The sequence below is a fragment of the Oncorhynchus masou genome, chromosome 11 (assembly GCF_036934945.1).
Source record: "Oncorhynchus masou masou isolate Uvic2021 chromosome 11, UVic_Omas_1.1, whole genome shotgun sequence".
Taxonomy (NCBI): Eukaryota; Metazoa; Chordata; class Actinopteri; order Salmoniformes; family Salmonidae; genus Oncorhynchus; species Oncorhynchus masou.
In genome coordinates this window covers 55,695,752-55,767,840 of record NC_088222.1, presented here as the reverse complement: position 1 = coordinate 55,767,840, position 72,089 = coordinate 55,695,752, and positions in this window count along the sequence as shown.

The following is a 72,089-nucleotide window of genomic DNA, read 5'->3' as shown; positions in this document are numbered from 1 at the left end:
CACAGTGTCTCCTGACCCCTCCTGTCTCAGCCTCCAGTATTTATGCTGCAGTAGTTTATGTGTCGGGGGGCTAGGGTCAGTTTGTTATATCTGGAGTACTTCTCCTGTCTTATCCGGTGTCCTGTGTGAATTTAAGTGTGCTCTCTCTAATTCTTGCTTTCTCTCTTTCTTTCTCTCTCTCTCTGAGGACCTGAGCCCTAGGACCATGCCTCAGGACTACCTGGCATGATGACTCCTTGCTGTCCCCAGTCCACCTGCCTGTGCTGCTGCTCCAGTTTCAACTGTTCTGCCTGCGGCTATGGAATCCTGACCTGTTCACCGGACCATGCTGGTCATTTATGAACATTTGTACATCTTGGCCAGGTTCTGTTATAATCTCCACCCGGCACAGCCAGACGAGGACTGTCCACCCCTCATAGCCTGGTTCCTCTCAAGGTTTCTTCCTAATTTTTGGCCTTTCTAGGGAGTTTTTCCTAGCCACTGTGCTTCAACACCTGCATTGCTTGCTGTTTGGGGTTTTAGGCTGGGTTTCTGTACAGCACTTTGAGATATCAGCTGATGTACGAAGGGCTATATAAATACATTTGATTTGAAATGCATGTAATTGCCTGTATGGGCACACATAATTACTGATATCCAGACAGTCCACATATGTCAACACACAAACAAACAGGTACACACAAAATAGTTTATTCATCATATGCACCATCATACAGAGGCCCATACTAACAGAGTACACACACTTTGCTCCCCGATCGTTCTGGGCTGCTGCGGTGGTATCGGTCCCTTCTGTGTTGCTGAGATTAACTCGGTTTTGAAGAATGGGTACGGGGGTTGCACAGAGGAGAACAGAGGATCGTTTATCAGTGGTCTGAAACAACAGCTGTTGGCACGCAGCGCTGAAGAGGAGGCATTCATCTACTCCAGCTGACACACAATAACAGGGCACCTCTGCCCTGGAGAATACCACTCTGCCTACCCATCCTGACGGGAGCCCAAACCACAGCATCGCTCTAACTCCCTGGGAGTCCAATTAGCCAGTGCCATTAGTGGGCCTATTGGGGAGACCCTCAAACAAGTGGATTAGGAACATTTAACATCGCAAAACTCTTCTTGGGCGTCTTCTTTGTTCCGTCAGGAGCCCATACGTATCATTTGTGCGTCGGCCAGATGTATTGGTCTCTTGGGCGTTTGAGAGTACTAGATCAACAATGAACTCAAGAAGATTGGGCTTTGAACTAAAGAGGGTATTCACCCAACAGTTGCTTTGAACACATTTGTATTTACAGAATAGAATAGTATGCGCTATTTCTAATTCATTTGATGAGATCCTATAATGTTACAGTTTCATGATAATCAAAACCTTGTGTCAAGTCACTAGTTTGTTTCTCTTCCTGGGCAGGATATAATTTTAATCACTGCAAATACAGTACCAATCAAAAGTTTGGACACATCTACTCACTTTATTTTTACTATTTTCTACATTGTAGTGAAGACATCAAAACTATGAAATAACACATGTGGAATTGGTTACCAACAATGTGTTAAACAAATCAAAAAATATCTTATATTTGAGATTCTTCAAAGTAGCCACCATTTGCCTTGATGACAGCTTAGCATACTCTTGGCATTCTCTTAACCAGCTTCATGAGCTAGTCACCAGGAATGCATTTCAATTAACAGGTGTGCCTTGTTAGAAGTTAATTTGTGGAATGTCTTTCCTTTCTAATGTGTTTGAGCCAATCAGTTGTGTTGTGACAAGGTATGGATGGTATTACAGAAGATAGCCCTAGTTGGTAAAAGATGAAGCTCATATTTTTTTAACAAGGCAGCTGTGGTTAAAAACAAATTATTATTTTCAATGACGGCCAAGGAATAATGGGTTGACTGCCTTATTCAGGGGCAGAACCACAGATTTTTACCTTGTCAACTCAGGGATTTGATCTTGCAACCTTCTGGTTACTAGTCCAATGCTCTAACAACTAGGCTACCTGCCACCCAATATTATGGCAAGAGCAGCTCAAATAAGCAAAGAACAACGACAGTCCATCATTACTTTAATACATTAAAGGTCAGACAATGTGGAACATTTCAAGAGCTTTGAAAGTTTCTTTAAGTGCAGTCGCAAAAACTATCAAACGCTATGATGAAACTGTCTCTCATGAGGGCCACCACAGGAAAGGAAGACACAGAGTTACTCCTGCTGCAGAGGATAAGTTCCTTAGAGTGAACTGCACCTCAGATTGCAGCCCAAATAAATGCTTCACAGAGTTCAAGTAACAAACACATCTCAACATCAACTGTTCAGAGGAGACTGCGTGAATCAGGCCTTCATGGTCGAATTGCTGCAAAGAAACCACTACTAAAGGACACCAATAATAAGAAGAGTCTTGCTTAAGTCAAGAAACACAAGCAATGGACATTAGAGCGGTGGAAATATGTCCTTTGGGCTGATGAGTCCAAATATGAGATTTTTGGTTCCAACCGCCATGTCTTAACCAGTATGACTACACTTAACCAGCATAGCTACCACAAAATTCTGCAGCGATACACCATTCCATCTGGTTTGCACTTAGTGGGACTATCATTTTTTTATCACCAGGACAATGACCCAAAACAAGGGCTATTTGACCAAGAAGGAGAGTGATGGAGTGCTGCATCAGATGACCTGGCCTACATAATCACCCAAAATCAAACCAATTGTGATGGTTTGGGATGAGTTGGACCGCAGAGTGATGGAAAAACAGCCAACAAGTGCTCAGCATATGTGGGAACTCCTTCAAGACTGTTGGAAAGCATTCCAGGTGCAGCTGGTTGTGCAAAGCTGTCTTCAAGGCAATGGGTGGCTACTTTGACGAATGTAAAATTTGATGTCTTTACTATTATTCTACAAGGTAGAATATAGTGAAAATTAAGAAATGAACACTCCTTTTTTGGATATAAATATTGGCAAGAACAGTCATGCATTCTAACGTCAGTGACCTCAAATTGACCTGAGGCCAATAACTGGATAGTATTTGTAGTAGGTTGATGATGTCTATGTCCATGCATAATGTAGTGACCTTAACCCATCACCTAGCAACCTTGTCAAGAGGATCTCTTAGCGTAATGGCTGAGGTGTTGGTTGAACATTTGCTGGACCCGCTTTCGAGTCTGGGCTAGCCCCGAATTCGCTGCACTGGGATCAAGTAGGATGGCACCCGTGAGGTCCATTGGAGAGGCATGTACATGTGAGGGACTTTGTTTTAGAGGGGCATGTGGACACACTCTCCCTAGGTAAGAGGGTAGTCGAGCAAACTCAACCCCACACCTAGCGATCTTGTCAAGAGGTTTGGATCTTTTGCCCTAACAACCCGAATTGGCTACAATAATGTATCTCTTATATACACAGAGAGCGAGACTAATAATAGTCTGCTTCACAAACACATCTTGATGCAATTCTGTTCTGAAAGTATACTCTGCACTTTTAGAATTATTATAACAATGTGTTGCCAAATACTTAACATTTAATTTATTTTCAAATAGAAAATGTCACGCAAGGTCTTGTCAAAAGTTTAGATATGCCTTAGAATCATATTTTTTAGAGTTCCTTATTGCTTGTTTCTATAAAATGAGCAGATGGCAATGATAAATTAGTTTAGCAGTAAAGACTCTTAGCCGCTGAATATACATTGAACACGGAGAAACACCAACCATGTTATTTTGAACCAATTAGTCATGTATTTTAATTATCTTCATAATGTTTGGAATTACATTAGTTCTTCTATCACTATTTGAACTATGGTGTATAATGAATGGAGTCTCTATGACATGCAGTCTGTCTGAATCGATGTTGAAAGACGTTTTTTTCTCCTTTATGAGAGCTTCACAGAAAAAGATAGCACAATACAGAAAGTGAAATAACTTCAGAAGTATTAGATCAACAATGAACTCAAGAAGATTGGGCTCTGAACTAAAGAGGGTATTCACCCAACAGTTGCTTAGAAAACAATTGTATTTACAGAATGTAATATAGTATGCTCTATTGTCCATTTTGCTAAATCAATGTGTATTATGCTCGGCTACTCTGACACACACAAAATGTATGGTCATAGTTCTGTGTTAATTTTGTTTTCTTTTATTTAAGAATATATGTCCTCCAGACGTTATGTTGGAAGTCATTTATACCAAGTCTCACCACAAGGGGGAGACAGGCATTTGTGAGCTCTGGTTGGTGATGTACTTTGACATTGGTGCTAATTCCTCATTCTGAGCGAAGCTGTCCACGAACCAGTCTCATCATTTGTAATGTTTTGCAGGTCAGTATTATGTATAAACATATGCACTTTATTGTTACTTGTAAGTATAATATACTACTAATGGTCAGTTAGTGGATTTACTATTTGATAGTTTTGTGATGGTGCTGAAATAGTTTGGTGCTGTGCAGCAAGCCATGCAGCTTAGTTGGAGTATTTTGGGGGGAATTTACGGACTGCTTGGTTGCCGTTTTGCATGTATTTTGTAGCTCTTGTCACTTATTTCATATCTCTACGGCTCCATTTCATCATGTATATCTAGTAATATTTTTTTGGTACTGTTTGGATGTTAGAAATGTTTAAATTTCCAGTGTTTGTTTCTGTAAATTCAGTAGCCTCATGGCGCTCCTTTTGAAGTGGGAGATGGCTGATCATTGTTACTCAGGGAGGTTTAGTGAATGTTTCTAGCTACGTGTGGCAGTTAAATTAATAGTTTTAAGCTGTGAAAAGGCCTGTGTGTGTGTGTGTGTGTGTGTGTGTGTGTGTGTGTGTGTGTGTGTGTGTGTGTGTGTGTGTGTGTGTGAATGGTCTTGCACTGTGTAATGTGAGAGTGTGAATGTGTTAGGATTTACTCTAAGTCCAAATGTATTTCCACATGTGTTAGTGATGAATGACATTTATGTGAGGGATTTTATTGTTGTATGAAATTGTTATTGTTGATAACAAAAATAAATTACAAAAGAGATAATTTGGAAATACATTTGATAAATTCTGAGCTACGCCGTCCACGAACACCTTATTTCCAGTCTTATAATTTCTCCTTAAAATTTCTCTTCTCTTTCTTCTTTTACAGGATACTGTTGACGTGGTCCTAATTCAGGACCTGTTACACTACCAACTCCCACCTGACACGATGGAAATCACACATACACATTTCTCGGGAGCAGCAAATGCAGGGTCAACCACAGTGCAACGCTCCAGGAGCGGTTGAGGGGTTAAGTGCCTCGATCAAGGACACAACATTAGAGAATTGTAGCTGTGACCTGAAACCAGCAGTCGTCCAGTTGTCAGTTTAGTTCCAGATTTTCATCACCAGAACCGAGACTTGAATCAATGACTTTCTGAGCTTCGTATTGTTTCCTTGTATCAGGCTTTACAATCAGATAGGTGAAGTAATATGTAATTGCAATGGATTTAATGGAATATGGATTCATTTGCTGATATGACCATACTGTCAATGCGAGTAATGGATAAAAATAAAAGAAACGATAACAAATGCAAAAGTTCATATGTATTATAATGAATTCAAACAACATACTTGAGGCTAGCTGGTCACAGAGAGGAGGATATGCTTGTCAACAAATGTTCAAATGACTAGAATATAAAGAGTCTGTTTTATTATTGTATGTGAGAAAATAATTTGAGTTTAGGCACAATCCACTACTGGAGCAGGGACAAATAGATGCACAACTAACCTGACAGCTCAAATGTTATGAGATGCCAATGACAGTTGAAAAGACTTGTTACAATATGTTTGACCTGAACACTGAATTCATTTGTTTGTTATGCATTCCGGCCTTTGTTTGAAAGCTTGACTAGGGACCCAAACAGCTCAAAGCAGCATTACGAGCTGGACTGGTCACAGCAAAAGCATAGGTAGATGTCCTCATCTGAATAGTCTGCTGATGTCCTAAATGGACACCGTACTTGTGAGAATCGTGACCCAATGTACAGAACAGTCATAGATTGCTCTGTGGTTTCCCCTAGGTATAGAATCAGCTTCCCCTTTCCTAAAACTAATCTGCCATTACTACATCCATTTTAAAACTTTAAAATCATAATGTTTTGCAAATGTATTAAAAAAACTAAACAGAAATACTTTATTTACATAAGTATTCAGACCCTTTGCTATGAGACTCGAAATTGAGCTCAGGTGCATCCTGTTTCCATTCATCATCCTTGAAATGTTTCTACAACTTGATTGGAGTCCAGCTGTGGTAAATTCAATTGATTGGACATGATTTGGAAAGGCACACACATGTCTATAAACAGTTGTGGCCAAAGGTTTTGAGAATGACACAAATACACATTTCAACAAAGTTTGCTGCTTCAGTGTCTTTAGATATTTTTGTCAGATGTTACTATGGATACTGAAGTACAATTACAAGCATTTCATACGTGTCAAAGGCTTTAATTGACAATTACATGAAGTTGATGCATAGAGTCAATATTTGCAGTGTTGACTCTTCTTTTTCAAGACCTCTGCAATCCGCCTTGGCATGCTGTCAATTAACTTCTGGGCCACATCCTGACTGATGCATAATCAATGCTTAGAGTTTGTCAGAATTTGTGGGTTTTTGTTTGTCCACCCGCCTCTTGAGGATTGACCACAAGTTCTTAATGGGATTAAGGTCTGGGGAGTTTCCTGGCCATGGACCCAAATATCGATGTTTTGTTCCCCGAGCCTTTTGCCTTATGGCAACGTGCTCCATCATGCTGGAAAAGGTATTGTATGGATGGTTGGGAGAAGTTGTTCTCGGAGGATATGTTGGTACTATTCTTTATTCATGGCTGTGTTCTTAGGCAAAATTGTGAGTGAGCCCACTCCCTTGACCCCACACATGAATGGTCTCAGGATGCTTTACTGTTGGCATGACACAGGCCTGATGGTAGCGCTCACCTTGTCTTTTCCGGACAAGCTTTTTTCCAGATGCCCCAAACAATCGGAAAGGCGATTCCTCAGAGAAAATTACTTTACCCCAGTCCTCAGCAATCCAATCCCTGTACCTTTTGCAGAATATCAGTCTGTCCCTGATGTTTTTCCTGGAGAGAAGTGGCTTCTTTGCTGCCCTTCTTGACACCAGGCCATCCTCCAAAGGTCTTCGCCTCACTGTGCGTGCAGATGCACTCACACCTGCCTGTTGCCATTCCTGAGCAAGCTCTGTACTGGTGGTGCCCCGATCCCGCACCTGAATCAACTTTAGGAGATGGTCCTGGCTTTTGCTGGACTTTCTTGGGCACCCTGAAGCTTTCTTCACAACAATTGAACCGCTCTCCTTGAAGTACTTGATGATCTGATAAATGGTTGATTTGAGTGCAATCTTACTGGCAGCAATATCCTTGCCTGTGAAGCACCTTTTGTGCAAAGCAATGATGACGGCATGTGTTTCCTTGCAAGCACCACCCTCATTTTGAAGCTTCCAGTCTGTTATTCGAACTCAATCAGCATGACAGAGTGATCTCCAGCCTTGTCCTCGTCAACACTCACACCTGTGTTAATGAGAGAATCACATGTCAGCTGGTCCTTTTGTGGCAGTGCTGAATTGCAGTAGAAATGTTTTTTGGGGATTCAGTAATATGCATGGCAAAGAGGGACTTTTCAATTAATTGCAATTCATCTGATCTTCATACCATTCTGGAGTATATGCAAATTGCCATCATACAAACTGAGGCAGCAGCATTTGTGAGAGTTAACTTAATAATATTTGTGTCATTCTCAAAACCTTTGACCACGACTGTACAGTTGACAGTGCACGTCAGAGCAAAAACCAAGCCATGAGGTCAAAGGAATTGTTCGTATGGCTCCGATTGAGGATTGTGTCGAGGCACACATCTGGGGAAGGGTACCAAAACATTTCTGCAGCATTGAAGGTCCCCAAGAACACAGTGGCCTCCATCATTCATAAAAGGAAGAAGTTTGGAACCACCAAGACCCTTTATAGAGCTTGCTGCCCGGCCAAACTGAGCAATCGGGGGGAGAAGGGCCTTGATCAGGGAGGTGACCAAGAACTTGATATTCACTCTGACAGAGCTCTAGATTTACTCTGTGGAGATATGGGAACCTTCCAGAAGAACAATAATTTCTGCAGCACTCCATCAATCAGGCCTTTATGGTAGAGTGGCCAGACAGAAGCCACTCCTCATGACAGCCCGCTTGGAGATTGTCAAAAGGCACCTAAAGACTCTCAGATTCAACTCTTTGCATAACATCTGGTAGAAACCTGGCACCATCCCTACGGTGAAGCATGGTGGAGGCAGCAACATGCTGTTGGGATGTTCTTCAGCGGCAGGTACGGGGAGACTAGTCAGGATCAAGTATGTAAATGTAATAGTTCTGTTGTTTGTTTTTTTGATAAATTAGCAAATATTTCTAAAAACCTGTTTTTGCTTTGTCAATATAGGGTATTGTGTGTAGATTAAGATGAAATAAATGATTATACATTTTTGAATAAGGCTGTAACCTAACAAAATGTGGAAAAAGTAAAGGGGCTTGAATACTTTCCAAAGGCACTGTATCCCCATTGATTCTTGAAGAATATAACTTATAAATGTGTCATGAGCTCAGTTCAATAGGTTGTTATCAATAACATCATATTTTTTAACATTTCATCATTCCATTCCCAGCTAGGGTGCCAGCCCACAACCCACCCCAATGCATAACAATGCAAAACACAGCTGGAGTACACCTCTATCTCTCAGTATTTGCCACCACATTTATTATTTAAAATAAAATTGGAGTGTCCCTGACATGGTTATGGTTAAGGGTAATTTTCCATCCATTGTGGGCTCTGCCTGTCAAGCAGCCGATGGGTGCATTTGCTCATATATCACAGCTGGAAATGTTGTAATGTTGCCTAGAGATTATGGCAAATTGTTTTTTTTTTTTCTCTGAACATCTTATCTAAGCTAACTTATATTATTATACCCTTTTCTACTTTGATTTTCAGGATGTTTAATCATGATTGCTTCAGGAAATCAACTATACAGACATTGATTGACAGGCCCCGTCAAATTGACTAGCTAGCTAATGTTAATGATCAGTCAATTTGACTAGCTAACAGCTAACTTTCAGTGGATAAACTAGCGAGCTAGTTGAAAAAATATATTGTTTGATTTGCTACAATAGTAATAGTAAAAGTGCCCATAGGCGACGTTGTTGTCGATGATGTCTGGTGAGGACCTGCCTTACAACAGGCCTACAAGCCCTCAGTCCAGACTCTCTCAGCCCATTGCGGACAGTCTGAGCACTGATGGAGGGATTGTGCGTTCCTCGTGTAACTCGGGCAGTTGTTGCCATCCAGTACCAGTCCCGCAGTTGTGATGTTCGGATGTACTGCTCGTGTGCAGGTGTTGTTACATGTGGTCTGCCACTGCGAGGACAATCAGCTGTCCGTCCTGTCTCCCTGTAGCGCCATCTTAGGCTTCTCACAGTACGGACATTGCCTTTTATTGCCCTGGCCACATCTGCAGTCCTCATGCCTCAATGCAGCATGTGTAAGGCACGTTCACACAGCATGCGTAAGGCACGTTCACACAGATGAGCAGGGACCCTGGGCATCTTTCTTTTGGTGTTTTTCAGAGTCAGTAGAAATGCCTCTTTAGTGTCCTAAGTCTTCATTACTGTGACCTTAATTGCCTCCCGTCTGTAAGCTGTTAGTGTCTTACTGACAGTTCCACAGGTGCACGTTCATTAATTGTTTGTGGTTCATTGAACAAGCATGGGAAACAGTGTTTAAACCCTTTACAATGAAGGTTTGTGAAGTTATTTGGATTTTTACGAATTATCTTTGAAAGACAGGGTCCTGAAAAAGGGATGTTTCTTTTTATGCTGAGTTTATATGTCACTCCCTTTGGATCCTTTCCTAGGCATCATTGTTTCTGGTTCATATCTGTGTGCTGCTAGTGTTTCTTGTTTTTTATTATGTTCCGTTTATTTTATTGAAAACACTCACTCCTGAACTTGCTTCCTGACTCTCAGAGCACTCGTTACTGTAAACCCACTTTTGAGAAAATGGCTGATTTATGACAGTCTTTTGGCCAGTCAAACTGACACATTTTCCATTTCTCTTTCTTTCTACAGTATTTGTCAATTGTTACTGGCTGGCTCGATATGGTTATATGTATCAAAATTTGAAATGGTGTTTTTTACATTGGATAAAGTAGAGACTCCGAGCTAGAAACCTATATATCATACACTGCAGTCGAGGAACAATTGGAAGGTAATTCTACTTTGAAAGTTGATAAACTTGTAACCCCACTTTTGAGAAAATTGCCCTTGAATTTTTTGGTAAATGAACTGGAGAGCTCTTCTTTGTCTGCATTGTTCACACCCTCTTAAGCCTTAGCCCCACCCATCTCTTTAAGGTTTCAAATGCATGACATCTGCAGCCTGGTAGTCCAAAATAGCATTACTGGTGTATTTTAACACCAATCAATCCATCTGTTTAAAAATGAATTTAGTATATGTCAATCTAGCAAACTAGGCAACTAAAAGCAACTTTCTAAACAATGTTATGGTTTGTTTCTAGCTTGTTAGCAAGCTAGCTAATGTTAAGTTAGTTGATTAGCCAGTTCAAATAATGACCACATCAAAAAGCTGACAAAATCTTAACTTTAGCTAATTTCCATTCATTATTACAGGAAAATAAGCTCACAAGATCAGAATTTGCAGTTTAATGGCAAACTAAATACAGAAAATAGCTTACGGTTGTGAGTGTGATGAAAAAACAGCTGGGAACTACCGGATATTTTTAAAACTGGGACACTGTCTCATTGGCCTATCATTATATCCTAACTTGACTTTGGTACAGGTCATGTTGTCCTTCACATTAGGGTCTCTGGTAAACACACTTTATATAATAAAATAAAAGGTTATTTGTCACATGCACAGGATACAGAATGTGTAAGTCTTTTGTTTAGACATGACGCTAGCTAACATTGAAACACAATCCCAAATCATAATGTTACTAACCAGCATGAATCTGCAGGTAGCTAAGCAACAAGATGCAACGTTAACTAGCAAAGTAAATGGATCTAAGATGCAAATAATATTACTACACATATTACTATATTACACATATTACATATTATTACACTGATCATAAACCAGCCAGCCAGCCAACATTAGCTAGCTAGGGTTGAAATCGGAAGTTTACATACACTTGGGGTGGAGTCATTAAAACTCATTTTTCAACCAGTCCACAAATGTCTTTGGTTTTGGCAAGTCAGTTAGGACATCTACTTTGTGCATGACACAAGTGATTTATCCAACAATTGTTTACAGACAGATTATTTCACTTATAATTCACTGTATCACAATTCCAGTTGGTCAGACATTTACATACACAAAGTTGACTGTGCCTTTAAACAGCTTGGAAAATTCCAGAAGATGATGTCATGTCTATTGAAGCTTCTGATAGGCTAATTAACATAATTTGTGTCAATTGGAGGTATACCTATAGATGTATTTCAAGGCCTACCTTCAAACTCAGTGCCTCTTTGCTTGACAACATGGAAAAATCTAAAGAAATCAGCCAAGACCTCAGACAAAAAATGGAGACCTCCACAAGTCTGGATCATGCTTGGGAGCAATTTCCAAATGCCTAAAGGTACCACGTCCATCTGTACAAACGGTAGTATACAAGACTAATCCCCATGGAACCATGCAGCCGTCATACTGATCAGGAAGGAGACACGTTCTGTCTCCTAGAGATGAACGTACTTTGGTGCGAAAAGTGGAAATCAATCCCAGAACAACAGCAAAGGACCTTGTGAAGATGCTAGAGGAAACAGGTACAAAAGTATCTATATCCACAGTAAACCAAGTCCTTTATCGTAATAACCTGAAAGGCCACTCAGCAAGGAAGAAGCCGCTGCTCCAAAACTGCCATAAAAAAGCCAGACTACGGTTTCCAACTGCACAAAGGGACAAAGATCATATTTTTTGGAAAATGTCCTCTGGTCTGATGAAACAAAAATAGAACTGTTTGGCCATAATGACCATCATTATTTCTGAGGAAAAAGGGGAGGCTTGCAAGCTGAAGAACACCATCCCAACCATGAAGCACGGGGGTGGCAGTATCATGTTGTGGGGGTGTTTTGCTGCAGGAGGGAGTGGTGTACTTCACAAAATAGATGGCATCATGAGAATGGAAAATTCCGTGGATACATTGAAGTAACATCTCAAGACATCAGTCAGGAAGTTAAAGCTTGGTCGTAAATGGGTTTTCCAAATGGACAATGACCCCAAGCATACTTCCAAAGTTGTGGCAAAATGGCTTAAGGACAACAAAGTCAAGGTATTGGAGTGGCCATCACAAAGCCCTGACCTCAAACCTATAGAAAATTTGTGGGCAGAACTGAAAAAGCGTGTGCGAGCAAGGAGGCCTACACATCTGACTCTGTTACACCAGCTCTGTCAGGAGGAATGGGCCAGAATTTACCCAACTTATTGTGGAATGCTTGTGGAAGGCTACCCGAAAAGTTTGACCCAAGTTAAACAATTTATAGGCAATGCTAACACATACTAATTGAGTGTATGTGTCACGACTTCTGCCGAAGTCGTTGCCTCTCCTTGTTCGGGCGGTGCTCGGCGTTCGACGTCACCGGTCTTCTAGCCATCATTGATCCATTTTTTCATTTTCCATTGGTTTTGTCTTGTCTTCCCACACACCTGTTTTCAATCCCATTCATTACCTGTTGTGTATTTAACACCTCTGTTCCCCCTCATGTCTTTGTCAGAGATTGTTTATTGTCAGTGTAGTGTTTTTGTTATATAGGTGCGCAACGGGTCTTCGTACCCATATTTGTTTATGTTCTTTTTCCTGTTCAGTGTTATGGAGCATGTTACTAGGACATTATTAAAATACTCCATTTTACACTCCGTTTGACTCTCCTGCGCCTGACTTCCCTGCCACCTATACACATATGCCTGACAGTATGTAAACTTCTGACCCTCTGGGAATGTGATGAAAGAAATTAAAGCTGAAATAAATCATTCTCTCTACTATTATTCTGAAATGTCACATTCTTAAAATAGAGTGGTGATCCTAACTGACCTAAAACAGGGAACTTTTACTAGGATGTCAGGAATTGTGAAAAACTGAGTTTTAATGTATTTGGCTAAGGTGTTTGTAAACTTCAGACTTCAGCTGCATATCATTGAATATTATTGAACATTTTCATTTCTCTTAGAAAAAAAAACCTTAGTGTAACAACAGTTTTAGCAAGTAATACTGACAAGTAGTAACACAAAAATGAGTGGCTTTTTCCGGGTGTTAGGAATGGCAATTCTCACACTATTGTTCTAAATTCAATCACCTTCTTCATCCTCATCATTTAGATAATTGATATTCAATTTTGAAGTCGTGCACAATTATCAGTTTCTATTAGGTTTATGTCGCCCATTCATTGTCAGTTAGAGACACAGTAGCTCCTTTGGACCCAAATGCATAATTAGTGCTCTAACTCCTCCTTGCGCTGGTCTGGAGTAATGAAGCAGTGACGCAGGGTACCGTACTAAAACATAAATTACATTTAAATCCCGTGGCATAATCTCAACTTTTAGTTAAGCAACCACTATAGTCACCTGGAATGCATTTACTGTTAAAATAAAGTTATTAAAAGTTAATTTGTGGAATTTCTTTCCTGCGTTTGAGCCATCAGTTGTGTTGTGACAAGGTAGGGGCGGTATCCCGAAGGTATAGTTGGTGGTATACAGCCCTATTTGGTAAAAGACCAAGTCCATATTATGGCAAGAACAGCTTAAATAGAGAAATGACAGTCCATCATTACATGAAAGTCAGTCAGTAAGTGTGGAAAATTAAGAACTTTGAAAGTTTCTTCAAGTGCAGTCGCAAAAACCCTCAAGCGCTATGATGAAACTGGCTCTCAGGAGGACCAACACATGGATGTGTGATCGAAAAATTACTCCATTACCTGATTTGTTTGATATCAATAGTTAGCGATTAATACTTAACAAATAGGAGCATATTTCTGTCCTGTTAGTGTCTGTGTTTTTATGGTCTCTCGTTCCTTGCAGCTAATCTGGGCGTGTGGTCACTGGAGATGGTTTGAGCTGACAAATGAGTTAAAGACAGCATTACATAGACAATAATGTGTTTTAATAGAGATAGCTTAGGAGTAGAACAATCCTTCATTTTCTCAAAATCATCCTTGCATCTGGGAAACTAAGCCAGGGTGGTGTTAAGACAAAAACCCACATGCAGATAAATACAGGATGAACCCAGAGTGGCTTAATAAGCTCTGTGGTGTGCATGAAGGAGGTTGAACCAACCATGACTGAGCATTGTTAGTGTCAGCTATATATAGTTCTCTGCATTTGTGTAAAGGTTAGGTTACTCGGTCCAACACTCACAGGTGGGGGGGGGTCGACCAGCATCATTATTGCAATAAATAATAAAAATTACATTAAAATGATTGTTTGAAGAAATGACCAAATCTCTCTCAGTACTGAATTTCCATGACAAAAGAATACCCAAAGTTACCTCTGCTGCAGAGGGTAAGTTCATTAGAGTTACCAACCTCAGAAATTGCATCCCAAATAAATACTTCACGGAGTTCAAGTAACAGACACATCTCAACATACACTGTTCAGAAGAGACTGCGGCGGCAGGTTGCCTAGTGGTTAGAGTGTTGGACTAGAAACTGTAAGGTTGCAAGATCAAATCCCCGAGCTGACAAGTTAAAATCTGTTGTTCTGCCCCTGAACAAGGCAGTTAACCCACTGTTCCTCATCTGTCATCTAAAGAAATAATTTGTTAACTGACTTGCCGAGTAAAATAATAAGAAGATACTTACTTGGGCCAAGAAACACAAACAATGGACATTCGACCAGTGGAAATCTGTCCTTTGGTCTGATGAATCCAAATTTGAGATTTTTGATTCCAACTGCCATGTCTTTGTGAGAAGCAGAGTAGGTGAATGGATGATCTCCGTGTGTGTGGTTCCCACCATGAAGCATGGAGGAGGAGGTGTGATGGTGTGGGGGTACTTTGCTGGTGACACTGTCAGTGATTTAGAATTCAAGGCACACTTAACCAGCAAGTCCCATCTTGTTTGCGCTTCGTGGGACTATCATTTGCTTTTCAACAGGACAATGACCCAAAACACCTCCAGGCTGTGTAAGGGCTGTTTGACCAAGAAGGAGAGTGATGGAGTGCTGCATCAGATGACCTGGCCTCAATTTGATTTCATAGCTTTGACATCTTCACTATTATTCTACAATGTAGAAAATAGTAAAAATAAACAAACCCATGAATGAGTAGGTGTGTCCGAACTTTTGACTGGTACTGTACATCAACAGACCATAAAAGCAATCATACTCCCAATTACCATACTTTGGCGTTCAAAGAGATGACAAATATGTCCGCTCAATCTGGACACAATCAGGATACCGAAAGTGCATACAGTGGGCGACGTCATCAGCAGTCCTCCCACAAGTCTCCAGAGAACTTGGGTTTTGGGACCGAGATTCGCCTTTTCATTATAATGTTAGAGGAAATACGTTCCTAGCGCATGAGGAACGTGATGTCTGGCCTCATAAATGCTTGCAAGCCAGCTAATAATTCGAATTTGTAAAAAAAATGTTTAGCTAGAGTTATGCTAATTCGTTTGCAATCCCTTTGGCGTTGCTTGCTACAGAGGTTAGCTGGCTAATTAGCTACATCCATCAGCTGTTGTTGAGTTATCATATTTTGCTTATTCCACCATTTGTAGAATGCATACTGGCATTTGAATATAGTGGGGAACCCGGACCCAATGTGGACACATTCAAATCAAGGGACAATGACAGCTCTTTTTCACCCGTCTATACTGTCAAACAATGCAATGAATACTTTATACAATAATTATTCAAATGAAGAGACTCCTTTAATTTGTGTCAGTTATACACTAAATGCTGTTCCCAGCTAGCACATAATGTTGTGAGAACCATATGTTAGAACTTGGTGAGAGAGTGGTTATCCTATTGTTATTTTACATAACCTTCCCACAACTTTCTGGGAGTGGTGCAGGATACGCAGTTAGCACATAATGTTGTGAGAACCATATGTTTCTTAGGTGGAAATTTCAGTACTTCAGCATAATGTTTTATACAGGTTTCCTCACGGTTCTATTTAAATTATTCTTACAGTTTTCCTAGAATGTTAAGAAACAATGTTCCCCTGTGGGAATTTCAGTACTTCAGCATAATGTTTTATACAGGTTTCCTCATGGTTTTAAAATGTATGTTGCCACATCAGGTAAAATGTTAACTTTAGTTCCCAGAACATTTTAAAAACTTTCGGTTTTATCGGTCAGGAAATGTATGGCTTCGTTCCCATAATCAATGGGAAACTAAAACTTGTTCCCACAACTTCCAAAGAACCAAACGTGCTAGCTGGGTTACTTTTCTCGACTGTACCCCAATGTAGACTTCTGACGTCAGAATCTGAAGAGCAGGGTGGTATTATTTCACAACTGACAGCGATAGACTGAGATGGATGATTGACATGACCTATTAGAAGTCAGCGGAGAGAACAAACAGTGGTTATATCTCGAGCTGGAGCTATGGATTCCAATAACACAATGCCCAACCCAAGTCCCACAGCTTGGAAAGGCTATATGACTTTACAAACAAGGATATTTTCATATGGTGGTGGAGATCTATATAGAATGTTAATCCCATAATATAACATAAGAATATTTGTCAATATCTAATACGCGATAACTAATAAAATTGGTATTCCATATCAACTCTTCCACGCACTATGTGATTGAAGACATGCATTTGGATTCTCTGGTAGGGTTATTATTGATGTCCTAGACATTGCTAAATGTTGGGTTCAGATTGTATTCACTTTCACCTGCAGAGGTGCCAGTATAACGGATGTGAAACGGCTAGCTTAGTTAGCAGTGGGCGCTAAATAGCGTTTCAATCGGTGACGTCACTTGCTCTGAGACCTTGAAGTAGTAGTTCCCTTTGCTCTGCAAGGGCTGCGGCTTTTGTGGAGCGATGGGTAACGATGCTTCGTGGGTGTCAGTTGTTGATGTGTGCAGAGGGTCCCTGGTTCGCGCCCGGGTATGGGCGAGGGGACGGTCTAAAATTATACTGTTACACCAGAGGGGTGGTGTTTGCACTTTTGGGACTATTCCATTGGTGCCACTGCTCCAGGCAAGCGCAACCAAGCACAGCTAAAATATTTTGAAAGATTACAAATATTTTTTAAACCCAGATCAGGTGGTGGTTATTATTGACTCAGGGACTGGCATGTGAAATTAAACCCAGGGCTACACAAGCTTCTCCACAGGCCTGTAACATCACCTTTAGTTAATGTCTCATAGAAGAGGCACAGTATACAGGAGGTCTTCATAACCCCCATATAATCACTACTCATCAAATAATACATCTCCAATTCGCACTATGTGGTGATACATTTAGGATACTTTTCGACAGAGGCTCCCAACTCAATTGAATTCATAATTTAACTAAGCAATGAAGCATTGAGCACAGACTCTCAGACATGTTTGCTCTTTTATCAGTAAGTTGTCAACTGAAATGGAGATGTATTGTACATGTTGTCTGTTTATATTCTGTAGGTAATATCAATACTGTGGAGGATTCATATTCACTATACAACTAAAATTGGATACTGGGTGGGTTGAGCCCTGAATGCTGATTGGGCTGTTTCCAGGTTCTCCGCGTTGTGTCGTGCTTAAGATCAGCCTGTAGGCATAGTATAATGGCCATACACCACATTCACTCGGGCCTTGTTCCTTAAATGTACCATTATAATCAACATTTTCCAAAACTGAAGTTTATAGTTCTTCAGTTGAAGGGTTCAGTTAACAAAGTAAGCGTCCCAAATTTGATTTGAAATAGTACCAGGGCCCATAGTGGACTATTTTTGTGCAGAGTCCTATGTAGGGAACAGGGTGCCATTTGGCAAAGTGTCCACACAGGCAAAAAGTCCACATATTAAATATTAACTGTCATCAATATTTACATGAGCTTAAAACCCCATGCACTGTTTAAGACTCGCCACAACATTTTCACAGGCTCATATAACTCCCATTCAAATACATTTTTCTTTTGTATGAACATAATGTAGTCCACAATAAATCCCACAGACAACTTTGAAACCTGTTAGGAAATGTGCTAAATGGCTGAAGATATAGACTCAGGCATAACAGTCTAGACAATTTTTTACCATGCGAGCAAACAATGGGGGAAAATAATAAGTAATTGGATTGCGTACGGATAATAAATGGAATGTTAGTGGCATTATAGATGACGCTGGGGAGTAAGAAAGTCGCTTTCAACGGCTTCCATGGAAATAAGAGGTTCTCTTCATACTTCATTGAGCAGATATTGACGTTAAACAAACCATAAATGATCTTCATCAGAAATTACACTGTGGCGGCATATCCATTGAGAAAATGATTACAATTGACTTTGTATATTTTTGGCGGAGAGAAAAAAAAAAGTTTAAGGTCCAATTTGGCTTCCTGAGAAGTGCCCGATGCTGTCATTTGACATGGAGGAAATAGTGTTTATTATGCACTGGCCTTACAGTACACGGTAAAGGAGCTCATTTAGACCTTAGATATATAATGGCCCATTTCTGTACGCACAACTAGATCTCTAATGCTTCGGTTGTGTGCGGTTTTCCTGTAGCTTGACTATTCTAACTCCCTTTAAAGAATAATTTGAGTGTAGGACACACTGTTATACTTTAGGCCCATTACTGATGAAATGTTTGCTGCCTCTATTTTACTAAGAGGACCTGTATTTTGTAGTACTTGCTATACCCTTATGTTTTGACTTTAAGACAAACATTTATTGTGCTATCGCCAGTCTGTCAGACCAGATGTTGCATTCCCTCGCCTTATGCCCATGTTTACACAAAAACAGTACTCTTCTATAATTCACTATCTCCCTTTGTTCTCACAAGTGCCCCAACTTTTATGACTTACTCTCTTCCCTTCCTGTAGGGAAGTTCTCTCAGGGCATTATCTTTCTCAGGTCCAATGGGAATAGCCCCCACGCCAGCCTCCACCCTTCCCTATCCACACCTGTTTTAAAAAGTGATTAAAAGTCCACTGTCCCTGTGTCTCTCTTCCTAATGTGCTGATGGGGAAAAAGTGGATTTGGGGCCATTACTTAATTAGCAGTTCATGATTTCCCCCAGGAAGGGAGCAGTGGCAGTGGCATGCCGCCCCAGAGTAGAAGTGCTCTGTATTAAAATAATGTGTCATTAAAGGCAGAGAGACACTAATTACAGGGATGGAAGTGTCTAGGGGATGACAGAACATGTCCCTGGGCCCTGAGCCTGAGCTATAATGGCACAACACACACACACACACATACTGGTGACACACATCGAATGTTGGATACATGGAACGTGTATGTTCACTTAATTATGAATAAAGATAAGGATGGAATCAGGCTTTGGAATTAATTTGATTGCAAGACAATCATGTAGTCAGTATTACGTGTCAAATGCCAAATTGGATTATAAACCTTGCTGCATAGCCCATAGGTGATCACAGAACTCACTGCATCAATTCCATGCATGTATTTCATAAGAAACTCATTGCAGATTTCAGCAATTAATCTGAAAAAGGGGATTAATGATTGATGGTAAACAATAACAAACAGTAAAATCCTTGATTTAATTGTTATAGAAAGGTAGGAAGTATCATTCCTAGGCCTCGAGTCTTAGTCACTAACCAATTATGAGTGGTGCTTATTTCTACAATTAAATATATAAAAGCCACATGTAAAGTGTTGATCCCATGTTTCATGAGCGGAAATAAAAAATCTCATATTGTAATGAACACCAGGGGAGACAGAGAGCTGGTTTCAAGCGCAGGGTGCAGCAGGAGTTTATTGCAAAGGACCACAGGAGGAGGCAGGTAGCTGGGTCCATACAGGTCATACAGAGGTGGTCCAAAAGGGTAACAGTACAGGCAGGGAATAGGCTAGTAACATAGTCCAAGAGATCAGGCAATAGGTAGATAATAGGAAATGGCAGGGAATAGGCAAAAACTATCATACACGGGAGAAGTAACTCATAGGAACAACAGCACCCCGAAAGACATGAGTCCCAAAACAAACAATACCTAACAGTGATGGGGTGCAAAGAACTGAACTGGTGTGATAATGACATACAGGTGCGTGAACAGGTGATTAGAATGTAGGTGATTGGGATCTGGAGAGTGAGCTGCGTTCAGGGGATCTACGTGTTTGAGGGTGTGAGTTGGAAGCGGACATTACACATGGGCACAATAAGCTTATTTCTCTAAAATGCTGTGCACATGTTCATTTCCATTGCTGTTAGTGAGCATTTCCTTAGCCGAGATAATCAATCCAACTGACAGGTGTGGCATATCAAGAAGCTGATTAAACAGCATGATCATTACACAGGTGCACCTTGTGTTGGGGACAATAAAGACAATAAAGGCCTCACAACCACAGACCACGTGTAACCACATCAGCCCAGGACCTCCACATCCGGCTTCTTCACCTGCAGGACCATCTGAGACCAGCCACCCAGACAGCTGATGAAACTGTAGGTTTGCACAACCAAATCAAACTGTCAGAAACCATCTCAGGGAAGCTCATCTGCGTGCTCGTCGTCCTCACCAGGGTCTTGTCCTGACTGCAGTTTGGCATCGTAAACAACTTCAGTGGGCAAATGCTCACCTTTGACGGCCACTTGCATGCTGAAGAAGTGTGCTCTTCATGAGTGAATCCCGGTTTCAACCGTAGATGATAGACAGTGTGTATAGTGGCGTGTGGGTCAAAGGTTTGCTGATGTCAACGTTGTGAACAGAGTGCCCCATGGTGGCGGTGGGATTATGGTATGGGCAGGCATAAGCTATGGACAACGAACACAATTGCATTTTATAAATGGTCATGCACTTCCACTGTGCACTTCCCACCCACTGGCTCCATGTCATCTACAAGACCCTGCTAGGTAAAGTCCCCCCTTATCTCAGCTCGCTGGTCACCATAGCATCTCCCACCTGTAGCACACGCTCCAGCAGGTATATCTCTCTTGTCACCCCCAAAACCAATTCTTTCTTTGGCTGCCTCTCCTTCCAGTTCTCTGCTGCCAATGACTGGAACGAACTACAAAACTCTCCCTCACTAGCTTTAAGCACCAACTGTCAGAGCAGCTCACAGATTACTGCACCTGTACATAGCCCACATATATTTTAGCCCAAACAACTACCTCTTTCCCTACTGTATTTAATTAAATTTATTTATTTTGCTCCTTTGCACCCCATTATTTTTAGTTCTACTTTGCACATTCTACCATTGCAAAACTACCATTCCAGTGTTTTACTTGCTATATTGTATTTACTTTGCCACCATGGCCTTTTTTTGCCTTTACCTCCCTTATCTCACCTCATTTGCTCACATTGTATATAGACTTGTTGATACTGTATTATTGACTGTATGTTTGTTTTACTCCATGTGTAACTCTGTGTCGTTGTATGTGTCAATCTGCTTTGCTTTATCTTGGCCAGGTCGCAATTGTAAATTAGAACTTGTTCTCAACTTGCCTACCTGGTTAAATAAAGGTGAAATAAAAAATAAATAAATACATTTGCATGCACAGAGATACCTTGACAGAGATCCTGGGGCCCATTGTTGTGCCATGCATCACTCGCCATCACCTCATGTTTCAGCATGATAATGCACGTCGCCATGTAACAAGGATCTGTACACAATTCCTGGAAGCTGAAAAGGTCCCAGTTCTTCCATGGCCGGCATACACACCAGATATAACACCCATTAAGCATGTTTGGAATGCTCTGGATTGACTTGTACGACAGCGTGTTCCAGTTCCTGCTAATATCCAGTAACTTCTCATAGCCATTGAAGAAGAGTCGGACAATATTAAACAGGCCAGAATCAATAGCCTCAACTCTATTCGAAGGATATGTGTCACGCTGTATGAGGCAAATGGTGGTCACACCAGATACTGACTGGTTTTCTGATCCACTGGTATTCTGATCCCAGTCATTTGAAATCCATAGATTAAGGCCTAATGAATGAATTTCAATTGACTGATTTCCTTATATGAACTGTAACTCAGTAGTATTTGAAGTTGTTGAATGTTGCGTTTATATTTTTGTTCAGCAAATAAAAAGTCGTTCCACTTGATTTCAATCACTTTTTGACTGGAACCCTTTTGATTTGAACAAAACGTTCATACATATTTGCCCATGGTGGAAGAGGTCAGAAAGTTACTGTTTGGACCTGAATGCCGAAATATTGAGAAGATAGAGGTGCTCAAAGTTGACCAATTTTGCATACCCCACCAAACCATGAAACATCCATGTCTTCATCAGTGGAAAATATTAACGGTTTAGTTTGATATCATTCAAAAGCTTACAGCACATACAGTGCCTTGCGAAAGTATTCGGCCTCCTTGAACTTTGCGACCTTTTGCCACATTTCAGGCTTCAAACATAAAGATATAAAACTGTATTTTTTTGTGAAGAATCAACAACAAGTGGGACACAATCATGAAGTGGAACGACATTTATTGGATATTTCAAACTTTTTTAACCTCTTACACTTATGGTGGCGCTATTTCAATTTGGAAGAAAAACGTTCCCGTTTTAAACAAGATATTTTGTCACAAAAAGATGCTCGACTATGCATATAATTGCTACTGTTCGAAAGAAAACACTCTGACGTGTCCAGAAATACAAATATCTTCTCTGTGCGTGCCCTTTAACGTGAGCTTCAGGCAAAACCAAGATGACTTGGCATCCAGGAAATGACAAGGATTTTTGAGGCTCTGTCTTTCATGATCTCCTTATATGGCTGTGAACGCAAGAGGAATGAGTCTGCCCTTTCTGTCGTTTCCCCAAGGTGTCTGCAGCATTGTGACGTATTTGTAGGCAGATCGTTGGAAGATTGACCATAAGAGACCACATTTACCACGTGTCCGCCCGGTGTCCTGCGCCGAAATTGGTGCGCAAAAGTCACCTGCCAGTATTTTTCCATGGGGCACAGAGAGAGAAGCAAGCTTCCATGAACTGCATGTCAATGAAGAGATATGTGAAAAAACACCTTGAGGATTGATTCCAAACAACGTTTGCCATGCTTCGGTCGATATTATGTAGTTAATCCGGAAAAAGTTTCACGTTGTAGGTGACTGCATTTTCGGTTCGTTTCGGTAGCCAGGCGCAATGTAGAACACGGAACGATTTCTCCTACACACAGATGCTTTCAGGAAACACTGCGCATTTGGTATGTGGCTGGGAGTCTCCTCATTGAAAACATCAGAAGCTCTTCAAAGGTAAATGATTTTATTTATTTGGTTATCTGGCTTTTGTGAAAATGTTGCGTGCTACATGCTACACAAAATGCTATGCTAGCTTTGCATACTCTTACACAAATTAGTCAATTTCTATGGTTCAAAAGCATATTTTGAAAATCTGAGATGACAGTGTTGTTAAGAAAAGGCTAAGCTTGAGAGCAAACGCATTATTTTAATTTTATTTGCGATTTTCAGAAATCGTTAATGTTGCGTTATGCTAATGAGCCTGAGGCTTAGTCACAATCCCGGATCCGGGATGGGGAGTTTCAAGAGGTTAACAAATCAAAAACTGAAAAATTGGGCGTGCAAAATTATTCAGCCCCCTTAAGTTAATACTTTGTAGCGCCACCTTTTGCTGTGATTCAGTGAGGATCTCTGAATGATCCAATGTTGACCTAAATGACTAATGATGATAAATACAATCCACCTGTGTGTAATCAAGTCTCCGTATAAATGCACCTGCACTGTGATAGTCTCAGAGGTCCGTTAAAAGCGCAGAGAGCATCATTAAGAACAAGGAACACACCAGGCAGGTCCGATATACTGTTGTGAAGAAGTTTAAAGCCGGATTTGGATACAAAAAGATTTCCCAAGCTTTAAACATCCCAAGGAGCAGTGTGCAAGCGATAATATTGAAATGGAAGGAGTATCAGACCACTGCAAATCTACCAAGACCTGGCCGTCCCTCTAAACTTTCAGCTCATACAAGGAGAAGACTGATCAGAGATGCAGCCAAGAGGCCCATGATCACTCTGGATGAACTGAAGAGATCTACAGCTGAGGTGGGAGACTCTGTCCATAGGACAACAATCAGTCGTATATTGCACAAATCTGGCCTTTATGGAAGAGTGGCAAGAAGAAAGCCATTTCTTAAAGATATCCATAAATAAATGTTGTTTAAAGCTTGCCACAAGCCACCTGGGAGACACACCAAACATGTGGAAGAAGGTGCTCTGGTCAGATGAAACCAAAATTGAACTTTTTGGCAACAATGCAAAACGTTATGTTTGGCGTAAAAGCAACACAGCTCATCACCCTGAACACCCCATACCCACTGTCAAACAAACATATCCAGGTGTTAGAATGGCCAAGTCAAAGTCCAGACCTGAATCCAATCGAGAATCTGTGGAAAGAACTGAAAACTGCTGTTCACAAATGCTCTCCATCCAACCTCACTGAGCCGAGCTGTTTTGCAAGGAGGAATGGGAAAAAATGTCAGTCTCTCGATGTGCAAAACTGATAGAGACATACCCCAAGCGACTTACAGCTGTAATCCAGCAAAAGGTGGCGCTACAAAGTATTAACTTAAGGGGGCTGAATAATTTTGCACGCCCAATTTTTCAGTTTTTGATTTGTTAAAAAAGTTTGAAATATCCAATAAATGTCGTTCCACTTCATGATTGTGTCTCACTTGTTGTTGATTCTTCACAAAAAAATACAATTTTATATCTTTATGTTTGAAGCCTGAATTGTGGCAAAAGGTCGCAAAGTTCAAGGGGGCCGAATACTTTCGCAAGGCACTGTATGTATATCAAACCACCACAAAGACACAGACGATAGGTAGCCATTTTGTCGAACAAAAGATGCAATCACAAACGCAGGATTAAAAGAAAACTAATTCACTAACCTTTACAAAACCCCTAGACAAAACAAGACATATAAATCACCCATGTCACACCCTGGCCTAACCAACATAAAGACAACACAGACCCCACTCCAACACTGTCTTAGTCCGCTTACTTAGCGTCCCTTGAGTGGCGACCCTTGCCGCCGCCCTTGGCCTAGTAATCTTAACAAAGGACCCCACTGGACTGAGGGGCAGCTCCGGACTGAGGGACAGCTCGGGACTGAGGGGTAGCTCGGGACTGAGGGGTAGCTCAAGACTGAGGGGTAGCTCAAGACTGAGGGGTAGCTCAAGACTGAGGGGTAGCTCAAGACAGAGGTAGCTCAGGACTGAGAGGTAGCCCAAGACTAAGAGATAGCTCAGGCAGGTTGACGGCTCTGGCAGATCCTTGCTGAATGGCGGCTCTGGCGGATCCTGGCTGACTGGAGGCTCTGGCGGATCCTGTTTGACTGGCGGCTCTGGCGGATCCTGGCTGACTGGCGGCTCTGGAAGATCCTGGCTGACTGGCGGCTCTGGAAGATCCTGGCTGACTGGCGGCTCTGGAAGATCCTGGATGACTGGCGGCTCTGGCGGCTCCTCGCAGACTGGAGACTCTGGCGGCTCCTCGCAGACTGGAGACTCTGGCGGCTCCTCGCAGACTGGAGACTCTGGCGGCTCCTCGCAGACTGGAGACTCTGGCGGCTCCTCGCAGACTGGAGACTCTGGCGGCTCCTCGCAGACTGGAGACTCTGGCGGCTCCTCGCAGACTGGAGACTCTGGCGGCTCCTCGCAGACGGGAGACTCTGGCGGCTCCTCGCAGACGGGAGACTCTGGCGGCTCCTCGCAGACGGGAGACTCTGGCTGCTCCTCGCAGACGGGAGACTCTGGCGGCTCCTCGCAGACGGGAGACTCTGGCGGCTCATGACAGACGGGAGACTCTGGCGGCTCATGACAGACGGGAGACTCTGGCGGCTCATGACAGACGGGAGACTCTGGCGGCTCATGACAGACGGGAGACTCTGGCGGCTCATGACAGACGGGAGACTCTGGCGGCTCATGACAGACGGGAGACTCTGGCGGCTCATGACAGACGGGAGACTCTGGCGGCTCATGACAGACGGGAGACTCTGGCGGCTCATGACAGACGGGAGACTCTGGCGGCTCATGACAGACGGGAGACTCTGGCGGCTCATGACAGACGAGAGTCTCTCGGCTCATGACAGACGGGAGACTCTGGCGGCTCATGACAGACGGGAGACTCTGGCGGCTCATGACAGACGGGAGACTCTGGCGGCTCATGACAGACGGGAGACTCTGGCGGCTCATGACAGACGGGAGACTCTGGCGGCTCATGACAGACGGGAGACTCTGGCGGCTCATGACAGACGGGAGACTCTGGCGGCTCATGACAGACGGGAGACTCTGGCGGCTCATGACAGACGGGAGACTCTGGCGGCTCATGACAGACGGGAGACTCTGGCGGCTCATGACAGACGGGAGACTCTGGCGGCTCATGACAGACGGGAGACTCTGGCTGCTCATGACAAACGGAAAGCTCAGGCGGCGCTGGACAGATGAGCAGCTCAGGCGACGCTGGAGAGGAGGAAGACTCTGACAGCGCTGGACAGGCGAGGCGCACCGCAGGCCTGGTACGTGGTGTCGGCACTGGTGGTACTGGGCCAAGGACACGCACAGGATGCCTGGTGAGCTGCCACCGGAGGGCTGATGCGTGGAGGTGGTACTGGATAGACCGGACCGTGCAGGCGCACTGGAGCTCTTGAGCACCGAGCCTGCCCAATCTTACCTGGTTGAACGCTCCCGGTCGCCCTGCCAGTGCGGCGAGGTGGAATAGCCCGCACTGGGCTGTGCAAGTGAACCGGGGACACCATGCGCAAGGCTGGAGCCATGTACGCCGGCCCAAGGAGACGCACTAGAGACTAGATGCGTAGAGCCGGCTTCATGGCACCTGGCTCGATGCCCACTCTAGCCCGGCCGATACGAGGAGCTGGTATGTACCGCACCGGGCTATGCACCCGCACTGGGGACGACGTGCTCTCCACAGCATAACACGGTGCCTGCCACCCCAATACATTTTTGGGCTGAATCTCGGGCTTCCATCCACTCCGCCGTGCTGCCTCCTCATACTAGCGCCTCTCCGCCTTCGCTGCCTTCAGCTCTTCTTTGGGGCGGTGATATTCTACTGGCTGTGCCCAGGGTCCTTTACCGTCCAATTCGTCCTCCCATGTCCATTCCTCTTTGCGCTGCTCCTGTTGCCGCTGCCTGTCACCACGCCGCTTGGTCCTGTTGTTGTGGGTGATTCTGTAACGGTTTTCTTCCTCGAAAGGAGAGGAGGACCAAAACGTCAGTCAAACCCTAGACAAAACAAGACACATAAATCACCCATGTAACACCCTGGCCTAACCAACATAATAAAGAAAACACAGAATAATAAGGCCAGGGCGTGACACCGCCGAACACCGCCTGAACAAGGAGAGGAACCTACTACTGTTTCGCTCAGATTCTTTTATTTCAGGACCATGGACAGCTATGGAGAGAAAACATTGGTTCCAGCACCACAGCAGAGAAAAGAGGCCACTCTAGGCTGGCCATGAAATTAAGAAATGCTGATGTTCGTCAATCAAATTCGATATGTAAATAAACTAAATTCATTAAGGCGGGGTCAATGACAGAAAGATTATTTTACACTGCTCCAGTTTAGCAAGGATTTTGTGGGGAAAAACAAATTCTGATAACATTTTTATAACTTTTTTTCATATTTTGTAGCTGAGACCCTAATTTACATCATCCGAGTTGTATGTGCTCTGCCTACAGCATGCATACTCTTGAACACATTTGCCATTAGGTATGTGAAGTTTTGTTCAAATGAAAAGGGATGCAGTGACTGAAATCAAATGGAACAACCCTAAAGGAATATGAGATTATTTTGAACCTTTATTTAACTAGGCAAGTCATTTAAGAACAAATTCCTCTTTACAATGACAGCCTATCCCGGCCAAACAGTGCGCCGCCCTATGGGACTCCCAATCACAGCCGGATGTGATACAGCCTGGATTTGAACCAGGGACTGTAGATGCAGTGCTTTAGACCGCTGCGCCACTCGGGAGTTAGGAATTACCAACAATTTTATCCAATGAGTATTGTAGAATATGAATTTCAAAACCATACACATTAAGGGATACAGAGAAGCAAATAATTTAAGACCCTCCAACAAAGCCCTTCAAAATCTGAGAAATCTTTCATGATTCAAGCGTCAACAATATACTGTTACTTCTGAAAATAGAACATCTCATAAGACAATCTTAAGTCCTATATGTTACTACACAGTAATAACCATAGTAACAACATCAAGTGTTATTTCTCACATGCATATGTACAGTGAAATGCTTAACTAAGCAATTCCTATGTAACATTGTTACTAATAAACGTCTTAAAAAAATAGGCCCGAAAAGCCAATCAAATAGACCAAATGTATACTCCCTCTCTCGACCATATCTCACTATAACTCCTGCACTCAAGTTTGTAGTCAGGGATTGATGTTTAAAAAAAATAGTATTATTCTTTTTTAGTTGTTGTTGAGAATTTAGAATTTGCACCACTAAGGTTCTCACAGGGTCTCTCACTTCTTCCATTGAGGACTGTTCTGATCCTTATGGAGGAGCTGAGGGAAGTGATAATTACATACAGTGTCTGCTGCGAACATGCAGCTGGGTGTTGGAGTGTCATCTCGATAAACTCCCCAGGCAAAGTCGAACCTCATCCAATTAAACTGTAACATATGTCGAAGTTAAGCGCCATACCTGGTTAGCGGCACATTGTTTTGAATAAATCACTTGAAATAATCCTCGCAGGCTAAGTCTTTAACAGTCACCTACTATTTGTTGTTTAAGCCTGGATGGGCTTGTATTTCCATGCTCTGTCTGCATGTTTCCCAGAGTAGCCTTCGAAATCCCTAAACGCCAGAACAATCCATTTCACCCTTCGACAAATTCTGTATCCGTCAATGCTCCAAACGACGGGAAATACTGTATTCACCAACCCAGGCATTGATCTAAAAGGAAGCAGTGGATTATAATAGTGTTCATAAAATCATGTGCATTCCACTTTGTGTCTACCCTCTCAGTGATAACATTGTATTAGTTTGCTCCTTACATCGAACTGCCCTCAATGTACCCATGATTTAACTGGATTTCCATGCAGATCTTTAATTGACTGACGCATCATTTGCACAAACATCAGGTGCTGGTATCACAGCAATTTTCATCAAGTTTCCATCAAAAGCTTAATATTGATATTCTCCTCAAGCACTGCCCCTCCACCTCCACACAAACGTCCCTCTCTCTAGTGTGCATGTCTTAGACAATGAGATGGGGGAAATCTAACTCCCTGTTTGCCTCCTCTCTCTGACCAGTGAACACATTAAGGCATTACTCCTGTGGAGTGAGCTTAATTAGCCCCAGTTGTGAGGTGATGTGGAGGTTCCTAATTGGCTTCATTTACATGGACAGCTAATCCATTGTGAGGGGTCAGGCCAGCGGGCCTCCAAGGAGACACAGGCATGAGCCTGGAGCTAGCCTGGACACGCAGGTATCTTGAGGAGACGAATATACTCTGCTGGCAATGTAGGTTAAGTTAGCTCATAATGGGAGCATAATAACTATTCGTTACGAAACGTCTCAACCGCAAGGTCGTAACATGTTACCACGAAAGCTTACAATGAAATATTGCTCCCAAAATAAATAAAATGATTTAACTATGAAAATGTGTTAGTCTTACGTAGAAAATACTTATATTATGTTACTACACTGTATTGTGGTGAAAAAATGCCTATTTTAAGCGTTAGGCCTTTAAGGTTGCAGGTATAGGTGTGGTGGGAGGCGTTTTTTTTGGGCCCGGTGGGAGTGCCTTTTTGCTGACCCATATTCCCATGTTTCTGGGAATCCAAAGTTCCCGTTGCGAGAGAGACAGGTTGAGGTTGCCAGGGTCAGAGTATAATAGAAAGTGTCATATGTTAAGCAAGTGAAGAGAGTAGGGGATGATGGGTCAAGGGTGAGTCGTAGGCCTAGGCCAATAAGGAATGATACAAATTTGTGCTTCAGTAACATTGGCTACTTAGCATTCATTGCTATGACTATCAACTGTTCCGCAGAAATGGAACATAAATCACAGAAAATAGAAAATAGATGTTGTGGTGGCAGCTTTAGAGAAGTACTTGGGTGTACAAGGTTTTACTGCAGAAACGTTACAAGGTACATATGGTATTGGATCAGTTAGGTTCAACAATTGACCACTTTGAACTACTTTGGGACACGTTTTGCCTTGATAGCCTGTGACCTTCGACATGACTCTAACATTGTCATTAATAGCTGATGAAAGCACCAAACAGATACCACTTCATAATCAACAAAATGATCCCCCACCAACATCAAACCTTCCACGGAGGTTACAGTTGCAATGTTTTGCCTCAGGCGCCCAAATTACCAAAGCTAGCGTTCTATCAAAACTAATCTTAATTGGGTGCCCTCCTATGGAATTTCCAGATTTACTCTAATCCAAAAACGGTTGAAGTTTATTGAAGGAAAAAACGTGCTGCAATGTGCTGATAACATTGGAGTTTAATTGAAAGTCAATAGCAGCACTTCAAAGGAAGAAAACAACATTCACCTCCCGCCCCTTCTCGTTCCTTCAGCAAAAGGCATGCCGTCACGATGAAGAGAAAAGGGGTTTGGTGACACAGGAGGTTGGCATGCTCTACATACTATGGGTATGATGCAATGGGCATGTCATTTTTTATGCTCTTTATTTTGAGGAAAATCAATGGTGTTTAGACTAGAGGCAATACCTCAACAGAATTGTACCAGACCTTTCCACATGATATCATGAGAAATTCATCAGTTCAGTCCCAAAGCAATGATCTATCACCCACTGCAGGTGCTCTGCGGTCCTGTTATTTACGACTGGTATGGATCGAGTGCCAAATTGCACCCTATTCCCAATATAGTGCACTACTTTAGACCTGAACCCTGTGGTCAAAGGTACTGTGCAAAAATAGAAAATAGGGTGCCATTTAAAATGCAGTGTTCCAAGGAAACATATATCATATTGGGTGTATGTAGAGTTATCTGTCTCACTTTTCTTTGGCTATATGGATGATTACATTTTGTTTCTACTTCAGCCCTGCAGAATGTTCCTGATTATGCCCAATGATACTGAGCCCTCACTACACGATGACACAACAGTGGTAGGCCTGATCACCGACAACAATGTGACAGCCTATAGGGAGGAGGTCAGAGACCTGGCAGTGTGGTGCCTGTACAACAACCTCTCCCTCAACGTGATCATGACAAAGGAGATGATTGTGGACTACAGGAAAAAGAGTACCGAGCACCCCGCCCTTCTCATCGACAGGGCTGTAGGGGAGCAGGTTGAGAGCTTCAAGTTCCTTGGTGTCCACATCAACGCCAAACTAACATGGTCCAAGCACACCAAGACAGTCGTGAAGAGGGCACAACAAAACCTATTGCTCATCAGGAGACTGAAAAGATTTGGGTCCTCAGATCCTCACAAGGTTCTACAGCTGCAACATCAAGAGCATCCTGACGGGTTACATCACTGGCTGGTATGGCAACTGCTCGGCCTCCAACTGCAAGGCACTACAAAGGGTAGTGCGTACTCCCCAGTACATCACTGGTGCCAACCTCTGTGTTGAGGATCAGCATGGCTACGTACCCTCACCACCTGGGGGCGGCCCGTCAGGGAGTCCAGGATCCAGTGGCAGCGGGAGGTGTTTAGTCCTAACATGTAGGTATTACAGACTCGGACAGGGAGAGGTTAAATATGTCAGTGAAGACACTTGCCAGTTGGTCCGCGCATGCTCTGAATACACGTCCTGGTAATCCGTCTGGCCCTGCGGCCTTGTGAATGTTGACATGTTTAAAGGTCTTACTCACATCGGCTGCGGAGAGCGTGACCACACGGTCGTCCGGAATAGCTGGTTCTCTCATGCGTGTTTCAGTGTTATTTGCCTCAAAGTGAGCATAGAAGTAGTTCAGATCATCTGGTAGGCTTGTGTCACTGGGCAGCTCTCGGCTGTGCTTCGCTTTGTAGACTGTAATGGTTTGCAAGCCCTGCCACATCCGATGAGTATCGGAGCCAGTGTAGTACGATTGGATCTTAGTCCTGTATTGACGCTTTGCCTGTTTGATGGTTTGTTGGAAGGATTTCTTATAAACTTCCAGTTTAGAGTCCTGCTTCTTGAAAGCGGCACCTTTAGCTCAGTCCGGATGTTGCCTGTAATCCATGGCTTCTGGTTGGGGTATGTACGTACGGTTACTGTGGGGAAGACGCCATCAATGCACTTATTGACGAAGCCAATGACTAATGTGGTGTACTCATCAATGCCATTGGAAGAATCCCGGAACATATTTCAGTCTGTGCTAGTAAAACAGTCCTGTAATTTAGCATCTGCTTCATCTGACCACTTTTTATTGACCCGAGTCAGTGTTCCTTCCTGCTTTAATTTTTGCTTGTAAGCAGGTGTCAGGAGGATAGAATTATGGTCAGATTTGCCAAATGAAGTGCGAGGGAGAGGATTGTATGCGTCTCTGTGTGTGGAGTAAAGGTGGTCTAGAGTTTTTCCCCCTCTGGTTGCACATTTATCATGCTGATAGAAATGGGGTAAAACGGATTTAAGTTTCCCTGCATTAAAGTCCCCGGCCACAATGAGCTCCACCTCTGGATGAGTGTTTTCTGTTTGCTTGTGGTGGAATACAGCTCAGTAGGACTCATTGTGTATTAGTTGAATGGAAGTGCTTCCTAGTTCTGTGAATGTGCACGGTTTGTTCAGACTATCAACACTGGATACAACAGAGCAAACAGGTCAATAGTACCAACCAGAGGCAATCTGCTTCGTCAAACAAATTATTAGTAGCATCCTCTGGACATTATTTCAACCCATTACGGATCCACATGGTACTGATGCATGAAATCTAACTCTCCTTAGTGCAACATCTCTTTAGTACAATGGCTCTCTCTATTCGGAGCCAATGTGAAGATGGTGTACATCTGAAAAGGATTTGACGAAGAACTAATAGGTACAGTGTGTCTGTTAGCCTCAATCTCAGCAAGACTTGTAGACCGCATGCTGCTGTGAGGCTTGTCACACTGACACAGTAGCGCAGCCAGTAATTGACCATCTCAATCACTGAGTGATATTTCCTTGAACTCTCCCCCTTCCAACCTGGCCCTGGCTACTGATTTCCCACTGTGATTACACATGGGGAAAAAGCCATCTTCTGGAAATTGGTATTTTGGGGAGGTGGCCAGGGTTCAATGGTCACCTTTGAAGGTTGCGACAGATTGATGTAGGGGCAATGAGTGTCAATTTGCCGAGTCAAAGGTCTTCAATTACTATTTACACACAACTTACCCCAAACACAGCCCCTGAAGGAATATTTACTCTTTTTATGTTTTTCGCTCAGCGCTCTGCTCTGCCCATGCAGGGGAGAAATACACACCACTCGTCGTCCTCCGCACAAACCAGCAATCTGACTCCACCAACACTCAGCTCGCCACTACAAGCAAATGAAAAAGAACTCGCTCTCTCCACGCTCTCTAAGCTCCTCAGTCGGTAGAGGCCCTCGAACATCGCTGTGGAGCTGAAGCAGATATGAAGGAGCAGCTCCAGATAATGCAGGCCCTTTTCACCGCCGGGTTAATCAGAGGAATGGGAGAGAAAGGATTGCGCCGCTTGGAATTGTGTCTTTATGACTAATATGAAATTCAATTAAATCTATATGCAGTAATTCATCCATTAAAGAGTGGGTATGATTAAGCCTGTTCCATGCTCAAGGCTTAGGCAGGAGCCTCACTGATGCACATGGGCTCTCTCCAAATGAGGCAAAAAGAAGCCCCCTTGATGATACAGCAGTTTTTTTTTATCCCTGATGTAAATATTCCTCATTTGTGTTTTAGTGGGAAATGTGAATATGCCATTTTTGATCAACACAACTGTTATTCCAACCAATTCCATATTCACCTGGTGAGCTATGTTGATGTTCCAATGTTTAATCTTGGTCTGACTGGTACATTGGACAAAGTGTTATACGGTGTACATACTGTATTAGGGCGGCCTTGTACCTTTTTAAAAAGGTGAAAGCAAGTAGCAGGGATCTGACATGATTTTCTACCATTTTAACGCTGGTTACTTTTGAATGAATATCAGTTATTGTTGCATGTTTATCTGTTTTAAAATGTAATTCCTTGGTATGATTCATCACTAGCAAAGTATATTTTCCAAAGGTTGAAAAGCACTAGAGAACAGCTCAATGTTACACCAAAAGTATTATTGTAACCAGAGAAACTAGCTTGCCATTTGGCTTGACACATATTTAGACTTGATATTTGTCTGCGATCAAAATCACTTTTGAAATGTATTTGAAACAAAAACTTCAGTTCTAACTGCCACAACATTGACACCTAGTAAACAATATCCCACTAATCCCACTGGACCCACTGTTCTAGTACAGCTCTATTGAGACTATTTTGAGAAAATTGAGAATGAGAAAATTCATCTTCAAAGACTATAATTAACTGTACTGCCAAGTTTCCCAGGACACCACTCAAAACCGAATATTGAAAAAAAAGGGTACGATCCTTCAGAGGTAAAGAGATACATAAGGTCCCCATAATAGAACCGTCATCAGATTCATATGGAAGCATTTCCTGTTGTAATCGTGCAACGACCTTGTTTGCGTGGAGATCAAAATGTTACTTACCATCCAGGAAATAAAATCAGAGGGATTTTGTTAATGGCCCATGTAGCCGATAGAAGCTAACAGAGGACAGGGGGGGGAGGGTGTATTTGGATCATTTTCAATTAAAAACCTGAAAATAAAAGCCCTTCAGACAAACACCCACATAACTATCCATAAAACCCTTCAGAATGCAAATGTTTGCGTCTGTTTCCCAAAGATAAAGACCGGCTCCACGTATCCCTGAAGCTTGAAAGCCCGGTGTAATCTGGCAGTCTGCTCGTGTAACACAGGGGGAGAGAGAGAGAAGAAGAGGTTGGGATAGAGAGAACGAGAGGGGTGGATAGAGAAAAAGGGAGAGAGGGTTGCTGAAAACAGTATAACAGGTGACTTGTTGAAGTCAAAATACTGTAGACACCAACCACCGCCGCAAAACAATGTATTTTCACAATGCATTTTAGTTCAAGATGTGAACAGTCCTAGATTAAAGTTGATGCATGCTAACGAAACAGGTGTTCACACCAGCAAATATAAAAAAGCACACCAACAAGCTAAGATAGCATATGTCCACAACGATACATACCCTTTAAGAGATCAAACGGAAAGGTATCAACCAACCAAATCAACAGAGGAATGAAAGCAGGGACGGCAAAAAATGCCCTTTTCACATTCAATTTTTCAGTCACAATCTATAAATCTATTAATCTATTAATCTGCTGTTGAAAGAATGTGTCCTAATGATGAAGAAGGTTGTGAAAGAATGAAGAGGGCAAATAACACATCATATTATTGATTACACTGTTAAATAAGGGAACATTACAGTTCAGTGGACACTGTGCCATTTAAAAAACAAACATTTTAATGGCACACCTTTTAGAAAAGACATGGATCATCTGAAAAAAATGTCTTGTGCATTCACCTGTTTAAGACTCACGTTGTTGGTCTCACATTGTTTTGTGAGGCCTTCTGAATTTCCCTTTTTTCGTACATGATGTATTGCTCAGCATTATCCCACACTATGTGCATCAACTCTTACGCGCTTCCACCAATCACCCAGACACGTAGGCTTTCATCTGTAGAGAAACCTTTTGAAATATGAAATGTGCCTTGCTCTCCTCCACATACTTACATGGCTCCAATGGGTCTCCTCCTTTCTTGATACTGTACTTTTGGAATTGTCCACTGCTCGCTTTCATGGCACAAATGAAATAATATAAAAAATGTGGTCGAAACCAGCAGAAAATGTAAGGTAATCTTGCTATAAGGAGTTAGAGGGGCAATCTGCAGTTGCGACATCAGTTTTTGGACTTAATGACACATTGATTCTTGAAGAATATAACTTATAAAAGCCTCATGAGTTTAGTTCAACTGTCATACCTCATCAGAACCCAAACTTAAAGCTTGTTTTACTCCAATGCTTGTGAACAAAGTAAATGTAAACACAAACTATATCGCCTCAAAATATGTTTAAAACTATCATTTTGATATCATGGAAGGTCATACCTTGCATCCATAGCTCAGTCTATGAATTTGAGAGTGGTTACATTTCTCCTGCCCAATCCCTCAGCTTTTCACTGAAACGGGTGGAGAAAACACTTGTTGTTTCAACAGCTGTTTGCCAGATCAAAGAGATGCTCCATAGATTTTGTATCAGACAGGGTGGGAGGGGCGGGAATCATATAAATATGTCTTGGACGTGCTCTGACAATGCAACTAGTATTTGTCCAATACTGTTTATTCTGCCTATTTGCATGATTATATAAGAAAAACAATTGATAAGAAAAACAAGGCAGCGGGCTCTATTCAGACCTAGAGCATTGGCTTGACTGGCCTAACCTCATAGTCAAAGACAGCGCAGCTTGTTTAGAGGCATGACCTACTTGGCACGTTTACATTGTGTGCAGCTATTTGTAGTCATTGTACTGCGTAGGATATAAATTGGACTGTGGGTTCTTGATGAAAGCAATATAGAATATGTGAGATTGAGGCTGTCCAAATATGAACAATGTAAACATCAAATGGGAAAAATGGATTTAGTTCCAGATGTGAAATATGTATGTATGTTAATATAGGTTATCAAGTCATAATAACAATAGAGATGAATGAAATGGTGGGGCGTGGGAATTTAATTATTGTGAAAAAGGATTCATAGCAAATAAAACTCTTTTTTTAAAGATGGGAGATTATTATAATATTGGGATTTCAATACTCTCAATACTGCTCGGTTGTCTAAGATTAGATACACAGTATATTTATTTCAGCAACAATCACATAAACGTTAGCTAGCTTTTGAAGCTGTCTGTCATCAATTGTTTCATAAGAAATCTGTTATTTGTGCCGTGTGTGGCTCTAATTGCAAAAGGCATTAGATTCAATGTATAACTACAAGGGGAAATGCTGAACAAAAGCTGGGATCTGATCAACATCGACTAACACAGGTGTGTGTGTGTGCGTGCATGCGTGCGTGCGTGCGTGCGTGTGTGTGTGTGTGTGGTGGTGTGTGTGTGTGTGTGTGTGTGTGTGTGTGTGTGTGTGTGCGTGCGTGCGTGCGTGCGTGCGTGCGTGCGTGTGTGTGTGTGCATGGTGTGTGTGTGTGTGTGTGTGTTTTCAACCATCAATGCTGTCAGGGGATTACTGTTTTATTTACTGCTGTCCTCAAAGCTTTATAGGGCTCACACACATCCTCTTTGCCGCTTCGGTTTTGTTTCTTCATTTGAATTGATGCTTCAGGCTCCAAGACAAGGCTAGAAGTAACTCTCTTAGCTAGACGCAGTGGGACTCATTTATTGAACTAGAAAATGCAACAATTTTTGCATGAAATATGGAGTTCAGAAATTAATGTGCTTATTACGTCAATGAGAGCATTCTGAAAGTTCAGGAATGCGTCTCAATGGGGTAAAAATCCTCTTATTGAACTGCCTGGGAGCTTCACTTAATAAAAAAAGAAACTGGTAAGCCGGAATTGCTGAAATAGGACAGCCATTTTACTTAGAGCGTTCTCTTTTTCCCTTCAATTTGCTAAGAATGAAACAGTTAGAGAGGCTAAACAGTAGCTTTCACATCAGTGGAATCATAATATGATAGGATGATAATGGCGCCGGAGGGGATGGCTGCCATTTTATGGGCCCCTAACCAACTGTGCTATTTTGTTAGCTTTTTCGCATTGTTTGTAACTCATTTTGCACATAAATGTTGTTGCTACTGTCTCTTATGATTGAAAATAACTTCTGGATGTCAGAACAGCAAATACTCACCTCGAACTGGACAAAGATTTTTCTTTAATGTGTCCGACACAAAGAATATTCTGCTTTGTGGAGACAAGACCCAAATCCCTGTTATTCGCGTGAAGAAAAGGCAGTGAAAAGGGGGGAGGAGGGGGGATGCCTTGTAGGAATTTGTCGACAAGCAGGACAACCACCACTACCCTCAAGGTTATTTGCCAATGTGCAAATATTGGGAAAAACACTGGAAGATCTACGATTAAGACTATCCTACCGACAGAATATAAAACTGTAAAATTGTATGTTTCACCGAGATATGACTAAACGACGACACGGATAATTTAGAGCTGGCTGGCTTCTCCGTGCATCAGTAGAACAGAGCAGCTACATCTGGTAATACGAGAGGCGGGGGTGTGTGTCTATTTGTCAATAACTGCTGGTGCACAATGTCTAATATTAACTTCTTGGATATAGGGGGCGCTATTTTAATTTTTGGATGAAAAACATTCCCGTTTTAAACAAGATATTTTGTCACGTAAAGATGCTTGACTATGCATATAATTGACAGCTTTGGAAAGAAAACACTCTGACGTTTCCAAAACTGCAAAGATATTGTCTGTGAGTGCCACATAACTGATGTTACAGGCGAAACCCAGATAAAATCCAATCAGGAAGTGCCACATTTTTTGAAACCGCCTCATGCCAATGACTCCTTATATGGCTGTGAATGGGCCACGAATGAGCTTAGGCTTTCTGTCGCTTCCCCAAGGTGTCGACAGCATTGTGACATATTTGTAGGCATATCATTGGAAGATTGACCATAAGAGACTGCATCTACCAGGAGGTCGCTTGGTGTCCTCCGTTGCAATTATTGCGTAATCTCCAGCTGCAGTATTTTTCCTTTCGCTTCTGATGAGAAACCAACTGTCACGACTGATATATTATCGAAAAGATATGTGAAAAACACCTTGAGAATTGATTCTAAACAATGTTTGCCATGTTTCTGTCGATATTATGGAGCTAATTTGTAGTAACTGCATTTTCCGGTCTTTTTCTTAGCCAAACGTGATGAACAAAACAGAGCTATTTCGCCAACACAAATAATATTTTTGGAAAAAATGAACATTTGCTATCTAGCTGAGAGTCTCGTCATTGAAATCATACAAAGTTCTTCAAAGGTAAATGATTTTATTTGAATGCTTTTCTTGTTTTTGTGAAAATGTTGCCTGCTGAATGCTGGGCTTGATGCTATGCTAGGCTATCAATACTCTCACACAAATGCTTGTGTAGCTTTGGTTGAAAAGCATATTTTGAAAATCTGAGATGACAGTGTTGTTAACAAAAGGCTAAGCTTGTGTTTGAATATATTTATTTCATTTCATTTGCGATGTTCATGAATAGGAAACGTTGCGTTATGGTAATGCGCTTGAGGCTATGATTACGCTCCAAGATACAGGTTTGGAGTCGCAAGAAGTTAAAGAAGTAGAATACCTGATGATAAGCTGTAGACCACTCTATTTACCAAGATAGTTCTCAATTTTTTTGTTGAGCGTACTCAACAAGCTGTATTATACCATAAGCAAACAAGAAAATACTCATCCAGAAGCGTCGCTCCTAGTGGCTGGGAACTTTAATGCAGGCAAACTTAAACCCGGTTTTACCTCATTTCTACCAAGAGGTTACATGTGCAACTAGAGGGAGGAAAAAAACTCTGGACGACCTTTACTCCACACACGGAGACACATACAAAGCTCTCCCTTGACCTCCATTTGGCAAATCTGACCATAATTATATCCCCCTGATTCATGCTTACAAGCAAAAATTAAGGAAGGAAGTACCAGTGAATCGCTCAATACTGAAGTGGTCAGATAACGTGGATGCTACGCTACAGGACGGTTTTGTTAGCAAAGACTGGAATATGTTACGGGATTCATCTAATGGCATTGAGTAGTATACAACCTCATTCACCAGCTTCATCAATAAGTGCATTGACGACTTCGTCCCCACAGTGACCAGAAGCCTTGGATTACAGGCAACATCCGTACCTAATTAAAGACTGGAGTTGCCACTTTCAAGGTGCGGGACGCTAATAAGAAATTGTAAGAAATCCCGCTATGCCCTCAGACAAACCATCAAACAAGCAAAGCATCAATCCAGGACTAAGATTGAATCCTACTACATCGACTCTGACGCTTGTCGGATGTGGCAAGGCTTGAAAACTATTGCGGACTATAAAGGGAAACCCATCCACAAGCTGCCCAGTGGCGCAAGCCTAATACACGAGCTAAATGCTTTTTATACCCGCTTTGAGACAAGCAACACTGAAGCATGCATGAGAGCACCAGCTGTCCTGGGCGACTGTGTGAAAACGCTCTCCGCAGCCGATGTGAGCAAGACCTTTAACTTCTTGCCCATCCTGTTAGCGGGATCATTTTTGAACATCCGCTGACTTGCAGCGCGCCATTTCAAATTCAATTACTAAAAATATTTAATTTTCATGAAATCACAAGTGCAATATAGCAAAATACAGGTGAGCTTGTTGTTAATCCACCTGACATGTCAGATTTCAAAAAAGCTTTACAATGAAAGCTATCCAAGCGTTTATGTTAGGACATCTCTCAGCAGACAAAACATTACAAACAGCTAGCAGCAAAGTAGATTGGTCACGAAAGTCAGAAAAGCAATAAAATGAATTGCTTACCTTTGATGATCTTTGGATGTTTGCACTCACGAGACTCCCAGTAACACAATAAATGTTCCTTTTGTTCGATAAAGATTATTTTTATATCCAAAAACCTCCATTTGGTTGGCACATTTTTTCAGAAATCCACAGGCTCGTGCAGGTCATGACGGGCAGACACAAATTCCAAATAGTATCCATAAAGTTCGTAGAACCATGTCAAACATTTTTTATAATCAATCCTCAGGTTGTTTTTACAATAAATAATAAAACATTTTTCAATCGGACCGTAGCTTTTTCAATAGGAGAGAGACAGAGAAAATGTCTGCTCCAAGCTGTTGCGCATGCAAAACTCTGCTGGCACCCATCCATCCACTGACACGATGTAATCGTTCTCGCTCATTTTTTAGAATAAAAGGTTGAAACTATGTCTAAAGACTGTTCACACCATGTGGAAGCCATAAGGAAAGGAATCTGGTTGATATCCCTTTAAATGGAGGGAAGGCATGCAATGGAACAGGGAGGTTTTAAAATAAAAGGCACTTCCTAGTTGGATTTTCCTCAGGTTTTTGCCTGCAATATCAGTTCTGTTATACTCACAGACAATATTTTGACAGTTTTCTATCCTAATCTGACAATTATATGCATATTCTAGGTTCTGGGCCTGAGAAATAGGCAGTTTCATTTGGGTACGTTTTTCATCCATACATCAAAATACTGCCCCCTACAACAGGTTAAACAGGTCAACATTCACAAAGCCGTGGGGCCAGACGGATTACCAGGACATGCACTGAAAGCATGCGCGGACCAACTGGCAAGTGTCTTCAATGACATTTTCAACCTCTCCCTGACTGAATCTGTAATAATTACATCTTTCAAACAGACCATCCTAGTTTGTGTGCCCAAGCAAGATAAGGTAACCTGCCCAAATGACTACAGACCCGTAGCACTCACGTCCGTAGCCATGAAGTGCTTTGAAAAGTTGGTAATGGCTCACATCAACACCATTATCCCAGAAACCCTAGACCCACTCCAATTTGCAAACCACCCAATCAGATCCACAGATGAAGCAATCTCTATTGCACTCCACACTGCCCTTACCCATCTGAAGAAAAGTTACACTTATGTGAGAATGCTATTCATTGACTACAGCTCAGCGTTCAACAGCATTGTACCCTCAAAGCTCATCACTAAGCTAAGGATCCTGGGACTAAACATCTCCCTCTGTAACTTGATCCTGGACTTCATGACGGGCCCCCAGGTGGTGAGGGTAGGTAGCAACACATCTGCCATGCTGATCCTCAACACTGGAGTTCCCCAGGGGTGCGTGCTTAGTCCCGTCCTATACTCCCTGTTCACCCACGACTGCATGGCCATGCATAACTCCAACACCATCATTAAGTTTGCAGACGACCCAACAATGTTAGGCCTGATCACCTACAATGACGAGACTGCCTATAGGGAGGTCAGAGACCTGGCTGTGTAGTGCCAAAATAACAACCTATCTCTCAATGTAACCAAGACTAAGGAGATGATTGTGGACTATGGGAAAAGGAGGACCGAGCACACCCTCATTCTCATCGCCCCCATTCTCAACGGGGCTGTAGTGGAGCAGGTTGAGAGCACCAAGTTCATTGGTGTCCAGATCAAAAACAAACTAGAATTGTCCAAACACACCACGACAGTCGTGAAGAGGGCACGACAAAGCCTTTTCCCCGTCGGGAGACTGAAAAATGTGTCATGGGTCCATCGAGAGCATCCTGACCGGTTACATCACCGACTGGTATGGCCACTGCATTGCCTCCTACCATAAGGCTCTACAGAAGGTATAGCTTCCTGACATCCAGGTCCTCTATACCAGGTAGTGTCAGAGGAAGGAAGGCCCAAAGTCATAGACTGTTGTCTCTGCTACGGCACGTTAAGCGGTACCGGAGTGCCACGTCTAGGACCAAAAGGCTCCTTAACAGCTTCTACCCCAAGCCATAAGACTGCTTACCAATTAATCAAATGCCCCTTTGTTTTTACACTGCTGCTACTCGCAGTTTATTATCTATGCATATTCACTTGACAAATTACCTCAACTAACCTGTACCCCCGCACATTGACTCGGTACCGGTACCCCCTGTATATTGCCTCATTATTGTTATGTAATATTCTTGTGTTGCTTTTATTTTAGTACATTTTGGTCAACTATATTTCTTGAACTGTATTGTTGGTTAAGGGCTTGTAAGTAAGCATTTCACAGTTTTCGGTGCATGTGACAAACAAAATTTGATTTGATAATAAACCCTTTTTTGAGAATAGGTCCTACTAAAAGGCAGGGCACAAGATTGCAAGCTAACAGGATACAGGTGCAAGTATGACCAGAAGGCAAGATATTTGCAGAGTAGCTCTCCTACATTCAGTCAATTACAGTAATCAACACAAACATTTTAGCTTAAAGAGATCAAACGTTTTCTCTCCTTTTGTCTGGGTTCTCTACAGCTGTCTTATTGAGAGTTTATTTTTGCCAAGGTCTGCCATTTCTTTAAATTTTATTTCCTGAGAAGGAACTATATTTGTGGTGATGGACCATATTGCCCCTTTAAATCTGTATCGAAGCTGTCAGTCTATTTCCAATTACAATTTTTGCATCATGGGGTGACATCTGAACAAATTAATATTTGAAGGACAAAATATCAAATTCCATCTATGTTCTTTGTTATAGAGAGCAATCGTTATGGTGTCTTTTTGTAGGCACTAATTGAGGCTAACTCCACCATGGCTCGTTGGCCAAAGCCTATGGGGAAATTATTTATACAGTGCCTTGCGAAAGTATTCGGCCCCCTTGAACTTTGCCACCTTTTGCCACATTTCAGGCCTCCTTTTGCCACATTTCAGGCTTCAAACATAAAGATATAAAACTTGTTTGTGAAGAATCAACAACAAGTGGGACACAATCATGAAGTGGAACGACACAACATAATTCGCCTTGAGGCAACTTGAATACTCCAATATAAAGTATATATAATATAATAATAAATAAATGCCTGAATATTTGTGGTCTCTCCATAGGTAAACAGAAAAAGTGTGTAGAATTAAAAAATGTGGGATTTGGAAAAACACACTCAGATAATGTATGAATAGAACTCAGGAGTGGACTTTTGACATTTCTATGAACTCTTAGTAGGCTACACTAATATGTTGTAACTGGTGTCCTCTGCATCTCTCTATCTATACTTTCAGGGTGAGGAACCTTATAACAATAAGTTATAAAATACTAAAATGCCCCTTTAAGACGGATTGCTAACAACAGACAAGTAACTTGAACCCCTAGAATATATATATTCACACAAACTTCCCTGGTGCCTCATTTATCAATCATGCGTAGGCACAAATCTGTGCGTGAGTGGGATCAATTCAACGGCACAGTATGAGATATATCAATATGAATGTTTCTTGGGAGTGTGTGTAAATTTATGCACAGCAATAACGAGTGGGAAGTAGGATCAATTCAACGGCACAGTATGAGATATATCAATATGAATGTTTCTTGGGAGTGTGTGTAAATTTATGCACAGCAATAACGATGCGTACGCAAAGTGCCAAGTAGTGGTATAATGGAACTGCTTGTCAAGCATAGAATGAGCAAAATATATGTTGAAAATGTGTGAAATGATTTTATTTAATTTTATTTCACCTTTATTTAACCAGGTAGGCAAGTTGAGAACAAGTTCTCATTTACAATTGCGACCTGGCCAAGATAAAGCAAAGCAGTTCGACACATACAAAAACAGAGTTACAGATGGAGTAAAACAAACAAAGTCAATAATACAGTAGAAACAAGTCTATATACGATGTGAGCAAATTTAATTTAATCTTTATTTAACTAGGCAAGTAAGTTAAGAACAAATTCTTATTTTCAATGACAGCCTAGGAACAGTGGGTTAACTTCATTTTTGGAAGCAAAACCCGGATTTAAACAAGATATTTTAGCCTCAAAAAGATGCTCATTAGCATATAATTGCTACTGTTCATGAAAACACTCTTAAATTAAAATAAAATATTTGCTCTCAAGCTTTAACGAGCTTCAGGCAAAACTTCAAGATGATGTTGGCATCCCCAAATGACAAGGAACTTTCCTGTCTTTCATGATCTCAGCTGGAATGTGGCTGTGAACGCAAAAAATATTCTGCCCTTTCTGTATTTCCCCAAGGTGTCTGCACATTAACGTAGTCCAGATCGCTTAAATGAAAGATAAGAGACCACATTTATCTACGTGTCCGCCAGTCAGATTTCCTAAAATGTTTTACGCGCAAACACCTGCCAGTATTTATGTCAAACCACCATCAAAGACACAGCTAATTTGCATAGCCAAGTGAACAAAATATGCAATCAACAAACGCAGGATTAAAAGAAAAATAAATCACTAACCTGTTTGAAATCTTCATCAGATGACAGTAATATAACATGTTACACAGTAAATTTATGTTTTTTCAATAATATGCGCATATATATCCATAAATCTCTCCTTACAATTACGCTTGTTCAAAAAACACTGCGCATTTGGTATGTGGCTGGGAGTCTCCTCATTGAAAACATCAGATAACAAGCAAAGGTAAATGATTTTACTTTAACTAAATATCTGGCTTTTGTGAAAATGTATAGAAAGATACACAAAAATGCTATGCTAGTGTTACATTTATTTTTACACAAACAGAATTTCTATGGTTCAAAAGGCTATTTTGAAAATCTGAGATGACAGTGTTGTTAAGAAATTAGCATGATGGCAAAACGCATTATCTTGGAGTCCACAGAAACCCAAATTTAAAATCATAAATATTCCCTTATGCTTTGCTGTTCTTCCATCACAAGATCCTGGATGGGGAGTTTCACCAAAAACATCGTTTAGGATAGGGCTGTCTGTGTCTTTCGAGTTATCAAAAACGGCATATTTCAAAAATTGAAATGCACCAAAAAAATCATTATTGAATAGAAAACACTCTAAAGTTTCTAAAACCGTTATATGTCTGTACTAAACTTGTCAAACTATGGGCATCATTCTCCCAAGCTTTAGCATGTTCATAAAGTTGGCCCAACAATTGACGTCAGGACGAACAGAAACACACGTGCCGTTCAATCATTCTGGGAACAGAGAGCACATGTCAAGAGTGCGCATGTCAGCTGTGACCGGCTTCTTTGTGAGAATGACCGAAAGGTTTTGGGCCGCCAAAACCTTTCGTGAGCGAGCTATTCTCACAATGAGAAGCCGCATTGTTCAGTGTGCTCTCTTTTCCAAGACATAGAAACTGTTCACAGGTCTGTAGGCGCTGGGAAGGGTGGTGCACCTTTATAACATGCTAAAGTTGGTTATGAACATAGTTTACAAGATGACAAGAGAGAGTTTGGGAGAATGACTGCCCTGAGAGTTCTGCTTTACATACAGACATAATTTCAACGGTTTTAGACGCAAACTTTAGAGTGTTTTCTATTCAATAATATTTTTTAATATGCATATATTAGCAATTTTTGAAACAATGTTTTTCTGTTTAATATGGGATGGAAGAACAGCAAAGGTAAGGGAATATTTCCTTAACAGGTTTTAACAACACTGTCATCTCAGATTTTCAAAATATGCTTTTCAACCATTAAACAAGCATTTGTGTAAGAGTGTTGATAGCTAGCATAGCTATAAGCCTAGAATTCAGCCAGCAACATTTTCACAAAAACAAGAAAATCATTCAAATAAAATCATTTACCTTTGAAGAACTGCCAATGACGAGACTCAGATAGCAAATGTTCATTTTTCAAAAAATATTATTTGCAAATCACTCCGCACGTTTGGCTATGAAAAACCTGTATCCAGTTATAGCCTCATATTATAGCCTAACGTTAACTATTTATGAAAATCGTTAAAAATTAAATGAATGTGCTAGCGATTAGCATTTAACAACACTGTCATCTCAGATTTTCAAAATATGCTTTTAGAAATAGCAAAACAAGTGTATTTGTGTAAGAGTATTGATAGCTAGCGTAGCATTTAGCATAGCATTTGAGTAGCAACATTTTAACAAAAACCAGAAAAGGATTCAAATAAAATCATTTACCTTGAAGAACATAAATGATGTTTTCAATGAGGATTACTGTCATTACATAGCAAATGTTCAGTTTTTCCTGTAAGATTCTTTGTGTAGGAGAAATTTTGGTTTCCAAAAAAAAGAAAATTCAGTCACCAAAACAGCGAACTGTTTTCCAAATTAACTCCATAATATCGACTGATAAACAAGGTGTTTATCATTCAAGCTATTGGACTTGTTAATGTGTTTTAAATATTTTCATTGAATATTTTTTGGTAGTGCGCCACATTCCAGTGAATCGTTGGAAAAAGTTCCCAAGCTGGGGATCAACATCCACATGAAGTTTTAACAAAACCGTCTACACCTTGAGTAAATGTATTTATTTAATTTCCAATGATATGCCTACAAATAGTGAGTGTTATGCTGCAGACACCTTGGGGAAACGATAGAATCGGGCAGGCTTGCATTCCTTGTTAACCCATTCACAGCCATCATAAGGAGACAATGAAAAACAACACTGTCATCTCAAAAAATATGCTTTTCAGGTTAGCTAAACAAGTTTATCTAAGAGTTTTGCCTGTAGCATCTGTTCTGGGGCACTTCAAACAATATCTTTGCAGTTCTGGAAATGTCAGAGTGTTTTCATTCCAAAGCTGATCAATTATTATGCATTAGCATAACGTAGTTAACTTTTTGTGACAAAATATTGCGCTAAATGGGCATGTGCTATCCAAAAATGAAATAGCCCCCCTAGATGTAACAGGTTAACTGCCTGATCAGGGGCAGAACAACAGATTTGTACCTTGTCAGCTCAAGGGTTTGAACTTGTATTGATTGTAGTCCAACACTTAACCACTAGGCTACCCAGCCGCAGGTGATAAGGGAGGTAAAAACAAAAAGGATTGGCAAATAAAACAATATAGCAAGTGAAACACTGGAATGGTAGATTTGCAGTGGAAGAATGTGCAAAGTAGAAATAAAAATAATGGGGTGCAAAGGAGCAAAATGAATAAATAAATAAAATAAAATAAATACAGTAGGGAAAGAGTTAGTTGTTTGGTCTAAATTATAGATGGGCTATGTGCAGGTGCAGTAATCTGTGAGCTGCTCTGAGAACTAGTGCTTAAAGCTAGTGCGAAGTGTTTCCAGTTTCAGAGATTTTTGTAACTCCAGTCATTGGCTGCAGAGAACTGGAAGGAGGAGGTTTAGAAGAACTGGAAGAAAGAATTGGTTTTGAGGTGACCAGAGAGATGTACCTGCTGGAGCGGAAAAGGTGGGTGCAGTTGAAGATGACCAGCACCAATTTCGAGCTGAGAGGACACCGGGGGACTTTACTTCAAGGGTCTTGTAGATGACATGGAGCCAGTGGGTTTGGCAAAACGAGTATGAAGCTGGGCCAGCCAAAGACGTAAATGTAATGGTGGGTAGTATATGGGGCTTTGGTGGCAAAACGGATGGCACTGTGACAGACTGCATCCAATTTGTTGAGTAGGGCCATATAAGGAGGCTATTTTGTAAAACATCGCCAAAGTCGAGGATTTGTAGGATGGTCAGTTTCACAAGGGTATGTTTGGCAGCATGAGTGAAGGATGCTTTGTTGCAAAATAGGAAGCCAATTCTAGATTTAACTTTGGATTGGAGATGTTTAATGTGGGTCTGTAAGTGAAGTTTACAGTCTAATCCAGACAAAAGGTATTTGTAAAACGGTTGTCCACGTATTCTAAGTCAGAAATAGCCGTCCAGAGTAGTGATGTTGAACAGGCGGGCAGGTGCAGAGCGACGGTTGAAGAGCATGCATTTAGTTTTACTTGTATTTAATAGCAATTAGGTCCACGGAAGGAGAGTATTTAGAGGGCAAGTTGGTTAGGAGGATATCTATGAGGGTGCCCATGTTTATGGCTTTGGAGAGGTACCTGGTAGGTTCATTGATAAATGGTGTGAGATTGAGGGCATCAAGCTTAGATTGCAGGATGGCTGGGGTGTTAAGCATGTTCCAGTTTAGGTCGACTAGCAGCAGGAGCTCTGAAGATGGATGTGGGGCAATCAGTTCACATATGGTGTCCAGAGCACAGGCGGCAACGGTGAGAGACTTGTTTTTAGACGTGGATTTTTAAAAGTAGAAGTTCAAATTGTTTGGGTACGGTTACAGAAGGCTATTACGGTTACAGAAGTCATCAAAAGAGAGCGCCTAGGGAATAGGAGTGGATCTAGGCACTGCAGGGCCTGGATTCACCTCTACATCACCAGAGGAAAAGAGGAAGAGTAGGATAAGGTTATGGCTAAAAGCAATGAGAATTGGTCATCTAAAACGTCTGGAACAGAGAGTAAAAGGAGGTTTCTGGGGGCCATGAAATAGCTTCAAGGTATAATGTACAGACAAAGGTATGGTAGGATGTGAATACAGTGGAGGTAAACCTAGGTATTGAGTGATGATGAGAGAGATATTGTCTCTGGAAACATCATCGAAACCAGGAGATGTCATCGCATGTGTGGGTGGTGGAACTAATAGGTTGGATAAGGTATAGTGAGCAGGACTAGAGGCTCTAATGTGAAATAAGCCAATGAACACTAACCAGAACAGCAATGGACAAGGCATATTGACTTTAAGGAGAGGCATGCTTCGTTGAGTGATCAAAAGGGTCCAGTGAGTAGTAAGGTTTGTTGGGGTCACGGCGATTTAGACAGCTCGCCAGGCCATCGGTAGCAAGCTAGCATAGGATGGAGGTCTATTTTTATCCACCTCGTGCGTTTCCGTCGGTAGGATTAGTGGGGTTCCGTGTGGTAGAGGGGATCAATCCAATTCGCAAAATAAATTGATATAGTTATTGAGTCCCAAGAAAAAAGAAAAAAAATTGTCCAATAGATCTATTCTATTCTATTCAGATAGCAGCCGATAAGACAGCTAACAATTAGCGGGCCGCAGATGGCCGTTCAGGTAACGGAGCCAGCTGGATAACTCCCTCAGGCAGATACAGTCGGTAGTCCAGTTGTGAAGGCCCGGTGGGGCTCCGAGTTGGGGATAGGTGATCGAGGTAAATATTTTTTTATTTTATTTTTTTTATAAATTGGTGCGGCAGGTTGCAGTAGAGTGTTTTGAAGTTGAGTTTATGGAAAATAAAAAAATATATATAAAAAGGTATGCGAAGAAAGTTGTAAATATATATATATATAAGGAACACGACAAGACGAGGACAAAGGACGTCTGACTGCTATGCCATCTTGGTTTGAGTAGGTCTAATAATTAAATCAATTTTGTATTTAATTGTATTTCCATTATGAATTCATGCAACATATCATGACAGACTATATATAACATCAGTGCGTTTGTTTATAATCCATATAAAGTACAGTCATTTCTTAAATTAGAGATACATGTGAAAGTGAAACCATTGTTGAAATACAATAAAATACTATACACCACAGTGTTCGGGTTTGTCAGGGTACGTCTATGACACATAACAAAAGAGGTAGGGAGACCCTGTTGATCTGCGATGGGGCTGGGCTGAGAGGGATGGGGTTGAGTCCCAAATGGCACCCTATTTTCTAAATTGTTCACTACTTTTGACCAGGGCCCTGACCAAGAACTAGGGTGCCATTTGGTATATAGCCAGGGACTCCAGCCACGTTTGAGTCTACACTTGTTATCCAACTTGTGGAATGGAGAGGTCTGGCTACAGCTTGGCCACAGATAATTTTTTTCATCTTGTGTAATCACTTGGCCTTTGCAATTAGATTGAGATTGCTTTTATTTCTAGCGGGAGATGGGGAACAAGCCCTGGCCACCTGTCAGGGGCACAGATCTTTAATCACTGGCCTTGAGTAAACCTTGCGAGTTTTAAAGATGTTTTAATGACCTGCCCTTTCCCCGCATCGCTCGCTCATCTGACTATTAGCGCCGGGGAGGACAGGGGGCTAATTGAAGTGTCACTCAGTGGAGAATTGTATTCTGTCTTCCCTCTCTCTATTTTTCTTTTGGCGAGGAGAGAGTCATCTGTTCGAATATGAAATCTTGGCCCATTTGAATACTCGGCTGAGTGAGATGACCACTGATTATATACAATGGAATCTCAATTATGATCATAGAGAAAACATAATGAGGATTGTTCTGATAAAGCTGTTGGAGTTGTCAGAGAGCGAGTTAGTGTGTGTGACTGATGAAGAGACTGCTGTTGCCATGTGTGCCAAGCAAAAACATTCAAACTGATAAATACATAAATACATTTTCTATGAAAAATGAATAGCCGTGAAATTATTGTCAACTTTGCTGAATAGGCATATATTACCTAATCAAAGATTGGATAAGACATTTTGTCATTGGAAAAGTCAGTTAGAAGAGGGGGATATTAGATTACTGTCAATTTTCAAGGACTGCATTTCTTAAGGAAGGCAAGGATTTTAAATATACATGCATTGCAATACAAGGTTCTGTACATTTTGATTCAGCCTACCATTACTCATCATGGGAGCTGAACACATGGCCATGAATCAGCTAATAATGTTTACCCACCACAGTGTATGGATAAAAATACCACCCTGCATCCCACTGCTGTCTAGCCTCTGAAGCTAATCTTGTCTCCTGGATGGGAGAGGGCCAGTAGTAGACACTCTTTTCTCTGGTCTAATTATTTTTTGTTATCCCAATGCCCAAGGGAAGTGATTGGAGACATTGCCCTGTGTAGGATGTCGTCTTTCAGATGGGATGTTAAATGGGTGTCCTGACTCTCTGTGGTCACTAAAGAGCCCATGGCACTTAATCGTAAGAGTAGGGATGTTAACTCCGGTGTCCTGGCTAAATTCCCAAATCTGACTTTTATACAGTACCTCATAGCCACCTAATCATCAAATCAAATTTGATTTGTCACATGTGCCGTGTACAAAAGTAAAAAATCAAAGCAACAATAACAAGGATGTATACAGGGGGTACCAGTACCGAGTCAATGTGCGGGCGTACAGGTTACTCAAGGTAATTGAGATAATATGTACATGTAGGTAGGGGTAAAGTGACTATATATGCATAGAAAATAAACAGCGTGTAGCAGCAGCGTAAAATAAGGGGGGGTGCAATTTAAATAGTCTGGGTATTAGATTAGATGTTCAGTAGTCTTATGGCCTGGGGGTACATGTTTACAATGCATTGCTATTCACCATTATCACTGGACTATTTGTTGAACTTGCTCTTGCATAGATCTGACCTGAGATAATAAATGAACTATATATACAAACCTATCTGGACACACCTTCAAATTAGTGGATTCAGCTATTTCAGCCACATCCGTCACTGGCAGGTGTATACAATTGAGCGTACAGCCATGCAACATCCATAGACAAACATTGGTAGTAGAATGGCCCGTTCTGAAGAGTTCAGTGACTTTCAACATGCCACCGTCATAGCATGCCACCTTACAAACTTGTCAGTCGGTCAAAATTCTGCCCAAAAAGAACTGCCCCGGTCAACTGGAAGGGCTGTTATTGTGAAGTGTAAATGTCTAGGAGAAACAACAGCTCAGCCGCAAGGTGGCAGGCCACACAAGCTCACAGCTGTTAAGAAGCCTTTTGGGACCTAGACTTGGTACTCATGTACCGCTTGCCATGCGGTAACAGATAGAACAGTCTATGACTAGGGTGGCTGCCTGGTATGGAGGTCCTTGATGGCAGGAAGCTTGCCCCCAGGGATGTACTGGGTCATACGCACTACCCTCTGTAGCGCCTTGCGGTCGGAGGCCGAGCAGTTGCAATATCAGGAGGTGATGCGACAAGTCAGGATGCTCTCGATGGAGCAGCTGTAGAACTTTTAGGATGTGATGACCCATGCCAAATCTTTTTAGTCTTCTGAGGGGAAATGGCAATAATTTGCCCTCTTCATGACTGTCTTGGTGTTTGGACCAAGATACTTTGTTGGTGATCTGGACACCAAGGAACTTGAAGCTCTCAACCTGCTCCACTACAGCTCCGTTGATGATAAGGGAGGCCAGCTTTGCCCCCCGCCTTTTCCCGTAGTCCACAATCATCTCCTTTGTCTTGATCACATTGAGGGATAGGTTTTTGTCCAGGCATTGTGTCTCTGACCCGCTCCCTATTGGCTGTCTCATCATTGTCAGGGATCAAGCCTACCACCATTGTGTCATCAGCAAACTTTTTCATTTATTTCATTTAATTTAACCTTTATTTAACTAGGCAAGTCAGTTAAGAACACATTCTTATTTACAATGACAGCCTAGGAACAGTGGGTTAACTGCCTTGTTCAGGGGCAGAATGGCAGATTTTTACCTTGTCAGCTGGGGGATTTGATATAGCAACTTTTTGGTTACTGGCCCAACGCTCAAACCACTAGATTACCTGCCGCCCCTGCCGCCCTTTTTGATGATGTTGGAGTCGTGATTGGCCATGCAGTCATGGGTGAACAAGGATTACAGGAGGGGACTAAGCACGTACCTCTGAGGGTACCCTGTGTTGAGGTTCAGCGTGGCAGATGTGTAGTTGCCTACCATTACCACCTAGGGCTGGCCCATCAGGAAGTCCAGGATCCAGTTGTAGAGTGAGGTGTTTAGTCCCAGGGTCCTTAGCTTAGTGATGAGCTTTGAGGGCACTATGGTGTTGAGCACTGAGCTGTATTCAATGAACAGTGTTCTCATGTAGGTGTTCCTTTTGTCCAGGTGGGAAAGGGCAGTGTGGACTGAAATAGAAATTGCATCATCTGTGGATCTGTTGGGGCGGTATGCAAATTGGAGTGGTTTCTGGGATGATGGTGTGGATGTGAATCGTGACCTGCTTTTCAAAGCACTTCATGGCAACAGATGTGAGTGCTATGGATCGTTAGTCATTTTGGCAGGTTACCTTTGTGTTCTTGGGCACAAGGACTATGGTAGTCTGCTTTAACAGACTCAGACAGGGAGAGTTTGAAAATGTCAGTTACGACACTGGTCAGTTGCTCCGCACATGCTCGCAGAACACGTCCTGGTAATCCGTCTGAATGTTAACAGGTCTTACTCACTGACCTCAGTGAACCCAGACTTCTCTCACACTGAGCAAAAAGCGTAGAGCTGCCGCTTTCAAGAAGTGGGACTCTAACCTGGAAGATTATAAGAAATCCGGCTCAGATTCTCGTCGGATGTGGCATGGCTTGCAAACCATTACAGACTACAAAGGGAAGCACAGCCGGGAGCTATCCAGTGACACGAGCATACCAGATGATCTAAACTACTTCTATGCTCGCGTCGAACCAAATAATACTGAAGCATGCATGAGAGCACCAGCTGTTTGGGACGACTGTGTGATCACGCTCTCCGCAGCCAATGTGAGTAGGATCTTTAACCTCTCTGCGCACCGAACCCGTTAGCAGGATTAAATTGTTTGTAACACAACCAAACATGATGGGTCATTTTGCGAGACATATTGTCCCGGAGAGACCGATTGGAAGACAACAAGTGACGAGCCCATTGTGCACCAAATATATGACCACTGTCTCGTTGATTGACTGTCTTTTAACCCAATGACCACTGATTGTCTTGAAATTTAGCTGGGTAGATAGCCAATGAGCATAGTTAAACGGCAAAATCCCATGATTCTTTGTTGTAAGACAAACCTTTCCATTGAACGCTGGCGTAAGAACCGTTCTTTCGCCATTGCCAATTCTACCGCAAAGGAGCAAAGCTTATTACGCACGCAGTATTTCGGTGACTTGCATCTTCAGCTGTATATTTATCCAACACCATGGCGAATAAGTCAAGGAAAGCTAATTCTAAGACTAGATATACGAATGTAGAAACAATTTTAGAAGAAATTAATCGTGAAAGTGAGACAGATCTGCTTTTTTGAAGACTCCAATTTGAAGACTGAAACTGAGGCATGTTTTTTGAACGGAGAGGACATTGTTTTGGACTGGTAAGTTGCTCTCATGCTAATGCCGTTGTTTGAAATTAATATAAAATATTATTTGTGATTGTTTTTACATTTAATTTGCAATATATAAAGATGTAATGAAATAGGTAAAGTACACATTAGCTAGTCCTTGTGAGTGAGAGTCTGTTTGTTTGTATGAGGTGTGGGCAGCGATCGGTTGAAGAGCATGCATTTAGTTTTACTGGCATTTAAGAGCAATTGGAGGCCACGGAAGGAGTGTAATTATGGCATTGAAGCTCATTTGGAGGTTTGTTAACCTCTCTGCGCACCGAACCCATTAGCTGGATTAAATTCAACAACATACGGTGATCGCTACATAAATAGTCATATTAAACATTCATGAAAATACAAGTGTCTCACATGGTTCGAAAGCCTAGAATCTTGCTAATCGAACTGCGTTGTCAGATTTAAAAAATGATTTATTGTGAAAGAATACACTGCGATTAACTGAGCACAGACCCCATATCAAACTACTAATTCAACCAGCACTTGCGTAACAAAATCAGAGATTGCATTGAAATAAATCATTTACCTTTGTAGATCTTGCTCTGGTTGCAATCCCAAGGCTCATTGTTACACAATGAATGGTCTTTTGTTCGGTTAAATCCATGTTTTATAGCCTAACACAAAATATTTTGTGAACGCTTATCTCGTTGAATTTCGTGTGATTCAATTTTCGACGTAACATCCAATGTAAAATAAACAGACTTTCCCTGACTTTATCTAGTCATGTTTGGTTTCCTTGCAATCAACTGTTTGTTTGTAACACAACCAAACTTGATGGGTCATTTTGCGGGACGTATTGACCCGGAAAAACCGATTGGAAGACAACAAGTGACGAGCCCATTGTGCACCAATTATATGACCACTGTCTCGTTGATTGACTGTATTTTAACCCAATGACCACTGATCGTCTTGAAATCTAGCTGGGTAGATAGCCAATGGGCAGAGGTAAACGGCAAAATCCCATGGTTCTTTGTTGTAAGACAAACCTTTCCATTGAACGCTGGCGTAAGGACCGTTCTCTCGCCATTGCCAATTCTACCGCGAAGGAGCAAAGCTTATTACGCACAGCAGTATTTCGGTGACTTGCATCAGCAGATGTTTATTTAGAGTAGATATACGAATGTAGAAACAATTTTAGAGGAAATTGATCGTGAAAGTGAGACAGATCGTCTTTTTAGAGACTCCATTATCTCCCATAGCTTTGATTCTGAAACTGAGGCATGTTTTTGGAACGGACATTGTTTTGGACTGGTAAGTTGCTCTCATGCTAATGCTGTTTTTTGAAATTAATATAAAATATTATTTGTGATTGTATTTACATTTAATTTGCAATATATAAAGATGTAATAAAATGGGTAAGGTACATGTTAGCTAGTCCTTGTGAGTGAGGGTCTGTTTGTTTGTATGAGAACGACCATGGCCTATGTCTCTCTGTGTGTGTATATATATACTTTTGGCCCTTAGGCACATCCATGCCTGCACAAATATATTTGGGCAGATGAACACTTGTGGCAGGAGCAGAAGGGACAGGGCTTGATGTAGTGGTGCTGTAGCCAGCAAGCTCCTTGATGCTCCCTCTAATGTAGACTGATTGGAGGAAGCATGCTGGCTGTGTTGAGATGTATGGGTTTGCATTCTACACAATACCATTTTATATAGTATGGGTTTGCATTCTACACAATACCATTGCACCAAGCCCTGTCCCTTCTGCTCCTGCCACAAGTGTTCATCTGCCCAAATATATTTGTGCAGGCATGGATGTGCCTAAGGGCCAAAAGGGCACAGCATGGAGGCGTTGCTGTGTTGTTTGCAAGATGAAGTCTCCATCATATGCACCACATGCTCAGCGACCCTCTGCTTTACTTGAGAAAGAGACTGCTATGGCATCTGGCATCAGCAGCAGAATATTGTCTAGAGTTTTGCAAAGTTGGTGAGGTTATATGGCAACGTGGGTGGGGTCTAGGGTCAGTATGTTATATCTGGAGTACTTTTCCTGTCTTATCCGGTGTCTTGTGTGAATTTAAGTCTGCTCTCTCTTTCTCTCCTTTTTCTCTCGGAGGACCTGAGCCCTTGGACCATGCTTCAAGACTACCTGCCATGATGACTCCTTGTTGTCCCTGGTCCACCCGGCCTTGCTGCTGTTCCAGTTTCAACTGTTCTGCCTGCGGCTATGGTACCCTAAACTGTGCATTTTTGCTCGAGGTGCTGTCCTGTTGCACCCTCTACAACCACTGTGATCTCCACCCAGCACAGCCAGAAGAGGACTGGCCACCCCTCATAGCCTGGTTCCTCTCTAGGTTTCTTCCTAGGTTTTTTCCTTTCTACTGAATTTTTCCTAGCCACCGTGCTTCTACACCTGCATTGCTTGCTGTTTGGGGTTTTATGCTGGGGCTATATAAATTGATTTGATTTGATAGAGGATTGAGGGTTTTCCAAATATTGAAAGTGTGTAAATAGTTACCCATGTTATTTTGTAAATGTGTATATATATTTGTGTATATATATATATTTTTTTATCAATAATTTTTATTTTTCCCTTTTTTTCATTTATTTTTCTCTATTTTTTTGGCGGGGGGGTGTGTTAGAATACCATTTGGTATTTAGTATATAGTTATTTGTTTCAAAATGTATACCTTCACCAATTTGGCCACTTGAGTACATTTGGGCTACTTGTGTGGGACACCTGGGTGACTTCATGATAAATGTCATGTAGCACACTCATTTTGGAAGTTATCATTCTGAAACTTTGCACAAGTACTGTTGCCCTCTTATATTTTTCACTGAAATTATCCCCATCATCCTATCTGAATGTTTGTTTTATCTTGTTCATTTTAAAGATGATGATACAAAAAAATAAAAAAATAAATGTATGTTTTTTTTCATTGTTTTATCAAAACCATATCTATTGTGTTGTATTCTCCAACATTCAATTCACATTTACACAAACTTCAGAGTGTTGTCTTTGAAATGGTACCAAGAATATGCATATCCTTGGTTCTGTGCCTGTTTGGGTATGTCTTCAGGTGGAAATTGCACAAAGTAGCGAGTAAGGAGCTCTAAAAGGTTAAATAGGTCAACACTCACAAGATCGCAGGGCCAGATGGATTTGTATTTCTATTTATTATGGTTCCCCATTAGCTGCTGCCAAAGCAGCAGTTACTCTTCCTGGGGTCCAGCAAAATTAAGGCGGTTTATACAATTTTAAAACATTACAATACATTCACAGATTTCACAACACACTGTGTGCCCTCAGGCCCCTACTCCACCACTACCACATATCAGTACTAAATCCATGAGTATGTATTGTGCGTATGTTGTGTGTTGTATGCATGTGTCTGTGTTACTTCACAGTCCCCGCTGTTCCATAAGGTGTTTTTTAAATGTAATTTTACTGCTTAGGTCAGTTACTTGATGTGGAATAGAGTTCCATGTAGTCATGGCTCTATGGAGTACTGTGTGCCTCCCATAGTCTGTTCTGGACTTCGGGACTGTGAAGAGACATCTTGTGGTATGTCTTGTGGGGTATGTCCGAGCTGTATGCCAGTAGTTTAGACAGACAGCTTGGTGCTTTCAACATGTCAATACCTCTCATAAATAAATGTAGTGATGAAGTGAAGAAGTCCTCCACTTTCAGCCAGTAGAGATTGACATGCATGTTATTAATATTAGCTCTCTGTGTACATCCAAGGGCCAGCCATGCTGCCCTGATCTGAGCCAATTGCAAAGTCCTTTTTTGTGGCACCTGATCACACCTGACCACACTGAACAGTAGTCAAGGCGAGACAAAACTAGGGCCTGTAGGACCTGCCTTGTTGATAGTTGTTAAGAAGGCAGCGCATCACTTTATTATAGACAGACTTCTCCCCATCTCCCGACACATAAACTACTGCAGCATAAATACTGGAGGCTGAGACAGGAGGGGTCAGGAGACACTGTGGCCCCATCCGAGGACACCCCCGGACAGGGCCAAACAGGAAGGATATAACCCCACCCACTTTGCCAAAGCACAGCCCCCACACCACTAGAGGGATATCTTCAACCACCAACTTACCATCCGGAGACAAGGCTGAGTATAGCCCACAAAGATCTCCGCCACGGCACAACCCAAGGGGGGGGGGGGGTTGCAACCCAGACAGGATGATCACATCAGTGACTCAACCCACTCAGGTGACGCACCCCTCCCAGGGACGGTATGAGAGAGCCCCAGTAAGCCAGTGACTCAGCCCCTGTAATAGGGTTAGAGGCAGAGAATCCCAGTGGAAAGAGGGGAACCGGCCAGGCAGAGACAGCAAGGGCGGTTCATTGCTCCAGAGCCTTTCCGTTCACCTTCCCACTCCTGGGCCAGACTACACTCAATCATATGACCCACTGAAGAGATGAGTCTTCAGTAAAGACTTAAAGGTTGAGACCGAGTTTGCGTCTCTGACATGGGTAGGCAGACCGTTCCATAAAATGGAGCTCTATAGGAGAAAGCCCTGCCTCCAGCTGTTTGCTCAGAAATTCTAGGGACAATTAGGAGGCCTGCTTCTTGTGACCGTAGCGTACGTGTAGGTATGTACGGCAGGACCAAATCAGAGAGATAGGTAGGAGCAAGCCCATGTAATGCTATGTAGGTTAGTCGTAAAACCTTGAAATCAGCCCTTGCTTTGACAGGAAGCCAGTGTAGGGAGGCTAGCACTGGAGTAATATGATCACATTTTTTGGTTCTAGTCAGGATTCTAGCAGCCGTATTTAGCACTAACTGAAGTTTATTTAGTGCTTTATCTGGGTTGCCGGAAAGTAGAGCATTGCAGTAGTCTAACCTAGAAGTGACAAAAGCATGGATGAATTTTTCTGCATCATTTTTGGACAGAAAGTTTCTGATTTTTGCAATGTTACGTAGATGGAAAAAAGCTGTCCTTGAAATGGTCTTGATATATTCTTCAAAAGAGAGATCAGGGTCCAGAGTAACGCAGAGGTCCTTCACAGTTTAATTTGAGACGACTGTACAACCATTAAGATTAATTGTCAGATTCAACAGAAGATCTCTTTGTTTCTTGGGACCTAGAACAAGCATCTCTGTTTTATCCGATTTAAAAGTCGAAAGTTTGCAGCCATCCACTTCCTTATGTCTGAAACACATGCTTCTAGCGAGGGCAATTTTGGGGCTTCACCATGTTTCATTGAAATGTACAGCTGTGTGTCATCCGCATAGCAGTGAAAGTTCACATTATGTTTTCGAATGACATCCCCAAGAGGTAAAATATATAGTGAAAACAATAGTGGTCCTAAAACGGAACCTTGAGGAACACCATAATTTACAGTTGATTTGTCAGAGGACAAACCATTCACAGAGACAAACTGCTATCTTTCCGACAGATAAGATCTAAACCAGGCCAGAACTTGTCCGTGTCGACCAATTTGGGTTTCCAATCTCTCCAGAAGAATGTGGTGTAAATCCATAACAGCCATAACATAACATTTTTCTAGCAGCAGACTATGATCAATAATGTCAAAAGCTGCACTGAAGTCTAACAAGACAGCCCCCACAATAATTGTATCATCAATTTCTCTCAGCCAGTCATCAGTCGTGTGTATAAGTGCTGTGCTTGTTGAGTGTCCTTCCCTATAAACATGCGGAAATTCTGTTTGTTTATTTGTTTACTGTAAAATACCATTGTATCTGGTCAAACACAATTTTTTTCCAGAAGTTTACAAAGGGTTGGTAACAGGCTGATTGGTTGTCTATTTGAGCAAGTAAACGGGGCTTTACTATTCTTGGGTTGCGGAATTAATTTAGCTTCACTCCAGGCCTGAGGGCACAAGGGTTAAATTGAAGATATCGTCTGCTATTATCCTCAGTAATTTTCCATCTAAACTCAGTAAAAAAAGAAACATCCACTCACTGTCAACTGCGTTTATCTTAACATGTGAAAATATTTGTATGAACATCGCAAGATTCAACAACTGAGACATAAAATTGAATAAGTTCCATAGACATGTGACTAACAGAAACAAAATAATGTGTCCCTGAACAAAGTGGGGGTCAAATCAAAAGTAACAGTATATGTTGTGGCCACCAGCTGCATTAAGTACTGCAGTGAAAACTCCTCCTCATGGACTGCGCCAGATTTGCTAGTACTTGCTGTGAGATGTTACCCCACCAAGGCACCTGCAAGTTCCCGGACATTTCTGGGGGAATGGTCCTAGCCCTCCCTCTCCGATCCAACAGGTCCCAGACGTGCTCAATGGGATTGAGATCCATACTAACTTTTTCTGGCCATGGCAGAACACTGACATACCTGTCTTGCAGGAAATCACACACAGAACGAGCAATATGGCTTGTGGTCATTGTCATGCTGGAGGGTCATGTCAGGATGAGCCTGCAGGAAGGGTACCACATGAGGGAAGAGGATGTCTTCCTGTAAAATACAGCATTGAGATTGCCTGCAATGACAACAAGCTTTCCGATGATGCTGTGACACACCGCCCCAGACCAGGCGGATCCTCCACCTCCAAATCAATCCAGCTCCAGAGTACAGGCCTCGGTGTAACGCTATTCCTTCGACGATAAACGCGAACCCGACCATCACCCCTGGCCTGAGACAAAACTTGAAGATATCGTTTTTTACTGAGTTTCCATCTAAACTCAGTAAAAAAAGAAACATCCACTCACTGTCAACTGCGTTTATTTTCAGCAATCTTAACATGTGAAAATATTTGTATGAACATAGCAAGATTCAACAACTGAGACATAAAATTGAATAAGTTCCATAGACATGTGACTAACAGAAACAAAATAATGTGTCCCTGAACAAAGTGGGGGGGGTCAAATCAAAAGTAACAGTATATGGTGTGGCCACCAGCTGCATTAAGTACTGCAGTGTATCTCCTCCTCATGGACTGCGCCAGATTTGCTAGTACTTGCTGTGAGATGTTACCCCACCAAGGCACCTGCAAGTTCCCGGACATTTCTGGGGGGAATGGTCCTAGCCCTCCCTCTCCGATCCAACAGGTCCCAGACGTGCTCAATGGGATTGAGATCCGGACTCTTCGCTGGCCATGGCAGAACACTGACATACCTGTCTTGCAGGAAATCACACACAGAACGAGCAATATGGCTTGTGGTATTGTCATGCTGGAGGGTCATGTCAGGATGAGCCTGCAGGAAGGGTACCACATGAGGGAAGAGGATGTCTTCCCTGTAACGCACAGCATTGAGATTGCCTGCAATGACAACAAGCTCAGTCCGATGATGCTGTGACACACCGCCCCAGACCATGACGGATCCTCCACCTCCAAATCAATCCAGCTCCAGAGTACAGGCCTCGGTGTAACGCTCATTCCTTCGACGATAAACGCGAACCCGACCATCACCCCTGGTGAGACAAAACTGCGACTCGTCAGTGAAGAGCACTTTTGCCAGTCCTGTCTGGTCCAGCGACGGTGGGTTTGTGCCCATAGGCAACGTTGATGCCGGTGATTTCTGGTGAGGACCTGCCTTACAACAGGCCTACAAGCCCTCAGTCCAGCCTCTCTCAGCCTATTGCGGACAGTCTGAGCACTGACGGAGGGATTGTGCATTCCTTATGTAACTCAGGCAGTTGTTGTTGCCATCCTGTACCGGTCCCGCAGGTGTGATGTTGGGATGTACCAATCCTGTGCAGGTGTTGTTAAACGTGGTCTGCCACTGCGAGGATGATCAGCTGTCCATCCAAGGTAGCACTGTCTTAGGAGTCTCACAGTACAGACATTGCAATTTGTTAACCTGGCCACATCTGCAGTCCTCATGCCTCCTTGCAGCGTGCCTAAGGCATGTTCACGCAGATGAGCAGGGACCCTGGGCATCTTTCTTTTGGCGTTTTTCAAAGTCAGTAGGAAGGCCTCTTTAGTGTCCTAAGTTTTTATAACTTTGACCTTAATTGCCTACCATCTGTGAGCTGTTAGTGTCTTAACAACCATTCCACAGGTGCATGTTTGCATCATTGAACAATCATGGGAATCAGTGTTAAACCCTTTAAAATTACTATCTGTGATGTTATTTTGATTTTACGAATTATCTTTGATTGACAGGTTGCTGAAAAAGGGACGTTTATTTTTTTGCTGAGTTTAGATTGTCAGACCCTGGTGGCTTGTCGTTGTTGATAGACAACAACTATTTTTCCACTCTTCCACACTGACTACGGAATTCAAAAGTAAAATTCTGCCATAATTTGGTCCGATATACTTGGATGTGTAGTGTCAGCGTTTGTTGCTGGCATGTCATCCCTAAAGTTTTCAAATCTTGCCAATGAAAAAGTAATTAAAGTAGTTTGCAATATCAGTGGGTTTTGTGATGATTGAGCCATTTGATTCAATGAATGAAGGAGCCGAGTTGGCTTTTTTTCCCCAAAACTTCATTTAAGGTGCCCCAAAGCTTTTTATTATCATCCTTTATATAATTTGTAATTGTTTATTTTTATTTAGTTTAGCCACATGATGTCTTAATTGCCTTACCTTCTGCCTCATCCCTCTCAACCATACAATTTTTCAATTACTCACAAATCCAAGGGGATTTAACAGTTTTTACAGTCATTTTCTTAATGGGTACGTGATTATTATTAACTGGAATAAGTGTAGTGTCTGGTTGCTCCTCATTACACACCACAGACCAGCAAATATTCTTTACATCATCAACATATGATTACCAGGCCATGTACTCCGAGCATGCGCTGACCAACTGGCAAGTGTCTTCACTGACATTTTCAACCTCTTCCTGTCTGAGTCTGTAATACCAACATGTTTCAAGCAGACCACCATAGTACCTGTGACCAAGAACACAAAGGTAACCTGTCTAAATGACTACCGAACTGTAGCACTCAGTTTGGAGACATGAAGTGCTACAGAGTCAACACCATTATCCCAGAGACCCACTCGCATATGCATACCGCCCAAACAGATGCACAGATGACACAATCGCACTCCACACTGCCCTTTCTCACCTGGACAAAAGGAACACCTATGTGAGAATGCTGTTCATTGACTACAGCTCAGCGTTCAACATCATAGTGCCGACAAAGCTCAACACTAAGCTAAGGACTCTGGGACTAAACACCTCCCTCTGCAACTGGATCCTGGACTTCCTGACGTTCCGCCCCCCAGGTGGTAAGAGTAGGCAACAACACATCTGCCACGCTGATCCTTAACACTGGGGCCCCTCAGGAGTGTGTACTTAGTCCCCTCCTGTATGCCCTGTTCACCCACGACTGCCTGGCCAAACACGACTCCAACATCATCATTAGGTTTGCTGACTACACAACAGTGGTAGGCCTTATCACCGACAATGATGAGATGGCCTATAGGGAGGAGGTCAGAGAACTGGTGTCAGGAAAACAATCTCTCACTCAATGTGAGCAAGACAAAGGAGCTGATCGTGGACTACAGGAAACGGCGGGCAGAACAGGCCCACATTAACATCGGCAATGCTGCAGTGGAGCGGATCGAGAGATTCAAGTTCCTTGGTGTCCACATCACCAACAAACTATCATGGTCAGAACACACCAAGACAGCCGCGAAGGCACGACAAAACCTTTTCCCCCTCAGGAGACTGGAAATATTTGGCATGTGTCCCCAGATGTTCAAAAGGTGTCAAAGGAAAGCTGATAAAATTGTCAGAGACTCCAGTCACCCATGTTATAGACTGTTTTCTCTGCTACATCACGGCAAGCAGTACCGGAGTGCCAAGTCTAGGACCAAAAGTCTCCTCGACAGCTTCTTCACGCTAACCATTAGGCTGCTGAACAATTCATAAAAATCGCCACCTGACAATTTACAATGCCTCCCCCTTCCTTTTGCACACTGCTGCTACTCGCTGTTTGTTTGTTACCTATGCATAGTCCCTTCGCCCCCAGCTACATGTACAGATTACCTCAACTTGCCTGTACCCTTGCACACTGACTCGGTACCGGTGCCCACTGTATATAGCCTCATTATTGTTATTCTTCTTGTGTTACTGTTTTATTTTAGCCTACTTAAATATTTCCTTCTTCTTGAACTGCACTGTTGATTAAGGGCTTGTAAGTAAGCATTTCACGGTAAAGTCTACACTTGCTCTATTCGGCGCATGTAGCAAATAAAGTTGATTTGATAGGAAGAACAGCAAAATAGCCTCAATTAGCCTTGCTACTTAAGCTACAGTAGCTAGTTGGCTGATTTAGCCGGCCACTGTAATTGTCTAGATTCTTTAAAACAATTTGATGCAGTCAAGACAGGCACTGCCAGATGGTATGATAGATTACCTAATGGCAGCAACAAGTTTGTCTAACTAACACAAGTCGCTCCCTCCCTCTCCCCTCTCCCTCTCTCTCCCTCCCTCTCCCTCTCCCTCTCTCTCCCTCTCTCCCTCCACACCACACACAGACTTTCACACACACTGGCCCCTGCTTCTCTCTCGCCCTTCCCCCACCCTTCTGCTGAAACAAGCAGATTGCAGCAACGGCTCTCTTGAGTTGCGCAAGCAGGTCTCCATTGAAGTTTCAAATAAATGTAATGTCCTCTTTAAAACGCATGCATTTCGACTATCTAGATATCCCAAAAAATATGATATTATTTGAATAGTGAAATAATTTCAAATGGCCATCCCTAGAAGAGATAGTGCCTTGACTTATACAGTACCACTTGACTTATTCTACATTTGATGTTACAGCCTGAATTCAAGTATATATTTTTTCTTATCCATCTACACACAATACCCAGAATGACAAAGTGAAAACATGTTTTAATGTTTTTCTACAGATGTATTGGAATTTAAATACAGAAATATCTCAGTTACATACATATTCACACACTTGAGTTAATACTTTGTAGAAGCACCTTTGGCAGTGATTACAGCTTTGAGTGGTCTTGGGTATGTCTGTATCAGCTTTGCAAATTTGGATTTGGGGATTTGCTCCCATTCTACCTTGCAGATTTTCTCAAGCTCTGTTAAATGAAATATATATTTTTCAAAGATGGAGACCATTGTGCTCTTGGAAGCTTTCAACACTCTAGAAATTGTTTTATACCCTTCGCCAGATGTATGCCTCATCACAATTCTATCTCGGAGATCTATGGCCAGTTCCTTGGACATCATGGTATAAGTTCTGCTCTCTCATGCACTGTCAACTGTGGGACCTTATATAGACAGGTGTGTTTCTTTCTAAATCATGTCCAAACAATTGAATTGGCCACATGTGGACTCCAATTAAGTTGTTGTGACAGCTCAAGGATGATTAAATGAAATTGAATGCACCTGAGCTCAATTTGGAGTGTCATAGCAAAGGGGTGTGAATACTTATGTAAATTAGACTTCTGTATTTCCTTTTCAAAACATTTTCACAAAAGTATGTTTTCACTTTGTCATTATGGGGTGTTGTGCATTTTATCCATTTTGAATTTGGGCTGTAACAAAGGGTATAAATACTATAATATGTTTTCTTCACACTACAGTAGGTGTTTCAACTACAGCTACAGGAAAGTCTGTAACCTTTTGGTATTTACATGTAAATATGTTGTTCTCCTTTCAGAGATTGCATAAAGAAGGGTCTAGGCTACTTTCTCTGAATTCTGTATGCATGTATACATACTCTTAGCACCTTGAGACAAAGCCCCCAGAAAAAAACATGGAATAAATTATGTCCTCATTTATTTCAGAGGTAAAAGCCTACAAGCTGTATGCATAATTTAGTTGACATGACAAACATGGAAATTGGTAACCAGTTTGGCATCTTAAGCACTTTGACCCAAAGAAAAATGTTCATTCTTGTCGAACAGATCTCTCTGCAGAGTTGAACCATTCATCAATTGCTCAGATTTTTTTTAAACACAGTGGATGACACTGAAGATACAATATATACTGTACACTGGAAAGAGATGTTTGATAGTGTTCCAATGTTAAACTCTGGACAACACATTACATATTCATGAAAAACAAAGTGAAATAAAATAGAATAGAAAAAACATAATTTGTGATTTCACACGTACGTGTTTGTTGATAATGTGTTTGTGTTGTCATATAAACCTGCTTCAAGCAAATTCATAATGTTTTAGCATAAAAAAGCCCCCGTAAAACAAAACAACCTTACTGTAATTTTCTTAACTGTCGAGTGTAATCATAGCGATGCAGGTACATTCATTCAGGAAGTAGTCTGGTGAGTTATTCAGTTGCTTTAACTGCAAGCATATGATAGTCTCTCCTAGATTCAGAGGAGACATTCTGACTAATAAAAGTTGTGTCCAGTTTTTTTCTCCATTGAAATAGGTCCTTAAAGACAGAAGCTGGAGAGGAATAACAAAAGTCTGCCCACATATTGTGTTTATACGTCCCATTGCCGTTTGTAGCCGAAGGCACCATAGAAAACTCTAACTCTGCATTGTTAAATAATGGTCACCGGGAATTCACATTTATTTAAAGTTGAAATCCTCAAGAGGATTTGAGAGTTATAAACTGGGTAGTTCGAGCCCTGAATTCTGATTGGCTGACAGCCTTGGTATATCAGACTGTATACCATGGGTATGACAAAACATTTATTTTTACTGCTCTAATTACGTTGGTAACTAGTTTATAATAGCAATAAAGCATCTCAGGGGTTTGTGGTATATGGCCAATATACAACAGCTAAGGGCTGTATCCAGGCACTCTGCATTGCATTGTGCTTAAGAACAGCCCTGAGCCATGATATATTGGCCATATACCACATCCCTTCATGCCTTATTGCTTAATTATATTATTATTTTCAATGATGCTCTGATTTAATATCTTCAGTTTTTGTTAGAAAAGAAAGGGTCAACGCTGAAGATAAAATATTTGTATTTTCTGGTATCTGAGGAGATAAATCTAGCTGGCTACGTCAGCCATTGGCTAGGCTATCTGCCATTAAACTCTATTAGGGCAAAATTTTGGAGTGACAGTCGAATCAACCAAACACATTTTGACTCAATGAGTTGGACCGTTTTTACAAAAACGCATGGAAACTTCTGCCTTCTTGTAACGGGTTTCTTCCAACTCCTCCTCTGACGAAGAGGTGGAACAAGGATCGGACCAAAATGCTGCGTGGTTCGTTCGATACATCTTTAATGATTAAAAAAACACAAACAATACAAAACAACAAACGTCGAAAACCGAAACAGCCCTGACTGGTGCAACAAACACAGAGACAGGAACAATCACCCACAAACACAAAGTGAAACCCAGGCTACCTAAATACGGTTCCCAATCAGAGACAACGATAATCACCTGACTCTGATTGAGAACCGCCTCAGGCAGCCATAGACTAATCTATACACCCCACACAACCCCAAGACGAAACACACTACAAATAAACCCATGTCATACCCTGGCCTGACCCAATAAATTAAGATAACATAATAAATATAACAGGGAGTGACAGAACCCCCCCCTAAGGTGCGGACTCCTGGCGCACAACAAAAACAATAGGGAGGGTCCGGGTGGACTGCTGTCCATGGTGGCGTATCCGGCTCGGGACGTGGAACCCACTCTATGAATGTCTTAGTCCCCCCTCCTCGCGTCCTAGGATTGTCCACCCTCGCCGCCGACCATGGCCTAGTAGTCCTCACCCAGAACCCCACTGGACTGAGGGGCAGCTCGGGACAGAGGGGCAGCTCGGGACAGAGGGGCAGTTCGGGACAGAGGGGCAGCTCGGGACAGAGGAAGCCCAGCACTGAGAGGAAGCCCAGCACTGAGAGGAAGCCCAGCACTGAGAGGAAGCCCAGCCAGGTAGTTGAATCCGGCAGATCCTGGCTGGCTGGCAGTTCTGGCAGATCCTGGCTGGCTGGCAGTTCTGGCAGATCCTGGCTGACTGGCGGATCTGGATCTGGAAGAGTCTGGAGTCTGACTAGCAGATCTGGAAGAGTCTGACTGGCAGATCTGGAAGAGTCTAGCAGATCTGGAAGAGTCTGGCTGACTGGCAGATCTGGATCCTGACTGCTGGAGACTGACGGCTCCTGGCAGACTGGCTGCTCCCACGCTGACTGGCAGCTCTGGCTGCTTCATGCTGACTGGCGGCTCTGGCTGTTCCATGCAGATTGGCAGCTCTGGCGGCTTCTTGCAGACTGGCAGCTCCTTGCAGACTGGCAGCTCCTTGCAGACTGGCAGCTCCTTGCAGACTGGCAGCTCCATGCAGACTGGCAGCTCCATGCAGACTGGCAGCTCTGGCTGCTCCAAGCAGACTGACAGCTCTGGCTGCTCCATGCAGACTGACATCTCTGGCTGCTCCATGCAGACTGACAGCTCTGGCTGCTCTATGCAGACTGACAGCTCTGGCTGCTCCATGCAGACTGGCAGCTCCAAACGGGCAGGAGACTCCGGCAACGCTGTAGAGGCGGAAGGCTCTGGCAGCGCTAAACAGACGGGAGACTCCGGCAGCGCAGGAAAGGAGGAAGGCTCCGGCAGCGCTAAACAGGCAGGAGACTCCAGCAGCGCAGTAGAGGAGGAAGGCTTCGACAGCGCTGAACAGGCGGGAGGCTCCGGCAGCGCAGGAGAGGTGAGGCGCACTGTAGGCCTGATGCGTGGTGCTGGCACTGATGGTACTGGGCTGAGGACACGCACAGGAAGCCTGGTGCGGGGAGCTGCCACCGGAGGGCTGGTGTGTGGAGGTGGCACAGGATGGGCTAGACCGTGAAGGCGTACTGGAGATCTTGAGAGCAGTGTTGGCACAGGACGTGCAAGGCTAGGGATGTGCACAGGAGGCCTGGTGCGTGAGGCTGGCACCAACTTCACCAGCCGACTAACACGCACCTCAGGATGAGTATGGAGAGCTGACCCAGGTGCCATCAAATCCCTGACACGTTCCGTCGGGCGAATTCCATGCAAAAAGCACCAACACAGCAACTCCCTCATTTCTCTCTCCTCCAATTTCCCCATTAACTCCTTCACAGTCTCTGCTTCACTCACCTCAACACCGGTTCTGGTCTCCTCCTTGGCTCCTCACGATAAACAGGGAGAGTGGGCTCAGGTCTGACTCCTGACTCTGCCACACTCTCCCTGAGCCTCCTCCCAAGAAATTTTTGGGGCTGACTCTCGGGCTTCCATCCGCGTCGCCGCGCTGCCTCCTCATACCAGCGCCTCTCAGCTCTCGCCGCCTCCAGTTCTTCTTTGGGGCGGCGATATTCTCCAGGCTGATCCCAGGGTCCTTCTCCGAACAATTTCTCCTCCCAAGTCCAGAAGTCCTGTGATCGCTGTTGCTGCCTTTGTTGCTTCTCCTGTGGCTCCTGCCTGTTGACACGTTGCTTGGTCCGTTTGTGGTGGGTGATTCTGTAACAGGTTTCTTCCAACTCCTCCTCTGACGAAGAGGTGGAACAAGGATCGGACCAAAATGCAGCATGGTTCGTTTGATACATCTTTAATGATGAAAAAAACACAAACAATACAAAACAACAAACGTCGAAAACCGAAACAGCCCTGACTGGTGCAACAAACACAGAGACAGGAACAATCACCCACAAACACACAGTGAAACCCAGGCTACCTAAATATGGTTCCCAATCAGAGACAACGATAATCACCTGACTCTGATTGAGAACCGCCTCAGGCAGCCATAGACTAATCTATACACCCCACACAACCCCAAGACGAAACACACTACAAATAAATCCATGTCACACCCTGGCCTGACCCAATAAATGAAGATAACATAATAAATATAGACCAGGGCGTGACACTTCTTGAAGACCACATAATAGCAAGCAGAAGTTTTCCCACGGTCTAGCTAGCTAGCTTTTGTTGTCGGCTAGTTTGCAGCGGCTTCAGCAGGTGTTATCAAAGAGGATGTTGTTGCTAATTTGTTAGCGTCTCCCTTTTCATAAATAACTTTCAGCAAGAAGTTAAGTTTCAAATGATCATCATCTGGTGAGTGGAACAGTAATTTTTATTGCAGTGCGCTTGCTGTTAGCCATGTCTTTGAAAATAACTTATGTGTGTGAAACGTTGTATTCAAAGTGGATCTAACAGCCTTTTAGCAACATGAAATCGTATTCAAATATGTTCAAATACACCCTCAGGAAGAATATGACACTATTTTAAACATTTTCTGACAAACGGACCATTGGTCCTTTTCACGTTTTCATAAATTCTTAGAATGTTTGGGAATTACGTACACTAAGGCATTAGTGAAAATCCTATAGCAATCTATAATGGGAAAGCGGCCTTGATTTGAACAATTAATACACACTGCAGTCAGTTAAACCAAATTAAAACACCTGTCCGGAGTTTACACAGACCGGTGGGCTATAGCCAATCAAAGCTACAGTATGCCTTTATACAAACAAGCTATTTGCCACACAGGCATGTCATCTTTTGAACCGTGTGATTACAGGCAGTTGCTACAGCTCAACTTTAGATCATTAGAACGCATTCGCCAAAAGCCACAAAATACACCTGAATGGATTTCTGCAAAATATTTTTACACCACATGAGTCATCTTACATTTGGGAACTTTATAGTCCTATTGATCAAACAACCATGAAAAGCTCTCTCTCCCTCAGTTATGCACATCAACAACAACAAGATCAACAACTACTGCTATCCAGCGCAAGATACGATAAAATCTAACAAGATAAGATCTAACAAGATGAGCAAAAATCTAAGAATGGAACATTAGATAAATGTCAAACTTTTTCAGCCAGATGGCAGTCAAAAATGCACTGATAGACGAAGGGGGAATTGTAGCCTCCTTGCCCTTCTGCAACTTGCCTGCCCATGCGTACTTGTCCCAAACAAGCACCCAAGCTAACTGGCTAAAGTTGGCTACATTGCTAGCTAGCTACTTCCAGACACAAATGAGAGAATACCTCACTCTGACCATTTTACTCGCCGTAGCAGAGCTGGTTAGGCTGTTTACCTGTTATCTAGAGCGTTCTTGGCTAGCTATTACTTGTTTTGTCTATGTTTACTGACACTGGTCATATTCAGCAAGTGTTGTGTATTCGTAAACTCATCCGTTGTTCTGCACTCTGGTACACTTAGACGAGAGTGCTCTGAAATCGTAGTAGATAGCCAGAGTGAATTTGCAAACGAAAGAGATATGCTAAATGGATAACAGATGTTCAAGTTCTTGCTAGCTAACCAAATGACACCTGCATCTCTAGCGATGTATAGTCACTGAGAAAACAATATCAGGGGAAAAAGTCAGTTACTCACCCACTCCTCCAATCACTATCTAGCAAATGTTAGGCTCTGTGTTTTTAAGTTGCTACATGAATAGATACACTATCCTATTGGCCACGCTATGACTGACTTGTGCTCATTTCCCTTGCTAGTTTGATTGTATTGACCTTCCCAGCATTAGTTACAGTTGTCTGTTTTTGGCTAGAATATTGAGTCATTGAAACTGAAAACTCAAAAAATGTACCAGGCCAGCTGTGATTTACAACCTGATATCAATATTTTTGGACTAACAAGAAATGTATTGGTGAATTGTATTCATCATGCATTTAACTACACATCTATTCTGCCACTTATGTCTTGGTGAATGTAATGGAAC